Source organism: Perca flavescens, chromosome 1 (assembly GCF_004354835.1).
Source record: "Perca flavescens isolate YP-PL-M2 chromosome 1, PFLA_1.0, whole genome shotgun sequence".
Taxonomy (NCBI): domain Eukaryota; kingdom Metazoa; phylum Chordata; class Actinopteri; order Perciformes; family Percidae; genus Perca; species Perca flavescens.
The window spans coordinates 4,181,734-4,253,822 of NC_041331.1; the positions used below are offsets into that span (position 1 = coordinate 4,181,734).

At 41.6% G+C, this 72,089-nt stretch overlaps 3 protein-coding genes across 6 annotated transcripts in view; 1 reads left to right on the plus strand and 2 right to left on the minus strand.

Moving 5' to 3' along the window:
* Positions 1 to 1,286, minus strand: part of dpy19l3 (dpy-19 like C-mannosyltransferase 3) — a 72,710-nt gene extending 71,424 nt beyond the window's left edge. For 2 of the 3 annotated variants that reach the window (XM_028579670.1, XM_028579689.1), the window contains exons 1-2: positions 1,102 to 1,259; positions 1 to 105 (exon numbers count right to left, since the gene is read on the minus strand). The exon at positions 1 to 105 is cut by the window's left edge and continues 22 nt beyond it. In XM_028579670.1, the coding sequence (XP_028435471.1) occupies positions 1 to 96 (96 nt within the window). In that variant the 5' untranslated portion in view covers positions 97 to 105; positions 1,102 to 1,259. The other variant, XM_028579680.1, reaches the window with a different exon arrangement.
* On the plus strand, positions 766 to 7,508 carry LOC114556688 (serine/threonine-protein kinase pim-2). The gene is made up of 9 exons (XM_028579710.1): positions 766 to 932; positions 2,227 to 2,269; positions 2,412 to 2,828; positions 3,835 to 3,929; positions 4,093 to 4,140; positions 4,253 to 4,474; positions 5,811 to 5,988; positions 6,157 to 6,330; positions 7,305 to 7,508. The coding sequence occupies exons 3-9, from the start codon at positions 2,732 to 2,734 to the stop codon at positions 7,394 to 7,396; spliced, it is 906 nt and encodes a 301-aa protein (XP_028435511.1). The 5' UTR covers positions 766 to 932; positions 2,227 to 2,269; positions 2,412 to 2,731; the 3' UTR covers positions 7,397 to 7,508.
* Positions 7,509 to 17,726: 10,218 nt separating this feature from the next.
* znf507 (zinc finger protein 507) lies at positions 17,727 to 48,691 on the minus strand. Of its 2 annotated transcripts, XM_028587124.1 has the most exons (7): positions 48,573 to 48,691; positions 44,605 to 46,944; positions 41,614 to 41,731; positions 41,350 to 41,458; positions 29,253 to 29,357; positions 21,294 to 21,428; positions 17,727 to 18,739 (listed from the first exon to the last, which is right to left on the minus strand). In XM_028587124.1, the coding sequence occupies exons 2-7, from the start codon at positions 46,939 to 46,941 to the stop codon at positions 18,265 to 18,267; spliced, it is 3,279 nt and encodes a 1,092-aa protein (XP_028442925.1). In that variant the 5' UTR covers positions 46,942 to 46,944; positions 48,573 to 48,691; the 3' UTR covers positions 17,727 to 18,264. The 2 variants fall into 2 exon arrangements, with proteins under 2 accessions (XP_028442925.1, XP_028442935.1); XM_028587134.1 differs by lacking the exons at positions 17,727 to 18,739; positions 21,294 to 21,428 and adding an exon at positions 26,140 to 26,365.
* Between the last annotated feature and the right edge of the window lie 23,398 nt (positions 48,692 to 72,089).

Consider the following 72,089-nt stretch of genomic DNA (forward strand, 5'->3'; position numbering starts at 1 on the left):
ATGATCAGTGCAACAGTTGGACTGCTGGGACTGAAACTCTGCACCGAGAGGGGGCTCCTTCCCCTTGCTGCCCTTCCTCTGACGCAAGGCTGTCATGTTAAAACACTGCAACCACAACACAGATATGATTAAGGCATGAGCACATACCAAGTGGAGACACACACACACACACACACACACACAGTGCCCTTCACTATCTTTGTGGGGACCCGTCATTGACATAATGCATTCCCTAGCCCCTTACCCTAACCTTAACCATCACATCTAAATGCCTAACCTTAACCCTTACCCTCACCCTAACCATAACCTAATTATATCCATAATCCTAAAACCAAGTCTTAACCCTCAAAAGCCCTCAAACTTGTGGGGTCCCTTTAAACTTGTGGGGTCGGACCCCACAAGTATAGTGGACTCGGTTTTTGGACCCCACGAATATTAAACACACACACACACACGGACCCACACACACACACAGTGGACACACACGGTTTTTGGACCCCACGAATACAGTTAAACACACACACACACACACACACACACACACACACACACACACACACACACACACACACACACACACACACACACAGCGTGTACACTGGTGCAATTTGCGCCAAAGCAAACCACGACCTGCAGCACTGTTTGTTTTCCTGGACCGTCACTAGCTTTTCATTCGGTCTGACAGATGGGGTGGACAGGCCTGCTTACAGCGGCATTTCCTGCTCACGTAGAGCGGGCTAGAATAACGTGAAACATCAGATCACATCTATCGACACCGACAGCACCCAGGTCACCGGCAAAACTACATCTTACATCCTACCGCAGGTGGTAGGCTACGCCAAAACATAAAAGCAAATGTACCTAGAGTCCCAAAAAAAAACAGCTCAGTGGATATTAGCAGTGAGGCACATAATACCATAAAGTACGATAAGGTAGGTTTAACCTCCTATTGTGTAGCACACTTTCTACGGCATTTCTTTTAATGAATGTTCACTTTGCATAAAGGCGCGCGCTCTCGTTATGGACGCCAGCTTTTCTTTCTGCCTTGACAGCAACAAAGACGAACACGATTTGCGTCAACGATACATTTAGAAACCTCACCCTCCTCTACAGCAGCGGCAGGTAGGAAGGTCCGACAGCTCTCCTATACCTCCCCCTCGTTCTCTCTCTCTCTCTCTCTCTCTCCCTATTTCTCTCTATCTCCCTCGCTCTCTCATTTTCCTCTCCTCTTTTTCCCTCTCGTTAAAATTCATCGTTCAGTTTCATACCGCACTGGGTTTGGTTGAACCACGGGACAATACCGGAACACAAAGGAGCCTGCTTTCAAAATAAAAGCACGAGACTTTCACTTATGTAAAAGGCAGGACCATATCTCTTAACAACTATACAGTCTGCATACCAGCGCTGGAGGATATATGGATATAATAATAATTTCTCTGAGTAGTAGCTAGAAAGTGTTAACGTCTATGGAACAGGAACAGTTAATACAAAATACAGAAACAATTCTGCTTGCAGCTTATTACATTTACATGATATACCGAAGGATATTGTGTATTATTATGCCAGAAAAAGAAATAAAGGACACAGACAACTTAAAAATAAAGAATTGTGTGAAACCAATATTTTCATAAATATAAGGTGATAAAGTCACAAGAAGATGGTGGTGCTGTTTTTGGACTTGAGCCTATAAGACTGCTATTCAAGAATTCAATAATGTATCTGTATCCATGATTGAATGCTACATTTGTATTTAATTGAATGTACACGTACAAAAAATAACGACCCCTTTAAATACAGTTTAATAAAACATGGTCTCACACCAAAGTTAAAATTATGTGTCAACAAAAATCAAAATATTATGAGCTTCATAAGAGACAGACTATACCTAAAGATCGGCAGGATCATTTAAATGGCAACCGCGACTACATTTTTTGTACAGCCCTATTTATGATACCGTGGTGGCAGAAATTTTGCCATGGTGGGCCGCCACTACAAAATAAACATTGAGTGACACTCGGTGGAACACTGGGTCACAACAGCATTCTGTGCCACTGTTGTGATGTCACTTGATGGAACACTGGGTTCCAACAGCATCCTGTGACTAACAGCCCACTAGTTCACCTCAGTGAAAGTCAGACAAACCCTGAGAAATACATAAGACGCACAAGTGTTACTTAGTAATGCATGTTCTGTCATTTGTTCATCATGGCCCATACATCTATGCAGAAGTTTAAGACTCTTCACTCTCCGGCCTGCAGAAAAGATCAAGGTGAGTGTCCTGGCAAAAAGGTAGGATGGGCACTAACTCTGACTTGAGAGCACCACCAATGTAGTGCCAGTGAGTTTTTAATACAATTATGGATTAGACTCAGCTGAATACTGAAACCAATAGTTTTCCCCTCTAAATGTAGATAATGACTCCAACGCCGGCAAACCCAGCTGCGGCACGGTGGAGGATGTCAAAGATTGGAGGAGCAAAAGGAAGGCCAGCACTCATAAGGGGTCTTCCAAGAAAAATCTAAGGCCCAGTTCCTCTCACAGTGTTATATCAGGGGGCACCAGTGTGAGGGGGAGCAAGTGGAAAACAGACACTAATGAAGACTGCCCCAAGAAAAAGATAAGGGGTAGCAATGATGCCAACACCAATGAGCCCAGCATTGTGTTTATTGAGGGTAGCCATGTGAGGCAGAGTGAAAGGAAGGCCCACAATGACACAGACAGTTCCTCAAAGATGCAGCGCTCTGACCTCAGCCTGAGCAGCAGCATATGTTCATCCTCAGATGAGGATAATATATATGGCATCCCCTTCTCAGTAAAAACCAGCAGAGGTAAGCCAATAGAGTGAAAGAAAGTTAGCTTATTCGCTTTGTTGTCAGGAGTTAGACCATTGTCATGTGTGTACTAGGGCTGCACAATATGAGGAAAATATGCGATAAAGTTGTTGAATATCGCGGTAAAATGATATTACTTGCGATACATTAACAGATATCAAAGCGAACCCAGATCTGCTGCTTTCAGTATTCTGCTAAAATATAACAAATTGAATGTTGAATTTAAAACAAATGAAAGGAAATCATTTTCAACTTTCTTTTATTGAACAAAACCATTTTGCTCAGTTCAAAAATGCGGCAATTACGAACCAACACATTCTTTGTAACTAGCGACCAAAATACGAACATTTGAATAACTCTACCAAAGTAAATGCTGCATATGAATATATGATTAATATCTCATGAAGGACTCATATGATTTTTACAAAATTTGGAGGGTACAATCTAGGGCCACTCCTGAGGCCACACTTTCAATGTTGTTCTGATTGATCAGAATGGGCATAGTCTATTACACCCCCCCCAAAAAAATGCACTGAAGCTTTTAGATTGGATGTATAAAATAAATGTAAATGGAAAATGTGCATATATAATTAACTACATACCTCGCATTTCACATGTTGCAATATTTTTTCTGACATTTGTCTTGCCACCATCTCGTTTCGGCTGGGTCATGGGGAGGGACTTGCGCAGAAGGCTTGGACCCTGTCATAACTGCTTGCAGTTACACACCTTGGTTTTTGTATGTGATAATTAGTAAGCTTAAGAAATATGGTAGGTGGATTTTTTTTAACCTTTGACCCCTGTTTCCAGTTGTTCTAAGTAAAGCTAATGGCTGCTGCCCATAGCTTCATATTTAGCATACAGACAAGCGGTATTTATCTTCTCATCTAAATCGGAACAACAAAGAAGATGAGCGCATTTCCAACAACAGGTGTTCCTCAAAATTATAGTAGTACAAAAACACATCTCATACAGTATGTCGTCTCTCTGTGGTTATGCGCAGCTGAATTTGAAGCCAACTATATTGAGATTTACAAGATTGCAAAAGGTGGTTTTGGAGCCGTATATGCAGGCTACCGAAAAGAAGACGTTGCATCAGTAAGTCTTACACTTTCTCTCTCTCTCTCTCTCTCTCTCTCTCTCTCTCTCTCTCTCTCTCTCTCTCTCTCTCTCTCTCACTCTCTCTCTCTCTCACACCATTCATATTTCACTGCATTTTTAGTAAACTGCCATGTGAAACACTTGTGTTTCCATCTTTCAGGTTGCTATCAAACATATTCCAAAAGAAAAGGTCCAGTACAGTAAAGTGGTAAGTGAATAAAGCTGGTCTCCTTACACCAACTGTTGAAATAAACACGGCCATGTCTTCCTCATTTACCGTGGTATATTTTTTTCTTATGTATTTTCTGTATTTCCTTTAGGTCAACAATGGAAAGGTGTATAAGGTCATTGATGAAGTCGCCCTCATGGTGAAAGCAGCAGGTGGAGCTGAATCACCTGGGAGATCTGCAGCCATCTCCCTGCTTGACTGTTACGATCTGGAGGAGGACCTTCTCTTGATTATGGAAAGACCAGTCCCCTCCATGGATCTCCACCAGTATCGCAATGCCAAAAGAGGCTTCCTGCTGGAAGATGAGGCTAAGGTAATGAAGCTAGGTGAAGGATGAAGAGTTATGGTGCATGTCCGCTGTCAAGCGTAATTTCCCCGCTCCCTATCCATTGTCTATGTGCGCAGCCATGCAATGCATTCTGGTAGCATTGTGGGGACTTTGGAGAAAGGGATCGTCGAGGTGCCTGCTCCTCATTTGTATAAGTTGAACCCCAGCTATTTAATGCAAACGAGGAGCGTCCCGCTCAACTGGCCGGCTCTCAAAAGCTCACGAAAATCTTTGCGATGATAGCTCAGTTCCAAACGACAAAACACACACATCACTTTGGTCTTGTCAATGGAACCATTTGGCAACTTTTTAAAAGTAAACTTTCCATTCAGAATCTTATTGGCGTCCATTTGGCGTCTCGCGCTCGCCATCCACTCAAAACGTAACGTTAGCCTGCTACTCTTTGGCCAGCTCCAAGCCCAAACAAGTGTGTGCAGTGTGCCTGTTGTTGTGTTTCCGGTCTAGCTAGATCCGGTGTGGTGTTTTAGTTTTTCTAACATTACTAGTTGTTGTAACAGCATGTCAAAAAAGTAAAGCAAAGTTTGCTAGGCCAAAAAGAACGTTAATCTCGCGATATAAAAACAGACACCGTTAAAATGGGTTTGCGTTAACGCCGTTAATATTGCGTTTAACTGACAGCACAAAAAATAAGAGAAAGTTTTCCAAACAAGCCGCCATAATGGTCCGTTTTAAAATCCGGGAGCAGACAGTCCCACGTGAAGTGTTTGTCCAATCAGGTGCACCCATTGGTTTCTTTTGCTTGTCAGTAGTCAGTAAAGAGAAACTGATAACTGCTAGTGGCAAGCCCTCTAGCAATGCTGGGAAGGGGGCGATCCCTTCTGTGAAAAAAAAACCCTGCCTATATGGACACGTTTATGGTACACGATGGCTGCACCTGATTGGACGAACACTTCACGTGGGGTTGTCTTATGTTAGATGGAAATAGGTCTGCAATTAATGTGTCATATCTTGTTTCTTTAGTGCATATAAGAAATGAGGTGTAAAAAGTTATGGTTTTAAGGGTGGATGTGTACAGGACTATTTCTTAGCCGGGCGCAAGCCAAGCTAACTGGCTGTTGGCGGTAGTTTCATATTTAGGATACAGACATGGTGGTAGTATAAATGGTCTCATCTAGTAACTATCAGCAAGAAAGCAAACAAGCGACTATCCTTTAGCGTACTGTCCAGTTAGCAACCAAGAGCACTAGTAGTCACCACCTATTTAGCATGAGTGAATTTCTCTGCATACTCTCGTCTGACTGAACAAGTCCAACACCACTCACCATTCATTCACCTGTTTCACTCTGTCCCTCTATCACAGACCATCCTAAGGCAGATGGTGGATGCAGCCATCGAGATGCACACAAATGGAGTCTTTCACAGGGACATCAAGTTAGAAAACATCCTCATTGAAACTGGATCACATGTCCTGCGCGCTCGTGTGATTGATTTTGGCTGTGGTTGCCTCATGATAAAGGGATATTACTATCGCTACTCTGGTATGATATCCGTCTTCCGCTCCTGCTCTTCACTTAGTTGACAATATATGAAACAATTGTTATTCAAACAAGGTTTCTCCCTCTCTTCTCTCTACGTCTTTTTTGCTCCATTTCTGAATATCTCTGATGGTTTCTCTCCTTCTTTGTGTCCAACGTTGTGTATTTTAGGTACCTTATCAAAAGCCCCTCCAGAATGGTTCATGTTCAAAAGATACAAAGCCAGTCCCACAACGGTGTGGCAGCTGGGAGCACTGTTGTACGACCTGCTGGATCATGATTATTCCTTTAAAACACGTATTTACCTTGAAAGAGGGCTCAAAATCAACTGTAATCTGTCCATAGGTAAGACACTGACACACACACACAGTACTTGTACTTTTAGTGCTATCCAGCCTTGCAGATAGTTTGGTTTCAGCTGTAGAGGTTTCTAATTTAGATGTTTGTGACAAAGATTTCTGTAGCCACCCCAAAAAAATAAATCCATATTTTAATTTTAAATAAAGAAAACACTGTCTTGGTCAGGGTTTCCATATTGTGTTCTAGGTCTTGAATAATTTTAAACAGGTCTTACTTTTCTTACTTTTCTTAAGTGTGGTTTTAATGTGGTTTGTTTTTAATTCCGTGGTGTTGAAGATCTTTCTTTCGCTAGTCCAAATATAATTCTGCTGACTTAAAATGAACATGCAACTTATGTTGCAGCCAATCAGCTTTCGTGTTATTGGTGCATGTCTCTTTCGGAACCTATTACATGGATACTATTCTATAGCTATGGGGAAGTACAAGTTTTGTGATACTTGGCTTGAAAAAACGGAATTCAGGGCTTAGTTGATGTTGTGTTTCATTTATAATGGGTCTTAAAAAGGTCTTAAAAAGGTCTTAAATTCGACTTGGTGAAACCTGCAGAAACTCTGCCTAGTTCTCATTGAAACTCCTTTCTTCTGATAGTCCCAATGTAAACTGTTCTAAGCTAAATCTTTGAATTACGTATTGTACTAGGGACACCGTTTCTGAAAAGAGATGTTGCTAGATATGTCTTAAATGTCATTTTAAAATGCAATGATCACTGTGAAATTGTTGTTGTTGGAGGCAGAAATCTCACAAAAAAAAGGCAGGACAACTTTAATGACTTCAAGTTTGCCAAGTTGGTGTTTAATTGATTTAATTTATTTTGTGTTACTTTTACCACACATTTCAATAATAAGTCAACAGTTACAAATCCCTGAAAATGACATTTTTTCAATGGATCGCTGAGCTGCCACTTCAACCTCTGATCTCCATCTCTCTCTCTCTCTCTCTCTCTCTCTTTCGCTTTCCAGACTGCCAAGAATTCTTGCACATGTGTCTGGTCAGAAACCCTAACAGGCGTCCCAGCTTAGAGCAGCTACAGCTCCATCCCTGGCTCATATAGTCCATGCCACACCACCTGCTCATTTGCCAAATGAGTCCCAGGTATTATCCAGGAAGAGGCACTGGAGGGAACTCAAACAAGTCCAAATTAATAAAATGGTTTGATGAATCAATGGCAGTCTACCCATTAATTATGATATCATATTTTACATTTATTGTTGTTGTAATTGCCACTGTTCATCATGTCATAACATTATACCCACTGCTTTAAATATTGTGAGTGATATTTCTATATTTATTATACTGGAGTTAGTCTCGCATTGCCAGACCTTCCTCCACAGCACTGCGGAGGAGGGTCTGACTTGCCCACACAGCATTTACGGGATGGGAGAAAAACGTGTTCTGGTTTATTGGCATTTCTTTAAACCAATCCCAATCGTCTTGGGTGGTGCTAAGCGCCGGACGGAGCCACGGTGGCTCTGCAAAATAGCCTTGGGAAGGAACTTGTTTTGGTGGAACGTGTACGTTCAAAAGTTGTTTTAGTCGTGCAACAGAAAACTCAGATTGGACAGATAGTCTAGCTAGCTGTCTGGATTTACCCTGCAGAGATCTGAGGAGCAGTTAACCATAGTTCTCAGAAATCCACCGGAGTTTAAAATTCCAACACAAAGAAAGAGGAAGGTAACGGGAAAAAGAAAAAAGAAGAACATCCGGCGGAATTTCCGGTGGCAACGGAGCAATCCCGGAAGTGGAACGTTGTGGATATAGACTAGGTATGTCTGTCTCTCTCCCTCCCAACTGGTCGGTCGAGGCAGATGGCCACCCATCTAGAGCCACGTTCGGTCTAGACATACTCTATCTGTAAAGGGTCCTGAGATAACTAACTCTTATGATTTGACACTATGGATGGGAGTGAATTAAATATGCACAAAGAAGCAGTTGTTGGCAATACAAATCTAAAGTCTCAGGCTCCCTTCAGCAATGCTAATACAACTAAATATGTATAAAAATGGAAAAAGTAATCACTCAAGTAAAAACAAAGTGAGAATCTTAAGATAAAACTGCCGACATTGTGGTTTGTTAATTATGTTGTCAATTTGCCTATTCCCTATTCACATCCGTATAAACACAACCCTTACCGCTCCACAAAAAAACAGACAGAAAACAGGTCAAGTGGGAGAATGCTCAGGGCATTCAACTGGAAAAGGCTAACATGAAAGACCTGGAGATTATCAAAGATTTAAGAAAGTAAATTGGCTCGACTCTCGTCGGAAAGAAGGATTTTTGGAAAAGAAAACAGATTGTTTAATGGCCATACTCTCTGACTCTGGCCCCTTTAGTTTGTGGATCATTTCCTTGTGGGAACACTTGCACACAGTCCAAATGTGTCCTTTTATCCTCCCTCCCCCCTTCCTTTCATTTCACTAAGTCTTGTCATCCCAAGCAAGGGAGTGAGACTGCAGGAAAATGGCCCATTAAATAGAACCCTCGTCTCTCCCAGTGTGCCCAATCGGCCTCTCTTTAACCAGCATGGGATCAAAATTCCTCTTCCTTTTTCACTCACTGTAACACAAAACAAGGTTCATAGAGCAAGGCAATCTAGGAATTAACCATTAAACAACTCAAAAAGCAACAACCTTGTCCCTTGAACTGATTCTAGAATCTCAAACTACTTACCCTCGGTTCTTTCTTTTTTGCCTTGATCGCCACTTTCATGCTGGGCCCTTAAATGGTTTAGGTAGAAAACTTGATCCTGTAAAGAAATGAATAGACTGAGAGAATTTTTTTTTTCCTGCAAGTGCAGTCAGGCTTTCATGTAAAAGCCAAAGGGATTACAGAAACAGACATTTTTTTCTTCCAAAATGAGAGAATGTGTACGTGGGTGTGTATGTTTGTGCATGTGTATGACTAATTGGACGTACTAGTCTACTTGTCACTGCACTGCCGGACCTTCAATTATTGTATTTCATAGTAAATGATACAAAACTGCATGAATATAAAGATTTGTCTTTGAATACAGTCAGGGTTGTATACCTCAATTGATTTCTAACTAGTTCTCAAGAGGCTTATTATTACGCCTGGCTGACATTCCTTGCCTGGGTTTACTTCATATTATTTTCTTTTTTGTGTTTTTTTTATTAAGTTCTGTTGTGCCCTTTCTGGTCAGCTTCTGCTTGATCTTATGTTACACCATGTATCACATTGGCCAACAGACTGGACTCAGTAGCAAGATTTAAAACACAGGGCAGATGGAATAGAACGTTTTTACTTGCAAACAGGCCTTGGTACCCAGGACTCCAGTCCAAAACAGGCAAAGGTAACCAAAAACTCTAGGTAAAAAGTAAGAACACAACTTAATGGGAGGAGTTGTTGCCGCTGTTTTCTTGGACTTGCGTAAAGCCTTTGATACAGTGAATCATGATGTCCTCATCTCCAAGCTTTCTTATTTCAATTTTTGCAACACAAACACTAGCATGGCTCTCATAAAAAAAAAAAAACATTATTCAGGAGACTGAAATGTAACATAAGATTATACTTATTCTTTTTTGAGCACGGCTACTTACATTAGCGCAGCGCCGTTGCGATTGTCATTTCTTTAAACCAATCACAATCATCTTGGGCGGGGCTAAGCGCCGGACGGAGCCACGGTGCCTCTGCAAAAAAGTCTCGGGAAGGAACTTTTTGGTGGAACGTGTGTACGTTCAAAAGTTGTTTTAGTCGTGCAACAGAAAACTCAGATTGGACAGATAGTCTAGCTAGCTGTCTGGATTTACCCTGCAGAGATCTGAGGAGCAGTTAACCATAGTCCTCAGAAATACACCGGAGGTTAGAACGCCAACACAAAGGAAGAGGGAGGTGATGGACATCCGGCCGAAATTCCAGCGGCAACCAAGCAATCCCGGAAGTGGAACGTCGTGGATACAGACTACTATCCTTACGACACTGTACCCCAACCACGCACATAACAATCTGACTGTCCAGCTCTTGCCGCTTTATGACTATACGTCTGTGTTTGCATATTATATTGCATATATCTATGTCTGTATCCTCACGTTTTCTGCACTAAGAGAACTGGAGTCAAATTTCTTCCTTTTCTTCCTCGTTTTATCTTCCCGACGACAATGGAATTACTGTCCTCCCGCTCTCTTTCGCCCATTTATAAAGCATAAAGTATAAATGATCATCTAGTTTGGTGTTACACTTTCGTAACCAACTACGAACTGTTACCACTAGTTTTACACTTTGTTTTGAAATTCATGGTCAATAAACCTCATTTATATACAGTATACCTCATTTTTTAATTTAAACACAAATGCAGAGACTATTTTTTTTGGCTAATAGTTGAGATCATTGGAACGTATGTTGATGGATATTCACAGACTGGTATATGTCAAAGATTTGTCCGGATACTCTTTTGAAACCATTTAAAAATATATATTAGCAGTTGAATAAAACAAAATTGGTATTCAAAAAAGTAGTGACCGTTCATTTAACTTTCAAAGAGCGTTGTATGGTATGGTCCATGCTATTTTTGGGCAATTTGGTTGAAAGAAACTCATATTTCTAATGCTCAAACTTGAACCGAGGACAACATGGAGGTTTAAATGTGTCAAAATACCAAAAATGTTTCTGATTTGTATTATAAAGACGTGTGGGAAATAATGGGTCTGTTGAATTAAATATAAATATATATTAAATGGAGATTTTCCTTTAATGTATAGTGAAATATTGTAACTGCAGCTTCTAAACTTTCAGAGGCATTCTTTCATTTCACAAACGTGACCAGAGACAAAAAGCACTCACTTTATTTCTCAGTCTTTATTACCAAAAATACAATAGCAAAGTAGTGACATAATACTGCCTATGATGTTCTAAAAAATAAATAAACATGAAGCAAGAGTCACACTGCTTTCTCAAACAATTCCACGTTGAACCTTATTACAAAATTGGATATGAGCAAAAAAAATCTGCTGGTCAGGACAGACGTGTTCTATATCTTCTCCACCTCCTTTTGCTTAAATGCGCGCAGCTCGTTGTGCTGTTTTTAACTTAAAACCTGACGTTCCCTCAAGTAGACTGGGAGTCAATAAGAAACAGAGCCAAAAGTCAATCTAAAACTTTATTATTTTTTTTTGTCTCGAGATCATTCAAAAATAAATGTTATCTTTTAGAAAAGTCACTTTTAAGGTTCTGCAGTATTCACCTACGACATATACACACTTGCAGTAGGAAAGTGTTTGAGCTAATTACTAGGTCAAATAGCTTGTAATTTCAAAACTGCGTTTCACATGCATGGTTTATTGTTGTTTCTGCGTCCCCAAAACCGCTGAATATAAGGAAAACGTGGATTTGCCTTTATGGAAAACATACAGAGGTGTGATAATACCCAGCATTCTCTCAATAATCAATTTGAATACCACTGGCTGACTATTTTGTGCCCAAATCAAAATATGGATCAATTGCTCGAACATTTCGAACATGTGCGACTGAAGTTTTGGCAGAGAGGTCAACATTCTAGTTTCGACACAAACGACACCTTGAAACAAAAGGCCCAATAAACTTAGACAAAATACAATTATTCGCTCTCAAACAAGCGTATATGGCACCAAATGTTAGTTCTGTAGTTGTGGTGTAAATGAAAAATGACTGAGGGGAAATGTAACTGTGGGGAATGCTCTGAAATTGATAAAAAGCAATTGCTTTTCATACTCGAAGTGTGTGCGGACTTGAAATGCGTTTGCAATTTGTGACACCAAATGGAAAAATATCCCTGCATGCAAAATCCCACTTGACCTACATATATGGGTGTAGCCAAAAGGGGAATGACCCAAGATGCATTTGCCAGCTGTTAGCTCAACTTTACATTGATTCCAAAACAATTTGATTTGAAGTTTTTTCTTTCTTTTTTTTTTTCACTAGAAAAAAATATCTGGAATGATTTTCTTTTTCCCTTTGAAATATTATCATTAGCTACTTTGTAATCACAACTCAGTATAACAGGCCATGGGCCATGGCTTCTTGTTACATTTGTCGCTACGGATACCGGTTCCTTGACAATTCTTTTTTCAAAACCAATTCCAATAAAATGAAATCCATTTTAACAAGAAGAAGTTACAACATTACAGAACAATGTTTTAGCTCCTTTACACCTACGTATGGGACCCCACTGCAGTCCGGCCTCTCAAAACAACACACACGAGAGGCCCGACTCTGTGCGTAACGTGGAGTTTTTCCTGCGTGCCTCTACGACGTGAAAAGGTTAGACAGCCAATCAGGAGCATGATTAGATCTTGGTAGAAGCATGCTGTATGCTTATTGGCTCACTGACGCTGATGAGATTTACTGAGGCATTGAAATTTGGTGTTGAATGACCAGACATTTTTCGAAACTCGACAATAAGGAGCCTGAAAATTGAAGAAAAATAGCAGTCACTCCGACAGACGATCCCCGTAGAGAGAGAGGGCCGGGGTGCGTCTGTCCAGTCTTTAAAGTGCTCATATTATGCTAATTTTCAGGTTCAAAATTGTATTTAGAGGTTGTACCAGAATAGGTTTACATGGTTTTATTTTCAAAAAACACCATATTGTTGCTGTACTGCACATTGCTGCAGCTCCTCTTTTCACCCTGTGTGTTGAGCTCTCCGTTTAAGCTACAGAGTGAAGCATCTCACATCTGTACCATCTTTGTTGGGAGTCGCACATGCTCAGTAGCTAGGTAAGTACTACTAGCCAGTCAGAAGCAGAGTATGAGGGCGTGCCCCTTTGGGGGGGGACTTTGGGCTTTTTCACTTTGTAAACCTATAACGTGCACAAAAAAAAGATATATAACACAATAAAGGAAAGAGGAAAAGCCAAAAAGCATAATATGAGCACTTTAATTCTCACTGCTCATTTACATGCATGCCAGGTTAATGAGACGGGAGGAGCACTGAAGTCCCACTTAGTTTTAATTTAGACATGTCACCATCTTCCTTATTTCTGCCACGTAGAACTGTAAATCAAAAGCCAGACAATAATTACCTGCTATGATAATGAGAATCCCAGGCCAGGTAACAGATCATTGAGATAGAGATTTCATTTTATTTTATCTGCTACGCCACACAGATGTGCGGACACAATTTGAAGCGGTTACGTCTGGCTGAGAAGGTGGGCATGAACTGATGGATATTCCATTTGATTTTAATTTCCTCAGCTGCTGTCTATGCAAACGACATACTGATGACCGCATGACGGGACGGCATGATGATTTGATCATTAGAGATGAGTGTTAGGAATAATACTTATCTTGAATATATTTTCAATGTTTTGAGGCAATGTTGATTTTCAGGCCAGATTGTAACAGGAACGTCCTCCTGTTACAGCAATTATGTCCCGACAAGTCTCGCATTGACAGACCTTCCTCCACGGCGCTGCGGAGGAGGGTCTGGCTAGTCCACACAGCATTCTGGGATGGGAGAACAACATGCTCTGGTTTATTGGCATTTTTTTAAACCAATCACAATGGTCTTGTGTGGCGCTAACACCGGACGGAGCCACGGTGCCTCTGCAAAATAGTCTTGTCTGAACGGCACAGTTGGACGTGAATCATCATTAAAGTGTGAGACGTATTTTGGTTGTTTCTAACATGCATCTGGGTCGCAAGATGGTTAGCCAGTACTCATTTTCTCTGACATTCAAACAAGTCTTTCTGAACAGTCAGCATCATTTGAGATACGAAAGGACAAATCTGGCGCAAAATGAAACTAGGGGTTAATAACACGTGTACCGAGTCGACCGTTCTCTGGGATAGGTTTTCATGCTAATCAAATGTGACCAGTTTTAGTGCAAACCGCTAATTAGCTTATAGCGCTAGTCGTCGGGGCTCGACTAAATAAAAAGAAATCGTTATTTCTACACCACTAACAAGACTCAAAATAGCACCACACTTCCACGGTAGCATAATGAGGGTTCCTACATGTAAACCGAAGCATTGACAACTTTGTAAGTGTACAGACAGTTTATTAAAAAAGATAGTTTATAAAGACAGTACCGTTCACGTATACAGGCAGGCGCCATCTTGGGAAAACAGTCACGATAAGTCGAACGATGAACGCCGTGCTTGAGCTAGGTTACAGGTTACTGATTACACGGCGTTCAACTGGTCATGACTGGTTTCCCAAGGTGGCGCCCGCCTATATATGTGGATGGTACTGGTCTTTCTAAACTATCTTTTTAATAAACTGGTCACATTCGATTAGCATGAAAACATATCCCAGAGAACGGTCGACTCGGTACACGTGTTTTATTAACCCCTAGGTTCATTTTGCGCAGGATTTGTCCTTTAAGGTTCAAATTGTCAGCAGTTTGCTGCCGTTCATTCTGTATGAAAAACAACTTCCGTACAGCGAGACAATCCATCACAGCAAACACCAAGCCGCCATTGATCCTAGTTTCCGTTTCATCGTCATTACTGTACACTGTGCTGAGTCGAGTGTTTCCACATGAGAGCTGCAATCCTTATGTTACACTCCCGCTTCCAGTCAATCACATGAGAGCGCATGGGAGGACCGCGCCAATAAACTTAAAAAAATAAAATATTGCCTTCCAAACTTTATTTCACATCCACGTCTTCTTATTTCAGGCATGTTTGTAAGCTGGGGCAGCAATCATTTCAAGTTGCGTTTGACACTAGAAAGTTTGTATTTTAAAAACACTGACAAAAAAGAGCAACGGTTATTATAAAAATGTTATATTATTATATACAACATAAATTTCAGGGGCTAAAAAAAACAAAAACAAAAACTATACCTTCAGTGACAACGGTTAAAGTGAGCCTAGCACCACAATCACAAGTGAAAACAGGCGGGACTGATACAAAATCTCCCTACTTTTAAACATCTAGGCACCATTTCATTAACAGCCCTAGCTATAACTTCCCTTTTGATCATTCCTTTCGTCAACATAAACCTCATCCGAAAACCCTCCGTCAACAGATCACCACAGACCCATTTCTACTTCCACTCTTCCTTTGAGAACTAGAACATTTCCTTATCCAACGGGTAAAAATTACAGTCGGTCATAGAAAAATAAAAATAAATTGAAAATAGTAATTAACATTTGCCTCTTTAAATTGGCATAACAGAAACATGCATACAAATAAAAACGATAAATATGAAATCATATTCAAGCTGTGATACATGCACATGTACCTCCTTAACTAGGCTAGAGCCTAAACTGTGTCCGATCACATACATTAAATATTACAGTAGCATTAAAAGAGCTGCCTTCTAGTCATATATGAAGTAGACTGGAAAATATGTGAATTTTTTTTTTCTTTCCATTTCTGGTGAGAGATTGTATGGTTTTGTGAGGTATGAACTTTGTCCCTGTATAGTGACAAACAAACTTGGCTTAGAGCTCGGGCTTGTCCCTTGAAATCAACAGACATTTTTTTTGTCGCTTTAATGTCAAGATATTTGACACAAACTGCTTATAACATTTTCAGTTTTCTTTTTTTTAACATTCCTTAAAAAAAAAAAAAAAAAAAAAAAAAAAAAGGATATGCCACTCAAAATAATTTCATCATTTTTCAACACCTGTTCAAGGTGTCTGCGTTGGACAGCAGTAATCGCAGCACAACCGACCTAACCAGAGGACGTTCCGAGAAATGACAATTAACTACTATAGTACACTATAGAGCTGGGCAATATATTGATATTATATTGATATCGTGATATGAGACTAGATATCGTCTTAGATTTTGGATATTGTAATATGGCATAAGTGGTGTCTTTTCCTGGTTTTAAAGGCTACATTACAGTAAAGTGATGTCATTTTCTGAATTTACCAGACTGTTATAGCGGTTGTATTATTTGCCTTTACCCACTTAGTCATTATATCCACATTACTGATGATTATTTATCAAAAATGTCATTGTATAAATATTTTGTGAAAGCACCAATTGCCAACACTATAATATCGTTGCGGTATCGATATCGAGGTATTTGGTCAAAAATATTGTGATATTTGATTTTCTCCATATCGCCCAGCCCTAGTACACTAGACTAGGATTGGGCATCGAGAACCGGTTCCAACTTGGAATCCTTTAAAAAATTATGATTCCAATGGAATCGTTTCTTTATTGGAATCGTTTCTTTATTGAAATTCGGCTTTGAATCCGATCATTGGTTCCAAATTTGCACCAAGCGTTGCAGCCATGGAGCACAGGAAGCGGCGCTCTAAAGTGTGGTAAAACTGTAAATCTAATAAAACTGTGAAAATAAATGTTCCTCTTGTCTGTGAAATTAAGCATGTGACCCGTTTCAACTCCACCTCTCTAAGAATCAGAATCGATAAGAACTGGAATCAAAAGGAAGAATCGGAATTGGAATCTGAATTGTAAAAATCAAAAGGATGCCCAACCCTACACTAAACGGACAGGTTTTACACCTGGATATACTGCGCAACCACCACGAGGTATTGGAACATAATGAAATGCTTTTGTGGGCCTTTGTAAGAGTGCAGGGTCAGTGTCACCCTTCCGGTGGACCATCAATGGACCTTCATTCCGAAATAAATATGTACGGTAGTGAACGGGGAGAGACTAATTATTCTTTTGATCCTGTTTGAATTGAGCCATGAATTACACTTATGTCAGCTTAAAAGATAATTTTCCAAGTCAAGAAAGTTTGGTAACACTTTAAGGCCCTGACAGACCGACCCGATTGGCTGTCGGACAGTCTGGCGGTGTCAGTGACTCGAGCCTGTTCGGTGTGTTCTGTGCCGTTGTCAGGCCTTCATTTGGGCCGATTTGACATGTTGAATCGGAAGGCAGGCAGTCGGACTCAATGGCCAATCTGATTGGTGGTGCACTAACCCGGAAATGACTAACGGCTCTCAAAATCTGACGAAAATCTTTTAAACCGACCTTTGTCGATCTGAAATGAAGACCGATTCAGCTACTGCACGGCCTATTTCTCACTTAAAATGTTTTCAGAAACACGTTTCGGAGAACTATCTTCGTAGAATATGAGATCGTACTCTGAACAAAGCCGCCATTATGCCTGGTTGTAAAATCCGGGAGCAGCCAGACCCACGTGACGCGTTTGTCCAATCAGCTGCCGGTTTGAATTTTTTGGACGACAATACAGACTAGCGCCGCCTGCTGTTATGGAGACGTATTACGTCTTGCGCACGCGCAGAACGTACGCTCAAGACAGTGTGGCTTCGGTGTGTTCTGAGGCACTTTGTTGACCAACTCGGGGAGGCAGTCAGTCCGATGGCCGTCGGGTTGGTGTGTCAGAGCCTTTACTTGAAGGTATCTACATAAGGGTGACATGACACTGTCATGAACAAGCTGAACGCCACTTACTAAAAGAAGCGTTATGTCATAAACGTTTATGACTTGTTTATAACGTTCATGACAGTGTCATGTCACTCTTATGTAGATACCTTCAAGTGTAACCGAAAATTTCAGTTTGTCGTACAACTGTTGAAGTATAAGACTGTGAAAATACTTAATTAGAAAGATTACGCACTTTAAAGTCGCATGGGTTGCGTCTCGCTGAAGCTACAGTGTCCGTTTGTCTCGTACTCACACGAGCGACAGATTTGGCTCGTTCTTTCGCTTACCAGCTGGTGAAAAGATCGAACGAAAGCAGAGCATCAAGCGAGGAGACGTATTTTGCGCGAGATGAGATATGTAGTTTACTAAGCGGTTTCACGCAAAACTGAGTGGTACTACGACAAACAGACTTTCTTCACTTGCAAAATGATCTTTTATAAGTGTAATCCATGGCTCTATCCAAAACGGGATCAGAAAATAACGAGTCCCTCCACATTCACTACCGTACACGTTTTTTCTGAATTAAGATCCCATGGTGGTCCACAGGAACGGGAGGGACTTTGCCTCTCTATAGAAAGAGAGGGAGGGTGTGGCGGGGGGCAGGTCTCACTCTGCTGTTTGGAGGCCTGGCTGTGCTTCTGCCTGCTGCTCCTTGTTGAGGATGATGCTGATGATGTCTCCCTCATGCTCTTTCATGTGCTCCATCAGCCGCTCTTTACTGGTGGACTCAAAGCCACAGATACAGCAGCAGAACAGGAGCACGCAGTATTCCATTCCAGGGCCCGGGACGGGGGCCTGGCCGCTGCGTGGCTGGCTCCGGGACTGAGGCTGGAGCCGTGCAGGGTCCTTCCCCTGCGGGCTTGCCGATTCCCAAGGCCACTGTGAAGGGTCTGTGGTGGGTGTGTGTAGGCCTGCTGAGCTGTCCATAGCCAGGCCAGCTACCGCCGCTGCTGTCGTCGTCATTGATGTGGGTGTTGGCAGTGGATCCACCGGGCCCTTTGCTTTGTCCTTTGAGGGCGGGCTCGCCACAGGGGGGCGCTCCGCCACCGACTCCAGCACCGCCGACAACTTCTGAGGAGCTCTGAGAGGAATAAAGGATGGAATTGCCAACAAGAATACAACAACAGAGGGAGCAAGATTAAACGACTGAGTTGGAAATCTCACTCTCAGGGCATTGTTGGCCCAGTATTCTAATTGTGAAATATTTTTTTTACATTTGTTGGATGTATAAAGTTACTTGCTGCCCATGGTCTATTATCCCAGTGATGCAGTTTGCATTTGTAAGACAGCTGGCAGTTATTGGTAACTGGAGTACAGTGAGGAAGGAACATGTTGATTTTTACAACCTTTGTAATTAGTTGAATGTGACATTTTCTTCAGAAACCCACAAACTGGAGTACCATAGCTTTATCACTGGTATCACATTAGCTTAAAAAGGCAGCTGGCAGTTATTGGTAATTGGTAGGGATTCCAAATGAAGCTTTGTCAAGCATATGTTTTAGTTTTTGGAGCCCAATAGATGGCGCTCTCTGTCCAACAAAGGGTTGAAAGCACACCGACTTGCCATTCCTTTAGCCTTTTTCTTTAAACCAAGAGCGCCATTTAATTGGGTCAACAAATACAACTGATTGGTTATGAAGCTGCGTACAGTGAGGAATGAACATGTTGAAGTTCAACCTTTGTAATTAGCTTAATGCCATATGTTCTTCAGAAAACCACAAACTGAAATACGACAGCCAGCTTTATCTTTAGTATCAAATAAGTTTGGGGCGTTTAGGGCGTGTACAAATCCACTTTTGCTAGGTCGACAGCGGGAAAAAGGGTCCGTGCGCCAGGCGCATGGTTCAAAAGGGTTGTACTTAGTTTCTTCATTAATTCATAGGTGTATTTGGGCGTAACACGCAATAAACCAATCAGAGATCATCTCCCATTCCCTTTAAAAGCCAGGCGCGTTTGGACCTTGGCGCATTGCTATTATGATGGCGGATTTGCACCGTAATATTTTAATTTGTAAATCTTTTGCATGTTTGTGTGCTGCTGCGTGTCCCTGTGTGTGTGTAACAAGCATAGTGTGAGCGCGCTGTGCACGAGCCTAGGCGCATTTTACTAATTTGCTGTAATTGACTTTAGACCAGGTTTTTGTTGGTCAACGGCGCGATCACTTCCCGCTGCCTCAAGATAGCAATACGCCAAGATTGCACCTGAACACACCTCCCTGTAAGACCAGCACGCCCATGGGACGCAAAGATGGGCGCAGGTGCTTTTGCTGTTTAAACGACGTGGGCGCTGGACGGGAAATTGACAACTGCGTCGGTCTTAAACTAGCAAAGACACTTGCGAAAAACATTTGCAAGCTCAATGCATCGAGGTCCTTAGCGCCAGTATCAAAGGAATCCAGCACTTTGCGTTAATTGAAAGCGCACACAAATAAAGTGCAATATTTATATACATGTACAACTGTACACAATAAGATTGCATATTGCTGCTTTAGCTGTATTCAAGGTCTGATGAAAGAACATATTGTGGAAAGTAGCACCCACAACTCCTAATCTTGGATAGTGTATGGGGTGCATGGTCGTGGAACCGTATGTATAAAGTACTTATTCCAAGAGGTTTTAAAAGGACCTACAGTGTACTGGCCAGTGGATATACTGAAGATATTTGCAAATACAGAAATAGTAAAAAAAAGAAAAAAAGGGGTGAATCTTGCACAAATTGCAACAGGAAATCTGACAAATATTTATTACTCATAAATGTCTCATCTATAACATATAAAAAGTCCTAAGAGTGGTGGAAAGTATTGAAAAATACTGAAATCAGTGATGCCACCATTTCCCATTGCAGCCTATGTTAAGGAGAGACACTATAGGTGAACAGAGAAAATATTTTAACCAACAGTTATCACCACGAATCTCCCCCAGTTGATGATTTACATTAAGACAATATGTTTTTGTATTACAAGTTTCTGAACCGTCAAATGAGGCATTATCTTATTAAATATGTGCTAATTTGCATACATAATGGTGTTTCAGTATTTTTCCACTTGGAACCTATTTTCCAATGCATTGGTGTTTAGGTAGTCTCACATTGCCAGACCTTCCTCCAACGTGCTCTGGTTTATTGGCATTTCTTTCAACCAATCACAATTGTCTTGGGTGGTGCTAAGCGCCGGACGGAGCATTGCCGCCTCTGCAAAATAGCCTCGGGAAGGAACTTGTTTTGGTGGAACGTGTACGCTCAAAAGTTGTTTAAGTCGTGCAACAGAAAACTCAGATTGGACAGATAGTCTAGCTAGCTGTCTGGATTTACCCTGCAGATATCTGAGGAGCTGTTAACCACAGTCCTCCTCCTCCTTAAAATTCCAACACAAAGAAAGAGGAAGGTAATGGACATCCGGCCGAAATGAGGGACATCTTGCGGCAGCTGAACAATCCCGGAAGAGAAACGTTGTGGATATAGACTAGTGTTTAAGTGACAATGTGTGAACGAAAATCTTTTGAAATCTGTGGTGGACTAGATCAATTGAAAGAGTTTCTGTTGCAATTCGTGTGGAGGTCATGTTGCATAATTCCCGTACTAAAATGAAACCTGAAAGAAACTACAGACACCACTGTATGCGAGGTTCATGGGTTTACCGGCTGCTCTGGGAGATGGCCTCGTTAATGGCTTTGTTCACTTGCTCGTAGTTGTAGTTCTGGTCTCCGGCGTGCTTCCACATGTGGGATTTGAGTGACGGGGGATGACTGCACACATAGCCACACAGAGAGCACCTGAAAGAGAGAAGGGGGGGGGGGGGTAAAAAATAAAAGGGACAAAATGAGAGAAGATGAGCAACAGAGTGAGAGTGGATCAAGTCGAAGTAGATTTAATATGCGCACTGACGTTCGACTAATCCTTCACTCTACTTTCTATCAAGAGGAATCATCCTGACTCAAGGCTCCACAGGGGATACGGAGCTTGAGAGACGGAGAGGTGAGGAAATGGGATTTACAGTACACTCGCAAAGTCATTTCACAAAATGAAAGGAATTATGGATTGTGTCTTTATGAACTATTCAAAACGCTTGAAGTTGCAAATATCATTTAGGAAAAGAGCTAAAGCCCACCGACTGAGAAGATTCTGCGGTAACAGATTCATCGTAAAACATCCCATGTTATGAAAAGGTGAAAGAAAAAAAATCCAATAAAATGCTTAAAATATTGCGCTAGGCCAGCATGTGACGCTGCTACAATGTTTTGCAAATGTACAGTTAAGGTCCCAGAAACACTACAGACGCCTGCAAGCTATTTTAGCGATAACTACCAAAAACAGCCCAAACTCAGTTGGAGCACGCAGTTTCCTCACATCCCGTCACACTTTTTTTTTTGCACCCCGATGTTTAACCCAAGTCGGCGTCATGGCAACAACGCTAGGGCTGAAACGATTCCTCGAGTAACTCCAATAATTCGATTTCTAAAAAATCTCGATGCAAAATGATTTGCCTCAGAGCTTTGTTTAATCAACGTTAACCAACGTTGTATCGCTCACGGTGTTACTGCACGGACGATTATTACTGTCGCACACTGGGCCGACGCCGCTGGCGACACACGCCATGAAGACTGGATGGCGCAGATTACAAAATGAAGAAAGAGAGCGTAAATAGCGAGGGGCTAAGAGAAGAGACAGGCTGGAGAAAACGACAGAAAGCGTCCGAAGTTTGGAATCAGTTCAAACGTAATTAAAACCAAAACTCTGTACAGTGTGTCTACTGCAAAATCAAAGTAGCTTACCACGATAATAGCACGATGTCAATGCATTAGAATCTCACCAGTCTAACTTAATCATCCATTCCACAAAGCGGACCCGACAAAAGTAAATCACAGTCGTACAGACGATGTAACTACACCAAACACAACAACTACCAAAAACAAAGACAAGAAAATACAAAGTGGTGACCACGATCTGATCTAAAGAGCTGACTTGTTGACTATCCCTTCGGAAAAACAGCTGATTGTTGCGCACCATTTTCTCTCTCTCTCTTCACGGAGAAACAGCTGATCAACGATCTACTAGCATAAGTGTAACAGAGCTGTGTGACATTGTAATCAAATATGAATCAAATGAAAATAGGTTGAGTATAACTAATATTTACATATAGGTCTACTGTATATACAGATCAGTCTCAGGTTGAAACTTGGTAGTTCTGAAAGTTAAGTTGCACAACTTAAGGTCATGTTTATGCATATTTAATGTATGCCTTAGTTTGAGGTTGTTATTGCATTTCAGAAAATATTTTCTTTCAAAACAATGCAATATTGCACTTAAATGCACTTAATACGTTTAGTTTTTTGAGAGATGATATTGTGAGCAGTGTAGGCAATAAAAATGTAGCTTTTTCCGAAAATTAAACCAAACTATTATTTATTATTGCTCTTCAATAAAACAAAAGGTATTTCTTATGCGATTACTCGATTAATCAATGGAATAATTGGTAGAATACTCGATTACTAAAATAAACGATAGTTGCAACCCTAAACAACGCATCATTCTTTTTTTTTTTTTTTTTTTTTTAAATCCGTCTCTCTCAAGTCCCCAATTCTTCATGAAAGTGACGTTTAGAGCTGCAAAGATGAATCGATTAGTTGTCAACCATTAAATCAATCGCCAACTATTTTGATAATCGATTTGACTCATTTTTTATGATTTAAAAAAAAAAAAAAAAAAAAAAGTCTCTGATTCCGGCTTTTTATATGTGAATATGTTCTAGTTTCATCTCTCCTCTGTGACAGTAAACTGAACATCTTTGAGTTGTCATCTTGGGCTTTGGGAAACACTGATCCAACATTTTTCACCATTTTCTGACATTTTATAGAACGACTAATTGAAAAAATAAACAGACTAATCGGCAATGAAAATAATCGTCAGTTGCAGCTCTAGTGCAGGTCTGAATAAATTGAGTGGCCCTAACAGAAAAAAGACCACCATTGTCTGCAACGTTTCCAGCCAGGAAGATACCTATGACGGTAAAATACAGAACAAGCATTCAGTGAAGTGGAAATCAGCAATCTGTGCCTCGCTCAGGGTTAGGACCGAGTACTCACTCCCATTGACTTTCTCCACCCAGCGACCACTAAGCTTGCAATCAGACGCCCATTTCCCAACTTCCCAGGCTGTCGGCGCCACCAGAGTGCATATGAGCCCCACAGAGACTCTGATAACCCCAGCTTCTTTTGGTCAGACACAGCTCTTCTCTCTCACCTCGGAAGGCCAGTAGTCCTTCTCATCCTTCCTCTCTGCGGTTGGATTTGTGTTTGAGCTTTTGTCCGAGGCTGGGTATCGCCACCGATTTCCCGAATCGATTTCCGATTCAATGTGGATTTGGGATATTTCAGTTGCAAAAGCAATTTTACAATTACAAGGTTCCCTCTGACCTGCTGCATCATTAAAAAGTATATTTCTTTACATTAAGAACTGACCTCAAAGCAGTTACATTAAAAGGTGCTGTAGGTAGGATTGAGAAGATCCAGGACCATAGACTGTTAATATTAGTGGACAGAGAATGTGTGACATCACCCATTGGTTTGTAGAGAGCTGATATGAGTCGTCGAGTTTGCGTTAATGGGCGCAGCCATCGTGGTTGCGGATGTGACGTTTTTAGACGAGGAGGAGGAGAGATGGAGGAGCCGTAGACAGTTGGGCGGTATCTGACTGTATTTTTTTTTTTTGGAGTTAGCAACGCTGCTTACACCCTTCGTTACCTTACACACGTTCACTGGCAATCTGGATGCAACTTCTGCTGAAAGCTAGCATACATAATTCAAGGTAAGATTTAGCTTTGCTAGGTTTTGTCCCATAGTCATATAAGAGGAGTCACATTGTAAAGTAAATGTATCTGATGTTACCATGTAAATTGTCTGTAACATTAGCTAGCCACTTATGGTAAAACATGCTAACGTTAATTTTCTACAAATTGAAGTTTAGCTACGTTTCCTAATTTAAACGTAGTGTCAGCGAAATGCAAAACGGTGATTGTCAATGCTTATCATTATCTAACGCTAACTATTAGCAAATGTTTAACCAAGTTTCTTAGAACGTTTGGCTAACTGTAATAACCATAAAGCACCGATAAAGTCTTGCTACTATTAGCAAGTATCATCAGTCTATGGTTGGTGCATTTAGCCTTTACATGCTTTTAAGAGCTAACGTTAGCAGAAATAAGATAATTTAACTGAGTTAAAGTTACACTAAAGAACAATACACTGTTGTTGATTCATCTGTATTCTCCTAGATAATTAATGAAGTACAGTTACATGCTAGTGTGCATATATATTTAACTATGAGGGGCTGAAATGGAAATTGATGACTCTTTTTCTTTCAGAAATAGGAGTGTGGAGAGCCACGATGGCATGTGCACCCAACCCAATTCCTCAGAATTAAGTAATAGTTACTTTTCTTTTTCCACTGTGCATTACAGACAACCAACAGACTGTCACACTATGCTCACTGTAATTGTAAAGGTAGCTTTTATTTCTTTACCCAGGCATTTGGACTTGACTGAACAGTGCTGCACAAGTGTATTTTAAGCTATATTTTTATATTGTGGTTTGTAATGTCAAACATTTCTACTGTAATTAACAATGTGGCACTAGTGATTCAACTACCTTTTTTTATTATGCAGAATTCACTTGTGACAGTGAAGTTTCCCTTTACCTTGACCCACAGCAGTGATTTATGTGTGGAATTTACACTGGATTGTAAAAGGTGAACTACATTATTTAATTCATCACTTTAAACATAATGTTAAAAATATTGCCAGTGTTTGTGGTTTATGTAGTTTTTGAAGTTAATGCCCATTTCAATGTGAAATAAAGGTCTTTCTAAAGCTACATTTGTTGTTTTTCTGAAGTAACTATAGGAACATACAGTATTGTAGTCATACAAGACATTGGTAATTTGATAGAATTTATAATTGATTAAAAGTGTCTATTTGGGCTTTAATCAACATAAATGATTTCTTAAATGTTACCATACTTACTTGAATGTTGACAATGGATCAGCAAAATGTAGTTTGTGCTTTTGTGTGTCTATGTACTTGTCAATTTTAATCACCATGAAAACACCAAAATCCTTTTAGATTAATTTATATATTTGAATATATTTTAAATACGTAGTCAAGTGTTTAGTAGGTAATTGAAAATGCACTAGGTGCTGTTTAATCTGTGTAGGGTTATTGTAAATTCATAATAACAAAAGTATGATCACAAATTGCAAAGAAAAAATAAACAACTTATTCAATGTAATAATTAAATCAATGTACCTTATATTTACTGCACTGACATTTTTAAAGTATGAAAACTAAAAGCCATACAAGGACATGCAATGTCAATATCTAATTCTAACAGTTTAATCCTATACATAAAATATCTCAATTATATGCCTTATACATATTTCTAAAGTGCTAACTTTTAGGTTTGAACGGTGAACAGAACGCAGAGCCAGGAGTGTGAATTAACAGGTTTTATTTAAAGTATCGAGTCCAGGTTTCTGAGGGGGGAAAAGCACGTCAAAGTTTCCAGGATGGAGAACGGGTCGGTGGTTTCCGGGTAGGAGCGGGTCCGTCAGAGGAAGATAGCAGGCCGGCTAGTGGTGGGGGGTCCAGTGGTGGTCGCTGTCTGCTCCGGTGGATGGCAGGAGTGAAGCGGTAACAGGAGTCAGGTTCCGATGGAAGCTGAGGCACAAGAGAAAGGATATGGACAGGCAAATGTTTGTAATAGACAAACATGTAGTTAAGGCATGGTAGATCACAATGAATTATATTAATATATGCGCTTGTACATAAATCTATGCTTCAGTTGAGGACATGCAGTATTAAGTAAACATACAGCTACATGTCAAATTTATCTTAGACAATGTGTATTGTACGCAACACTTTTTTAATATGTACATTTTGGTAATAAACAGCACTTGTAAATATAGATTGTAACATGTATGTGACTCATCTTAAAACAGACTAATGTGCTGACAGAAGGTCTTCAAATAAATTAGCAGACACAACTACAGTAAGTGGAAGAAAGACATCAGTGTAACAGCATCAACGCATATTCTGGCCCACTGCCCCGCCCGGAGACCTCCGTCTCCGAGTCTACGCGTTCCCCCCGCGGCTTTGTCCGAGGGTGAGGGTGACGGTGATGCTGTGTGGGTGCCGCCGCGGCGGGGATGATATTATGTGCCTGTCCTTCGGGCAACTCCGGGTAACGTTGCCCAACTCTCGGGCAGGAACATATATTTCAGTATATTCAGGTAAAAGCAGTCTCTGCTTGTCCTGTGCAAATCCGCCACACGAAACTCAGATGTGAGGGGGTAATTTCTAAATCACACGCAGTCCCAAAATTATTCTAATCCCTTGCGAATATAGGGTTTAATATGACTTTGCACCATAGCATTAACTATATCAGGCTTTGATTTTAAGCTAACATTAGCTACCATTACATGTAATGGTAGTGTTAGCTTGCGGGTTAGGGAAGCATGCGCATCGACTAGAAATAACACCAGATATGGTTAAAAATGGATCACCGGCGAGACCGTTGTGCATACCTACTGTATATGACTGTAACGTTAAATATATATTTGAATCCGTTTATACTCTGCATAATGTTAGCCCGCTAGCTTGGTTAGCAAGGTGCAATCTAGCTAGCAAACTGATATTAATTGGGATGCTAACGTTTGCTAACGAAACACAGTATTTAAAAAAATGTAACGTTACTTACCAGAAAAACGGAACTGCCGAGTCCTTTGAGCGTCTTGTCGTCCAACCGAACGCTGAACAAGACATTATTAGGCAACCAAAGTGTCACAGTCACTACGAAGAAAGCTGGTCAAACTCCAAAATGAAGTTGACGTGCCTTGGATAAGCTTTGCTAAACCTCTTGTCATGATTGACAGGCTGCGAACTGTCAATCACATCATAGCCACGCCCTAAAACACCCTCTGCTTTATCGCCGATTTTAAAATCAACGAGACCATAATTCAAAAAATGAACATCATTCTGTGTTGCAGAAGACTTAAAACTAGCGATTGAGGCCATAAACTCATTATGAAGAGGTTTACTGAGGTAATAAATCAAGTGAGAAGTGGGTCACTTTCTCATAGACTTCTACAGAAACCGACCTCCTTTTGCAACCGCACGTGTCGCCCCCTGCTGGAATTCAGATAGAATGCAGGTTTAAGGCACTTCCGCATTTGCAGCACTTTGCGAAACCGGATGGGCTGTCCACTAATAATATACAGTCTATGTCCAGGACCTAACAATGTTTAATGTCGCCCCCCCTTTTCGCTAAAGCCCAAAACGGTCTCCTAAGCCACTCCCCCCACAAGGGAGAATGAATGCATGTGCATGAGCAGTGACTGACACGCAGTTAGACACCCCCCCTGGCCCTGATTGGTGCATCTGAACAGGGAGGGTTGGATTTTTTCAAATCGTACAACAGGCTGTAGGTGGTTAGCCTCGTGAGACCGTCCTGATCTCGCGAGCTCCAGTTTTCCACTCGCAGATCAGTCTGGCATCTTGAGGCAGAGAAAATTTGGAGCTGTTAGCCAAACGACCGGGCCAATCAGCGTTGGTTTTGAGGTGGGTTAGGTGGTGATAGACCGATGGTTTATCCAATCAGCTAACCAGTATTATCAGCCAGCGGTAGCCCTAAATCTGTTAGCCGCTCGCTAATGCTTTTTTTCTCTTGGATCCTTCTTTTGGAATATGGTCCGGGAACCTGAAATGGTGCCTTTTATTCCTAAATTCTCATTACACAAATGGCAAATATCCTTTACCGACATGTTGCTTGCATGCTGAGCTTACGAGCTATGCTTTGCCTGCAGCAGCAGGGGCGGGCTTGTGGTTGTATTTTCATACGCTTTGTGGATCTGATTGGTTGATTTGGCCCGTCTATCACCAACATAGGTGATAGACAGATGGTTCATCCAATCAAATAACCAGTATTCCGCCCCTTCCCAAAAGTTCTCCAACGGAAAGTTCCCAGATGGATATGCCGAGCAAATGCGAAGCAATCCATCTGGCGGAGTCAGGTTAGTAGGTGGTGCCAGAGGAGCCAGATTAATTTTTTTATTACCTGCTTCATGTAGTTCTACTGGAACATAGGGTCAGTTTCAGCAAATCTGACAGAAAGTTAGTTTTATAAGGCTTACCTACTGCACCTTTAATGTCCTTTTTATTTCACATGAACACACAATAAAGTGCAGCTCTACAGACTCTCCAATCGGTGAGTATCGAGTGACATTCCATTCAGATATCTGGAGGTGACAGAGGGACCCCGTTGTAAAATCGCCAAACCAGTTTTTCCCTCGCCAAAATGTAGTGTACTGTGTATGAGTAGTACATTTACACTAGTGTAGTGTAAATGTACTTTGGCGCGACATTTAGCCCCTTCCAGACAAGCCAGCATGACATTGGTACCAATGGATTCCCCAGGTCTTCTGGTTTCATATGATACAGACATTGGATTAGAGTGGATTTCATGAATCGATACTGGATCATTCAAATGAAAATCTATTTAAAATCGGATGAATCCGTTTTGTTTTGAAAACCCAGCCCCATTTCTCACCTGTACTGCTCCAGTAGCTGCACGGCCTGGTGCTCCTGAGGGTGCCTCCTCATGTGGCTCTTTAAACTGTTCATGTTGGTGGTGGCAAAATCACAGCTACAGCACCTGGCACAGGGGAGGAAGAGATGAGAACATGGAGATAGTCAAGTTTACCGCGGCCCTTTGAGGTCATCGTTTTGCTTCTTTACACGTTTAGCCTGAAGGGATTTTACAGCAAAAGAGAGATGAAACTGTCACTTTAAATGACAATATTGTCTTCTCTGTTGCGGTTGAAATATTAAACTAGCTTTTTAGTTGCTTAGAGGTCAACACTGTACAAGGGTCTGCAGACTCACGGCCCCTTGCACTGCATTAAAATACAGTTGCACTTGGATCATGTGAGGATAACTTACAATATTAGAAAGATTTGGATTTGACAAACCAAGAAGAATTCATGAAAAAAAACATCCACACCATGTTTTCAACAGAGTGCCACTGTTTAGATTCATTTTCTATAGACCGAATGGGGTAATGCATTGCTAATATAAAACAGAATTTTTTTTTATTATTACCATCACTTTAATATTACCAATTTTATTTGTATGCATGTTGTGAACTAGCCTGACTCCGCCTTCCTACGTACTTCCGCTCAATTTTCATTCCCCTTCAGTACTACATCTGGGTTTGCGGTATATTCTTGGGTTTCCTCCGGCCAAATATTTGGCGGTCCAATCAGCGAACAGAGGGAGTGGCTGAGAATGATGACGTTGAGGACGTGCATTAGTTTTGAGTTGTATTTTCGTAATGGCAGCGGAGAAAGATGCGAGCGAAGCCATTCGCTACGTTGTGGCAACGCTGCTGAATATCCAGAAGTTAAAGCCCGAGCAAGAACAATCTTTGCTGAGTTGTGTTTGTGGCCGTGATGTTGCGGCCCTGCTTCAATAGTTTTAAACTTCAACAGAGTACCCGCCTTCAAGGAAGTGAACACTTGTCAATGGAGAGTGGCCAGACTCTCTGTACTAATGAAATGGACCAGAGTCTGGTAGGACCAGGCTAGTTGTGAACATCTTCCCCTGAATGTTTTGTTCATGTTACATATTCCTGCTTCTATCATAACTGTTAGAGTTCTTTAATAGGTAGGGTTGGGCCATAGCTATAAAACAATTATTATTATTATTATTATTATAATAATAAAAACAACTATTTTTTTATTCTACTTCGTTTAAGAATGCTTGATTCTGATTGGCTGGGAGGAGGGAAATTACCCGGCATATTGCCCGCTGTGTATTGCCCGCTGACTGAGCACAGCGTCATCAAATAGTAGATCAATACGCAGCTTGTGTTTTTTTTTTTCTATCACAGAAATTTCAAACATGAGGTCCAAACCTTGTTTAAAAAAGTTTCTAAAACGTGTCTGAAATCTATCGGAGGGTCAGACGATACATAATTTTGCAAGCAAGATACAATGTAGCAACTACCTTATTAAACGTTGGTGATCAGATGCAGCCTTGTGTGGTTTCTATAGAAACTATATTACGTTAGCTACAGTTGAGCTAACATTATTCTATATATCCTCTCCGGGAACCATCACCATACTCACAAGCCCCCGGCTGAGCGCCGCTATGTTGGAGTTTACCCCAATGGACGAGAGGGTCGCCTCCCTACGCCTGCGGGTTGTGGGGGGAAACTCTGACTGTTGTTTGTGCATATGCACCAAACAAGAGTTCGGAGTATTCGGCCTTCTTGGAGACCTTGAGTGGAGTCCTGTATGGGGCTCCAGTGGGGGATTCCATAGTTCTGCTCAGGGACTTCAACGCACACGTGGGCAATGATGGAGACACATGGAGAGGCGTGATTGGGAGGAACGGCCTCCCTGATCTAAACCAGAGTGGTTGTTTGTTGTTGGACTTCTGTGCTAGTCATGGATTGTCTATAACGAACACCATGTTCGAATATAGGGATGCTCATAAGTGTACTTGGTACCAGAGCACCCTAGGCCAAAGGTCAATGATCGATTTTATAATTGTTTCATCTGATCTGAGGCCATGTGTTTTGGACACTCGGGTGAAGAGAGGGACGGAGCTGTCAACTGATCACCATCTGGTGGTGAGTTGGGTCAGGGGGTGGGGGAAGACTCTGGACAGACCTGGTAAGCCCAAATGGGTAGTTCGGGTAAATTGGGAACGTCTGGAGGAGGCCCCTGTCCGACAGACTTTCAACTCACACCTCCGGCGGAGCTTTTTGTGCATCCCTGTGGAAGCTGGGGGCATTGAACCCGAGTGGACAATGCTCAAAGTTTCCGGTGCTGAAGCCGCGGCTAGGAGCGGTGTTCTTAGGGTCTTAGGTGCCTCAAGGGGCGGTAACCCACGAACACCGTGGTGGACACTGGTGGTCAGGGAAGCTGTCCAACTGAAGAAGGAATCTTTTCGGGATATGTTATCCCAGAGGACTCCGGAGGCAGTTGCAGGGTACCGAAGGGGCCGAAGGGCTGCAGCCTCTGCCGTGAAAGAGGCAAAGCAGCGGGTGTGGGAGAAGTTCGGAGAAGACATGGAGAAGGACTTTTCGGCACCAAGGAACTTCTGGAAAACCGTTCGCCACCTTAGGAGGGGGAAGCGGGGAACCATCCAAGCTGTGTACAGTAAGGATGGGACGCTGTTGACCTCAACTGAGGTGGTAATAGGGCGGTGGAAGGAGCACTTTGAGGAACTCCTACATCCGACTAATACGCCCTCTATGTTAGAGGCAGAGCTGGAGGATGATGGGAGATTGTCGTCAATTTCCCTGGTGGAAGTTGCTGAGGTCGTTAAACAACTCCACAGTGGCAAAGCCCCAGGGATTGATGAGATCCGTCCAGAAATGCTTAAGGCTCTGGGTGGGGAGGGGTTGTCTTGGTTGACACGCCTCTTCAACATTGCGTGGAAGTCTGGGACGGTGCCTAAGGAGTGGTGGTTCCCCTTTTTAAAAAGGGGGACCAGAGGGTGTGTGCCAATTACATCACACTTCTCAGCCTCCCCGGTAAAGTCTACTCCAAGGTGCTGGAAAGGACGGTTCGGTCGATAGTCGAACCTCGGGTTGAGGAGGAACAATGCAGATTCCTTCCTGGTCGTGAAACAACGGACCAGATCTTTACTCTCGCAAGGATCCTGGAGGGAGCCTGGGAGTATGCCCAACCAGTCTACATGTGTTTTGTGGATCTGGAGAAGGCGTATGACCGGGTCCCCCGGGAGATACTGTGGGAGGTGCTGCTGGAGTATGGGGTGAGGGGGTCCCTTCTCAGGGCCATCCAATCTCTGTACAACCAAAGCGAGAGCTGTGTCCGGGTTCTCGGCAGTAAGTCGGACTCGTTTCAGGTGAGGGTTGGGGCTGCACTTTGTCACCAATCCTGTTTGTAGTATTTATGGACAGGATATCGAGGCGTAGTCGGGGTGGAGAGGGGTTGCAGTTCGGTGCGCTGGGGATCTCATCGCTGCTTTTTGCAGATGATGTGGTCCTGATATCATCATTCCTGTGACCTTCAGCACTCACTGGATCGGTTCGCAGCAGAGTGTGAAGCGGTTGGGATGCGGATCAGCACCTCTAAATCGGATGCCATGGTTCTCAGCAGGAAACCGATGGAGTGTCTTCTTCAGGTAGGGAATGAGTCCTTACCCCAAGTGAAGGAGTTTAAGTACCTTGGTGTCTTGTTCGCGAGTGAGGGGACAATGGAGCGGGAGATTGGTCGGCGAATCGGCGCAGCGGGTGCGGTATTACATTCAATTTATCGCACCGTTAAAGAGAGCTGAGCCAGAAGGTAAAGCTCTCAATCTACCGGTCAGTTTTCGTTCCTTCCCTCACCTATGGTCATGAAGGCTGGGTCATGACCGAAAGAACGAGATCCAGGGTGCAAGCGGCCGAAATGGGTTTCCTTATGAGGGTGGCTGGCGTCTCCCTTAGAGATAGGGTGAGAAGCTCAGTCATCCGTGAGGAGCTCGGATGACTGGCTCCTCCCCTGCTGGAGGTGCTACCCCACGACCCGATACCGGATAAGCGGACGAAGATGGATGGATGGATATTCTATACAGGCTGACCTGAAATTCGGACTTGACTTTGTCTCGGGCAGTAAGCCGTCCACAAGCTGGGCATATCAAACTGTTTATTGCCCTGCCTCGAGGTGATTATCCCTTACATATCTATAAGTTAGGCACCGTTTTGATTTGAACAATTCTAATTCAAATTCCGATCCTTCTTTTCGATTCCAACAGATTCTTTGAGGGGCGGAGTTGAAACGGGCCACATGCTTGTTTCACAGAGGAACATTTTATTTTGATTCAATTGTGGTTCACGGTTTTACAGAGCTTTTTCAACGTAAAATAAAGCCACATTTTAGAGCGTCACTTAGTGTGCTCCGTGGCTGCAACACGAGTTTTAGAGACATATTGTACTTTTTACTCCACTGCATTCATCTGACATCTTTAGTTAGTTATTTTACTAATTAAGATTTTTGCACACAAAGCAATAGACATAGATGTAGTTTATAAAACACAATGTTTAATTATAAATTAAACTACCCAACAATATAACGGCCTACAAGTCCAGCTGAGATGATTAGACCATCAAACACTAAGTTGATTATAGATATAAAACAACAGAACAGTTTGGATCATTTCCAGTTTCTAAAATGTGAAGATTTTTCTGCATTGAATACTTTTAGTACATTTTCCTGATGATACTTACATACTTTTACTAAAGTAACATTTTCCATGCAGGACTTTTACTTACTACTGTACTGTTACTACTGTAACAGAGTATTTATATTTTTTGTGGAATTAGTAATTTTACTTAAAAGGTCCTATGGAATGAAAATTTCACTTTTTTTAACAGTAATATGCATTCCCCCAGCCTGCCTATGGTCCCCCAGTGGCTAGAAATGGTGATAGGTGTAAACCGAGCCCTGGGTATCCTGCTCTGCCTTTGAGAAAATGAAAGCTCAGATGGGCCGATCGGGAATCTTCTCCTTATGAGGTCATAAGGAGAAAGGTTACCTCCCCTTTCTCTGCTTTGCCCGCCCAGAGAATTTGGCCCACCCATGAGAAAGAGAGAGACATAATGTCTTGCAAATGAGCAAAGTGGCAGTTGGTCAAGGCCACACCCCCACCCTCCACCTTGCCCCCTCTCTCTCCTCCTCAATAGCTACAGTCACAGAAATGGCACATCCTAAGGAAAGCTCATTGTGGGACTGGCTCTAGTGGCTGTAATTCTGCACCAAGGCTGAATTTCTGAGAGACTTCAGATACAGTATTAGGGGACCACTAAGGTCTATATAAAAGAGACTTCAGATACAATACTAGGGGACCACTAAGGCCTATATAAAAGAGACTTCAGATACAGTATTAGGGGACCACTAAGGTCTATATAAAAGAGACTTCAGATACAGTATTAGGGGACCACTAAGGCCTATATAAAAGAGACTTCAGATACAGTATTAGGGGACCACTAAGGCCTATATAAAAGAGACTTCAGGTACAGTATTAGGGGACCACTAAGGCCTATATAAAAGAGACTTCAGATACAGTATTAGGGGACCACTAAAGCCTATATAAAAGCATCCAAAAAGCAGCATGTCATAGGACCTTTAAGTAAAGGACCTGAATACTTTTTCCACCACTAGATGGGATCGTACCTGAAGACACAATGCAAAGAAACAGTGCATACACCTTGAAATGTGAAACACTGCAACACTTTTATGAAAGAGAGGCTGTACATGTGGCACAATGTTTTCATTACTTGTAAATACAGTGCAGTCTGAAAGTGACACCGTTTTTGTCGTGTTGGCTCTGTACTGTATCTGAAATAAAAACAATGACAATTGGGGTGAAGTGCTAACGTTCAGCTTTAATTTTAGTTTACATCCACATGAGGCGTAGTAAAACAGTAGCCCTGTCATTACCCTACTGAACTGCAATTAAAGCTGAAAGTCTGTTTCACTGCAAATAAAATGTGCCGCGAACAGAGCCAGAACGACAGAAAATGTGCAATGGTCCCGACACCTACGTAGCACACCATCTTGAGTGCGAGTCTGATAGATTTGACATCCCATTCAGATGTAAATGGTTCTTCTGACGTCATTATGTTGTAGGTCTACAGTACATTACAGTATTAATAGCCTCCAATGTATAGTTTTATAGAGCCACACACTTCATGTGCAAAGGCAAAAAGGATCTTTGCGCTTGTTCTTGCACATTTAAGTACATTTCACGGTCTTTCGGCCATGAGACTTGCTTTTTTCAGGCATCTGCAACTATTTTTCTTTGTTGTCTAAGTTTGAATTAGGGCTGGGCAACATATCGATATATCAATATGGTGATATGAGTTGGGATATCCTCTGAGACTTTCAATATCGTGATATGGCACAAGTTTTGTCTTTCCCTGGTCTTAAAAGCTACATTACAGTAAAGTGATGACATTTTCTGAACTTACCAGACTGTTTTAGCTCTTTTATCCTTTGCCTTTACCTACTTAATCATTATAGCCACATTATTGATGATTAATTATCAAAACACTCATTGTGTAAATATTTTGCGAAAGCTCTAATAGTCAACCTTTTAATCAATCAATCAAACTTCTATAGCACATTTCATACAAGTCAATGTAACACAATGTGCTTCGTACAAAAGCGACATAAAAGAAAACTTTGTTTAATTAAACAGAGTAAAATCACACACACACACACACACACACACACACACACACACACACACACACACACACACACACACACACACACACACACACACACACACACACACACACACACACACACACACACACACACACACACACACACACACACTCTAAAGCTACATTGTGTAAGAATTTCTCCCGGGGAAATTGTATATGACAACCAACTGAATATTACATTCTACCCCTTCTCCTACGGTGGCCAAACCCAAAATTAGCTCTCTCCATCGTTGACACGCAGCTGTTCTAGCCACTCCAATATTTACTTTGGTCTTGTTGCTTTGCCTGTTGCGTTGTCGTTTTAATGAAAGGTGGAGGTATGTCCCTCTTTGACTAATGTATTTTAAAGATGGAGGCACTACATGGCAGCCGTCATTGGAGCGAGTCGCTCGTATTTTTTCTGAATGATTCGGAACGGCAGATTCTACGCTTACGAGAATACTTTGATAGTTGGTGGAAGTAATTACATATGAATGAGCACATATCTTTTTTGCTGAGAATCAACTCAAAACTTTACACAATGTAGGTTTAACATTGAGCAACAACAAACTCATAAATATTGTGATATTTGAGTTTTACCATATCGGCCAGCCCTAGTTTGAATGCTCCCTTGTTTTCACCTACGTAAGTGTACCCGTCGGAATATTTATATCTGGATCATCCAATATTTCCCGACTCTACTTTTGCTCTCATAGCTTTTGTCAACAGAATGGTCGACGCTTCTGGTTAGAAACAGCAGTTAGATGCCACCTGACCTTTTTCACAGCAGAAAGAAATCCTGTGTGAGTGTGTTGTGTGTGTGTATATATGTGTGTGTATGTGTGAATTTTTGTATGTACATCTGACCTTAGAGCACAGGTGACAGCACACTGTTAAGAAAGCTGACGCAAACACCCGTAGGCGTCCACACCTCATGGCAGCTTTGTGTTAATATAAAGGTTGAGTGCTAATACAGAGTAAGAGTGGGTAAGAGTGGGGGGAGAAAGTGTGACCGTGCCTACAGCCTGAGCTCACTGTGCTGGTCTGAGCATTACCAAGCATGCACTGCCATCTAGTGGCCCTTTCCGAGATGACCCGTACAGCTCAGCCACTCGTAGGGGAACCAGCACCTAGGAGGCCAGGCTCATTGACTGGCAACTATTTGGTTAGCTCGCTCTGCCTGAAACAGGAAGTGAAATCGGAAAATGCAATATTCACTGACCATTAACACTACTACACACAACAGAAACACAGAAGTTATATTGAACACTAGAAATTTTTCTATTCACCTAAAGCTAGTGCCAATGTTTTTGCCACACATTTCAGTTTTACCTCCATTACGTAGGAAAGAAAACGAAGGATAAAAAAAATATCTGAAAGTGATGTAAAGCTTACAGTCTAAAGGCAGGATCACGTGTGCAAAATAATTAATCAATCTCCAAAACTACAGATTGGCATATACTTCATTAACGCATTGTTGGAATCATAAGCGGAGTTTGACATTCGAGCCAGGGGGGGCAAAAAAAAATAAAAACTCATTGTAGCAGCTGAGACCTGGGAACACAGCACGAGCACATATGGACAAAAAAAACATGCTAAATAAACATATGTTCATTTTTTAAAGCAGATTTGAAATTACATTATAACAATTTAACTATTCGCCCTTATGAAATCCAATCGCGGCACGGCTGTGTTGGATCACAATAGACAGACGGTGGCTTACACTTAAATTCAACTAAAACATAACAGTGAACAATCAGTGTTGGACCTAAAGTGTGTTGAGATGCCTCTCCAAACGCAGAAACCAAGCGCGATCACACCATAAAAAGTTACAAGTTAAGAAAAAAGATCAGTATTTTGCCGTAATCCAATGACATGAAAAAAAGTAATCCACAGCGATCAGTAGATCCACAAACAGAGTCACGGTCACGGTGTATCCAGCAAGGCCTATACTATGCGCGTCCCATTCACCAGTCAGCTCCAAACAGGGGAACGAGGTGAACTTCGCCGTTTAAACAAAGTGGAATAAAACGTATAAAAGTCCAAATCTACACTAAACGCGCAATCAATTAGTAAGCTGACAGCAAATTCATATACATGACATTTAAATAACCTTTATTGCAACATGGGCACGGTAAGATGTCCACACTAGTGCAACAGTAATTATCGTTTTTTGCGTCCTGCATATGTGTTGACAATGCTCTCTGTTTTTACTAAAGCAGTATATGAAATCAGATGTATTACCTATCACCATTTAGTTGTTTTGTGTTATTTAAAGTATTTATAAAATATCTGGTTATGCCAGAAGTAATTATTCCACTCATTTTTTAAACAATGCAATTACCGGTTTCAGCTACCAGGGGGGGCAGTGCTTAATTAATGTTTTCCTGTGACAGTTGGAACTTTTTCCAATCATTTTACTTTGGTTACTATGAGGATCACTTTGATCACTGAAATACATCCTGATGAAAGCACCTGCTCATGTTACATACCTGAAGCGATGACAAAGCAGAAAAAAAACAAAAACCTAAAAATTGGTTCTCGAAATCACTGAAACTGAATTCAGACTTGCTCATCGGTCAAGAGCTGAAACGGCACGTTTGAATACGGGCAGTTTTCACAAGTATTAAAATGACTGCGATTACGAAGCATGTGCACGTGATAAATGATGTATTACGGCCGTGCACTTTTTACATAATAACTCAATAATTTACATGGCTTAATTCTCCTGCACCCAAATTATAAACCGCTGTGAAGGGATGACTCACACATTCTTCATTGCACCGTCTCTCTCTTATTGATTAGTAAAACAGCGATGTGCAAAAACATCCAGGGGGTCATTATCTAGCTGGTAGAATTCAAGAATGTGTATCTTGGTATGTTCTAATTACGAACGCTGTACGGCCATCAACTCTTATTGTGACAAATGTTGTTTCTTTACCTAAATGTTATCTTCTTTATTACCTGGTTCAGACACAGGGTTTTAACCCCCCTTTGGCCCTGTTGGTCACTGGTGAAAACAGGTCCAAATAAACTGCCTTCCATTTGTACTCGGAAGTCAGATTTTTCGAGGTCAAAGTCGGAAACACGCCTCCTGACCTCGGATTTCTGAGCTCGGGAATTCGGACAAACTTTAAGTAGCCCGAGCTCAAAATCCAACATGGATGCCCCATGTGCATCAACAGTAATGAAAGCTGTAGTAACATAGTTATAAGTAATTCGGTCTAGTTGTGTCTCACGAACACGTCGTACACACAGTCCTGTCCAGCTACTATCTGTGGACATGTTGTTATGGTGTATTAATGCTAGTGCTGTGAAACGATTAAAATATTTATATTTGTCCCATTATTTTTTCTCATTTTAATGCTCTTATCAACATGGAAAAGTGGATCGGCTCGCTTTGCGCTTTTGTCGACTGGCTGTGACGAAGGGGGGGCGGAGAATTGGCATGAGCTGTGTGCTTGGCCATCAGGTGGTATTTCAGACTGGACGTGCTGCGATGATAGCTCAGTTCCCAACGACATAACACACAGATCACTTTGGTCTTGTCAATGGAACCATTTGGCAACTTTTTAAAAGTAAACTTTCCATTCAGAATCTTATTGGCATCCATTTTGCCGTCTGGCGCTCGCCATCCACTCAAAGCCTAACGTTAGCCTGCTACTCTTTGGCCGGCTCACAAGCCCAAACAAGTGTGTGCGGTGTGCCTGTTGTTTTGTTTCTGGTCTAGCTCGATCCAGTGTGGTGTTGTAGTTTTTCTAACATTACTAGCTGTTGCAACAGCATGTGAAAAAAAACTACAAAGTTTGCTAGGCCAAAAAGAACGTTAATTTCACGATAAAAAAACGCCGTTAAAATGGGTTTGCGTTAACGCCATTAATAACGCGTTTAACTGACAGCACTAGTTACTGCACAAAAAACAGCATAATGCGTTGTTATAAACTGATATTGCTAACAATGGCTAACCTGAATGAAAACAATGAACATCCGACTTGTAAATGGAACGCATTCAACTCGGGTGTGAAGTCATTCCCAGCTCCGGCTCCCGAGTTGCGGTGTAAATGGAATGCACCGTTCCTAGTGTTGACTGAGGTCAGTGTTGACAGTGCAGCACTATTACAGGAATAACATGTTGAGGGCTCCTCCCAGTCTGTTATACAGTTTATGGCTCTGAGATTCCTCAGTAACCTTTACACTGTGTGTCATGTTTGTGTGTTGTCTTAGCAACCTACGACACAAAGATTTATCGTTTTCATGGCCATTAATGATTTTACTTACATCTACAAGAAATGCTCACACTGTCCTGGCATCTGGACTTACACTAGACTAATCATAGAAATCACTGGGGACTTTTAGGTTTTGGATTTTGCACAGCACAGCACAGCACATATATTCCTAAATATAGATATGGAAGAAGCACAATTCTAAATCAATTTTCTGTAACTTCTGTTATTAAAACAAACCGTCAGTGACCGCACAGTGCAAGTTCTGCTTTCAAAGGTTTAGTTCAAGTAAAAAAAGAGGCATTATCAGCACAATGTACTTAAAGGTGGAGATTCAACTCAAATATAATGCTAGATAGTGAATCATATTTTCATTGTGGTATTGTGTGAGTAGAATCTGAATCTGCAACTTTTCTCTCAGATAAATGTATATTTTCCTCTGAAGTACAAGTACACAGTAGGTCAGTAGTATAAGCCTACAGTGGCATATTAAGGGCTTTGGGGGCCCTCTGTAAGTTATTTCAGAGTACAATCAAAGAGCCGGTTCTGGAGAAAGCTGCAAGCAGCAATACAGGAGGCCAAGCAATTCCAATTCATTCATTCATTCCAAACAGGCATGTTTTGAAGGAGCACTGCACTAGTTACTCTGAATTTAGTCTGGCATTGCCAGACCTTCCTCCATAGCGCTGTGCACGAGGGTCTGGCTAGTCCACACAGCATTCCGGGATGGGAGAAAAACGCGCTCTGGTTTATTGGCATTTCTTTAAACCAATCACACTCGTCATGGGTGGCGCTAAGCTCCGGACGGAGCCCCGGTCCCGCTGCAAAATAGCCTCGGGAAGGAACTTGTTTTGGTGGAACATGTGTACGTTCAAAGGTTGTTTTAGTCGTGCAACAGAAAACTCAGATTGGACAGATAGTCTAGCTAGCTGTCTGGATTTACCCTGCAGAGATCTGAGGAGTAGTTAACTATAGTCCTCGGAAATACACCGGAGTTTAAAGTTTAAAATTCCAACACAAAGAAAGTGGAAGGTAACGGACGTCCCGCCAACAAGAAGGACATCCGGCAGAATTTCCGGCAGCACCTGAACAATCCCTGAAGTGGAACGTCATGGATATAGACTACTCCGAATTGGTCTTACGACTGCTTGCATTTATGCGATAATGGTGCATTTCAAAGTTTTTCTTTAACAACTCACCGATAAGGCTTGTCAGAGTTATGAATCCGACGGTGGTTCCTCACTCCGACATATGTAGAGCTGATGTAGTCGCACACATCACACTTATACATCTTCTGCATACCGCATTCTGTAATCAAGGACGCACGAAACAAATGAACATCTTTCTGCAAACACAGACAAAAAGCATGTGGCAATATGTGGCAAGAGAAGAACAGTGGCATGGAAGAAAGCTCAGATTAAGGAGTATGATGAGTGTTAGCTAGTAAACATAACACGTCTTACCTTCATCTGTTACCCGCTCAGCTTCCTCCACCATGGCCACTGTTTCAGTGACTGGTGTGAGGGCGGCCATGTCCCCACTGAAGCTGCGGTGCTCCCTTTCATGATTTCTTAACTGACTCTAAGCAAAGAAAACACACACACACACACACACACACACACACACACACACACACACACACACACACACACACACACACACACACACACACACACACACACACACACACACACACACACAAAGAAGTGACTAAACATGCACGTGACATTCAAAACAGCTTTTCATAAATCCTTTTTGCCAACTTATGATCGGTCAGGAAACAAAAAGACTTTGGTTTGGTTTGAATTAAAAAAAAAAAAAAAAAAAAAAGGATTGAGCACTGGTCAGACAATGACATAGACCACATCACACCAATCCTTGCTGCACTTCACTGGCTCCCAGTGAGTTTTAGAATGGAGTTTAAGATTTTACTACTTGTTTGTAAAGCCCTGAACGGTCAGGCTCCGGCCTATATCTGTGATTTGCTAACTCCCTACGAGCCGGTCCGATGCCTGAGATCCTCCGACAGGGCTCTGCTAATGGTTCCAAAGTCTCATCTTGTCACTAAAGGGGAGCGGGCCTGCTGTGAATGAATTATGTATCATAAATAAATAAATGTTCTTCCTTAAATACAAGGGACATAAGTAAGTACACCCCTATGTTAAATTCCCCAGATTTTTTATTTGTAAAAATGAATCCCATCCCGATTAAGCAGTTTTTTTATTTTTAAATTGGCATGGTTTTATTTAGTTTAACAACTGGTTTGATTTCCAGGATACTATGCATCCTCAATCTCTAATTTAAGTTCCTTATGCCCCCTGTATTTTAAGGTAGAACATTTGGAATTAAAATATCCCCCACATCAAGAGAGGTCAGTCACCCTTCACCACCTATGGTCACAGAAATTGGCATGGTTTTATTTCAGTTAACCTAACAACTGGTTTGATTCGGGCATCTTGAGAGATGCGCCTCCCTAGGGAGGTGTTCCAGGCACGTCCAGCTGGCGGGGAAGACCCAGGACATGCCAATCTCAACCTCTAATTTAACATAGTCGGGAAAGGGGTTTGGGGTCCCCTTGGAGTTTATGACCCCCTGTATTTTAAATGGATGGATGGATGGACATTTACAGTGGGGAGAACAAGTATTTGATACACTGCTGATTTTGCAGGTTTTCCCACTTACAAAGTATGTAGAAGTCTGTAATTTTTATCATAGGTACTCTTCAACTGTGAGTGACGGAATCTAAAACATAAATCCAGAAAAATCACATTGTATAATTTTTAAGTAATTAATTAGCATTGTATTGCATGACATAAGTATTTGATACATAAGAAAAGCAGAACTTAATATTTAGTACAGAAACCTTTGTTTGCAATTACAGAGATTATACGTTTCCTGCAGTTCTTGACCAGGTTTGCCCACACTGCAGCAGGGATTTTGGCCCACAGACCTTCTCCAGATCCTTCAGGTTTCGGGTCTGTCGCTGGGCAATACGGACTTTCAGCTTGTGTAGTTCTGGGCTGATCCCTCACCTTCCTCATGATCATTGATGCCCCACGGGGTGAGATTTTACATGGAGCCCCATACTGATGGAGATTGACCGTCATATTTAACTTCTTCCATTTTCTAATAATTGCGCCAACAGTTGTTGCCTTCTCACCAAGCTGCTTGCCTATTGTCATCTAGCCCATCCCAGCCTTGTGCAGGTCTACAATTTTATCCCTGATGTCCTTCCACAGCTCTCTGGTCTTGGCCATTGTGGAGAGATTTGAGTCTGTTTGATTGAGTGTGTGGACAGGTGTCTTTTATACAGATAACAAGTTCAAACAGGTGCAGTTAATACAGGTAATGAGTGGAGAACAGGAGGGCTTCTTAAAGAAAAACTAACCGGTCTGTAAGAGCTGGAATTCTTACTGGTTGGTAGGTGATCAAATACTTATGTCATGCAATAAAATTTAAAAATCATACAATGTGATTTTCTGGATTTTTGTTTTAGATTCCGTCTCTCACAGTTGAAGAGTACCTATGATAAAAATTACAGACCTCTACATTAGGAAACACTTAGGAAAACCTGCAAAATCGGCAGTTTATCAAATACTTGTTCTCCCCACTGTATTTATTTACGATAAATTATTCATTCACAAAGAAAATTGGTGTCCTTAAAAGGACAGATTTTTCCAACAAAAAAATTTAATTAAGGAATTAAGATCAATTTCCAAAAGATGATATTTTTTTATTCCTCTTTTTAGTCAACTTTAGCATGGGTTCATAAACTTATGAGCACAACTGTGAATGAATATAACTGAAATACAATATAACTATGGATCTTGTTTTTATTTATTGTTTCTGACTGCAAATACATAAACAATGTCCCTATGCAGTATGTGCATAGGGACTACCAAGATGAAGAACCGTGAGAATAGTTCAGACTTGGGCTGCACAATATATCAGTTTTTTTTTGGTCATCGATATCAACTGGCGCGACGAACACATCGCGAAAGGCTGCGACATATCACGAAAGACACTCAGAGATTTGATCTGTTATATGAAAGAAAATACCAGGAGAAACCTGTACTTTAAAGTGTAACTGTCAATTTTTTTTCTTTTATATTCAATTCATTTTTCAATGTTCATTTTGTTCAATAAAAGAATTTTGGAAATGTCCTTTCATTTGTTTTAAAATCAACAAAAAATTTGTTGTATTTTGGCAGAATACTGAAAGCAGCTGAAATGCACAACTGAGCACACTTCAATATCTGTTTATATCGTTATCACGATATTCAACAACGTTATCGCACATTTTCCTCATATGGCGCACGCCAGTTCAGACTACAGCAACCTCAATGGATTCCAAAACTCTTAACATTATAATATACAATTTAAGTAATCTGATTAGTGGATTACATATAAAATAACAGGATTAAAAGCAGCATGTGAGAGTTGAGTCTCCTCACCTTGTAGTGAAAGGCATCTGGGCACTGTTTGCACTGGTACATCCTGGTCTTACAGTGGTGGATCATATGACTCTCCAGGTCCTTGCTGTCCGAGGCGATGTGCTCACAGATGGGACACTGGTACGGCTGCCTCTGCCTGTGCACCCGCAGGTGCTGCTTGATGTAGCCCTTGTTGCCACTGCTGTAGCGACACAGGCGGCACCGGTATGGCCTGTCGCTGCCGGGGATGTAGTCCACCAGACCGCCGTCGGGAGAGGCGGCCAACGCGTCCATTCCGGGGATGCTACACATGTAGCTCCCGGCCCCGCTTCCCGCGACCACGCCTCCGTTCTGGAACTGCGCGTTGTCCTGGAGCTCTTTCAAGATGTCCTCGTCCGAGGCGTTCTGGTCCGAGCGCTCGCGGAGCCGTTCGATGACGGTGAGCAGCGACAGGCTGATGCCGGCTTTGGCGGCGGGGCCCTCCTCGTCGCCCTCCCCCAGGCACAGGGAGCCCAAACCTCCCCCTCTGCCCTCGCTGTGTAGCTCCAGGTCCAGTAGAGCCGCGGTCGTCTCGGCGTCGGAGGCCGTGGTCACCTCTACCAGTTTCTGGCCTGTGTTGGGGCTCGGCGCCTGGGCTGCGACGGTCTTCAGACTTACCTTGGAGCTGGAGGCGGCGAGCTCCGGGGTCCTCATCGGCATAGCTACCAGGACCTCGGCCGCCAGAGAGTGCAGGCGGAGAGACTCAGAATGGGTCCTCTTGCGACCGGCTGGGGGAATGTTCTCGTCCCGTGGAGAGTCGCTGGCCATAGCGGATGCAGAGGATTTGGTATCAGCTCCTGATGGCCGGCTGTCAGCGGTGCTGCCCCCCTCATCCTCCGCAGCTCCCGCACGGTACCGCTCTCCCCCCTCTGCATCCAGTAAGTTCTTGCCCCTGTCCATGTCTGGGCCGAGGAGAAGCGGGTTGGTCGCCATGACCGAGTCCTCCGCTGAAGGAAGGCGCTCTACAATCACGTTGATGTGGCCGGCGCTGTTGGGGCTGCTGTTGATGATCTTCTGAGCGGACGACAGCAAGCTGTCCGTGACGGAGGCGCCATCGTGGTGACTACCCATCTCCACCTCGGACGTCACCTGCACCTCCACCATGGGCTCCTCGGGGCTCAGGTCTTTCACGGGGTACACGCTTTCCTCCACTTCCTCTGCCGCTTCTGGACTTTCGTTGAGCTCGGAAGCCGGATGATTCGACGCGTCCCGTTTGTTCTCGACCGCCATCGGTACGCAGAGCTGGAGCTTGAAGGCGGCGGGCAGCTTCTGCAGGCTTTTGTCTTGAAGCACCGGGGAAAGAACAACTATTTCCTCTCGGGTCGCGGCGGCGTTAGCCGCAGCCTGGGTCTCTCTCCTCGCGGTGGCCCCGTCTTCGTCCTCGAAGATGGGGTACGAGCAGTCGACCAGGCCGGCGTGCTTCCACGCGTGGGTCTTAAGCATTCGTTGCTGGCTGCAGACGTAGCTGCAGATCAGGCAGCGGTACAGTCCGTACTCCTCGTAGCTGTACCATTTCTTCTTCTGCGTCAGCTCCTTGGAAGCATCCGCTGAGTTTTTCATCACCTCGGCTCCCACGCTGCCACCGCTCCGGGTCCAGTCCCCATCCCGCTTTCTGAAAACGTCTTCCTTGCCCTCGCTGTAGGCATCCGGCGCCTTGCCGCCGCTGTCGTAGTGCAGCCTGACGTGGGCCTCCAGCTCCGCCTGGTCTCTGGAGGTGAAGCGACACTCGGAGCACATGAGGATGAGGTCGCTGTGCTGCTCGTTGTGTTGCTTCAGGTGCTCTTTAAGCAGCGGCAGCGTTTGGGAGAGGTAGGGGCACATGCTGCACTGGTAGCACGTCACTGTCCGTTTGTGGTCGCCCGCTACCTCCGTTACTGTGGAGGGAGGGTTGTTGTTGTTGTTGTTACCGTCACCCGACACAGGCGAAGAAAGAGCGCTGCCGTCTAATCGCGCCTCCTCGGCGCTCTCTGGGCCCTTACAGTTCCTCTTAATTTTCTTGCAGGGAGAGACTCCTCTGCTCCCCCTCGCCCCCTCGTCGGCTGCTCCCCCCCATGCAGCGGAGGCTCTTTTCTGTCCCGCCAAGGTGCAGCGGCGCTGGGGCCGCTTCTCCACGATTTTGCTGAGCTTCTCGATGACCTGGATGAGAGAATCCGCAGCGTGTTTCTGCTGGAGACTCTGGGAGGCGATGCCCTGTACCTCTCGCTGGGCTTGGGCTTCAGAGAGGGATCCCAGGGCCGACGGGGTGGGGGGGGGAGAGGAGGCAGCAGCAGCAGCGGAGGAGTGTGTGTGGAGTACAGCTACGTTGCTGATCTCCTCCATGACCTGGCAGACAGCAGGGGAGAAAGAAAAGACCATGTGAACTGGTTGGTGCTATATCATGGTACACTTGATTTAAACAGATGTAGCCTTATCCCTTACTATACAGATATTTTAAGTACAATATCAAAATGTTCATCCAGAATGGGGTCAGTGGGACACACAACAAACACAATTCTTTTTTTAAAATGAAGGATAGCATGCTCTTTAGAAAAAAATAATTCTCTCTACAGTTGCCCTATATTTCCTATATTTTAACATAAATGTTGCCATTTGATGCATGGACCCAGAGTTAGCCTTAGTCTAATTTACATCTGCAGTCCCTAGGCAGGGCACAATTTAAATCCAACAGTAAAAACATGACAACATCTAACAAAACAACAAGACCGATCACAAATCCTACATAAATATAATGCACATTGTCAAAAAGTATTTTTTATATTTATTTTTTTTAATAAAAAGTAAAAGGAATTAAATGCACTTTTCATCCATTTAAAATATATGGTTCTTTTCTCAAGAAAACTATTCACATCTGTTCAAGAAAGCATGCCTTTAAAAAAATTAAAAAAACATTTTGACACTTTGTACCACAGTATTTACCAAAGGTCAGGTGAACTGGCTGTTTAGAAGAAAAAGGGAAGTAGCCCAAATGAGCACCATGCTTATATAAGCCTTACAGCTCAACCCACTCATGCTAAGCCCTGTTGTCACTGCTGGTCCACAGACAGCCTTGTGTGCACCATGTGCATCTGTTTACAAACTCAGTTAAGGGGAAATGGTCATTACTCATGGTTGAATTCCCTTTATCTCCGCCAATCCAAAACTTTCCTCCTTCTCACTTTCAGACCACAAATGATCTTCCTCTTTCCCCTAACTTCTGCTTCTCTAGGACTATTCCGAAACAGCAGGATCCACATTTGGAGAAGGGGTTACCACACGCATGAACTGCATCTTAATTCTGAATGATGTGGTACAGAAACTGGCCTAGTGTTATTAACACTGGATCCAAGAATAATTCAGTCATCGACAATAACGGACTTCTTCTATTTCTTAGCCGAGCAATGGAAAGCTGCCAAATAAACAACTTACGGTCTAGCTAACTTCAGTCCGTCTCTGTTTATAGATAAAAGCTAGGTCTGCTGTGGTACATGTGGCGCATTTTTCATGAGCTTGAATAGGTCTGCGGTCAGTGTGTAGTCCCTCGTGTGCTTTAACCAGTCTCAGATGAGCACCTGTTATGTCAGGATCTAAAAATATTACAGCCACTTTTCACACCCACAGCCTCCCAACTCGCACTGCCTCCAAACGGACAACCGCTTTTAAACTAACCGGCTAACGTTAGCTGCCATGCTGGAGGTGCTGAGACACTAAAGAGACTTTCACGTGAAGAACATAAAAATAAGTAAAAGACAGGACACCCACTCTTAGCTTCTCACACACACACAGACAGACAGACAGACAGACAGACAGACGAGTCTCACACACTGCTGGCAGTCTCTCTCTCTCTCTCTCTCTCTCTCTCTCTCTCTCACTCACTCACTCACTCTCACACACACATGGATGTACAAGGGCATTTTAATGCTCTTTTCGGTTAATGTGTGACGGTGGCTGTATTTTATGAAAGATATACTCACTGACACGGAACGGCTCGACGCTCTTTGTCCTCAACACATAAAACCGCTTCGTTTTATTCGTTGGCCATAAAAAAGAAAAAGAAAAAGTGGCCTCCCTGTCTCCCACATTGCAAAATGGCGAGCATGGAATATCAGTCACGTGATTAGGAGTTTGGGTCAGGTGACCGACGCGGAGCCGGTGATTGACAGGATGTCTGATGCTGCCTTCAAGTGCTGCTCGTAAAACACCGCGTCGCGTTTTCGAACGACTTGTCGGTGCTTTCAAGTGTTTGAAAACATTTATTTTTTAAATAACGAAGTGTGCAACGAACTAGGCTCATATGCTCTAAATTACACGATGACACAATATTAAATAAATATCATGCTAGCAAGTTTGCTTTGTTTAGCTGTGTAGGGTACTTTTCTTCTCAACAGTGAAAATGATCGTAATGGGGTTTAGTAAAATGTCTCAAATAAGGTAATTCTATAGTTTTGTTCTAGTTTCTTTTTATACATTTTAATATTTTATCAAAGGCAAACCCTAAAAAGCCCTTTTTGCTAAAGTATACACTTTAGCATGCAACAATAACTAAATATTTTTTAAAGTAAAATAAAAAATGCGTTAAAAATGTAGATCATTTTATTGATAGGCCTAATACAGTTTTTCTCAATTGCTAAAACATTAAAACCCATTGCCTGAACAAAGTTCTCAGTTGCCTGAACTCATTTAGCTAATTGTGCAGTCTGTTGTCAATACCTTAAACCATTTCACATGGTAAAACACAATTTGCAGATCTCACTTAGACTTTTCAGCAAAACTCTAAACACATTCTTATTCTCAAAACACATTCTGCACTTTATTGCACGTGTCATCCATACTGGTAATCACAAGTGGCAACAATCAAATACAAATAGAACACATTTAATTGATTTCACTTGTTTCCAACAATGTGACACAACCAATATAAGGCAGTTCAGAGAGCAAACAGGTTGTTGAAGGTGGGAAGGAGAAAGTCTGAGAATGTGAGAGGACGAGTGTGTATGCGAGGTGGGCGATGAGAAGAAAGAGGAGGAGGAGGGCAAGAAAGAGGAGGATGAAGAGAAAGACAAAGACTAAGAGTGGAAATATCTGATGACAATCGAGCAACAGTCATAGACCATGTTCTTGTCCATGGACAATGATGGAAAAATATTAAATTTGTTTTGAGATTAAAAATGAGAACTATATGTTTTGAACAATGCGTTTTCTATTTTTTTGGTGTATTGTTTACTGACTGCTTGACAGTGTATATCATTTTGATCAATGTCTTTATGATTTGAGAGCAGTGTTTGATTTTGAACACAGGTAAAACTCATTTTGTGAGAGGAGTCAGAGGTTTTGTAAATAGTGCTTGATGAGATTTTGTGTTTAATGTTTTCAGAAAATGGAGCAAGGTTTCAGAAATTATGTTTTAGCAATTGAGAAAAAATATAACTTTTTTTTGCGATTGCCAAACTGACAGTGGTCACAACTGAAGCCACATGTGCAAAACTCTAACCACAGTCTACTAGCCAGTCAGAAGCAGAGTATGAGGGTGGGTCCTGACAGTACCTAGGTAAGGACTACTAGCCAGTGAGAAGCAGAGTATGAGGGGGTGCCACGCTAGCAGCTAGGTGAGCATTATAACGTGTGTTACAAAGTGACCACGTTTGTCTCTGAAGTAAAGGCTGGACTACAATAGAGCTGTTTGGAGCAGTTGGTGAACAGGGTTTTCTGTTGGAGATGGTAAGTCCCTTTGGCAGGGGGGGACTTTGGGCTTTTTCACTTTGTAAACCTATAACGTGCAAAAAAAAAAAAAAAAAAAGATATATAAACACAATATAAGGAAAGGGGAAAAGCCAAAAAGCATAATGAGCATTTTAAGTGACTTCACACTAATCAATAGTTTCTTTGAAGATAAGAGTGAAATTCTGCAGTTTGCTTCAAGAGATATATAATTTAGTTTTGCCTGTAGTAGTTTATGTAATGACCGGGGGAAAAAAGTTAAACTAAAAGGTACGTAATAACAAAGAACATTGGATGTCCTGGCTTGCCAAGCACCTGCATCATGTATAAATACAAATGAATTTCGAGTTTCCATTGCTTCCACCTCCATTACTTTGTGAAAAACAGAATGTCCACAGTTTTACTATAGTAAAGGAAGTGTTTTTCACATTTTCACAACTGTGTATGTAACCTGAGACATCTTACCTGGACATATTGGTATCTTTGCTCTTTTACCTGGTCACCGTTTCTCTCAAACGCATGGCCAAACATATTTTGAGTTGGGCGTGGTGACAAATTTTCGAGAGTGACATTTTCAGCCAAAGTCAACCACCACACACACACCACACTGCATCCATCACAACGCTCCACAAGCGGAAAAACAAAAACAAGAATGAAATCCAAAATCCAAGACAGGGGAAAACTTGTTGTGGTGGGTGGCGGGAGAGTGAGGACCCAAATGCAGAGAGAGCAGGCAGGCAAACGTTGATGTGGAGGGTTTAATGAAAACAAAAAGCGGCAGTACACAGACTGGAAAACTCAAAAACCAAAACTGACGGGAAAAACATAGGATGAAGCAAACTGACGCAGGCACAAACACAAGGCACAGGGAGGAAACACAAGGGCATGGCTACAAACTAAACAGGTGCTGACACAAAACGATCTGACACAAGACAAGGGGAACACAGAGGCTAAATACATGAGGTGATGGGTAAATCAGAAACAGGTGAGACAACAGGTGAAGCACATCAGGGTGGGGCAGGACAATCAACAAAGGTGGGAACAGAAAGCAAAGCCAGACATGACAAGACAGAAGACCGGACTATCAAAATAAAACAGGAAGCAGAACATAAACAGGGAAACACGAAATCGACTAAACTTGACACAACACTAAACACAAGGGAGAACAACAACAAAAACAGGAAACATACAGAAAACTACGAAGCAACAGAAACGGCACAAAACACAAGGCAAAATACAGAAACCAAAACAGAATGCAAGGCATAAACGCAGAAACCACAACAAAACTAGGCACGGGTAACGCAGGATATAGGCACGAAGCTACGACAATGGTAGCTACAGAATAGGCCTACTACAAGCTAAAACACTGAGCCACAAAATACAAGGGTATGAAACACATCACTGTATTAAATGATATCAAATCAAAAGTTAGCTGCCTCGTCGTCTGTCTGGCTCTTGGCAAAATTGGCAAATTCATTCTGATCAAGATATATGTGTTTATCTCTTACCAACCACATTGTAAAATCAAATTACATTTAATTTTAGTAAAAGGGAGTAGGTTACTGTAACATCAATAATCAATTCATTCAAATAAATGTATGTAATTATTAATTATGGTTGTAGTTTGTCTGCCTTTTGCTAAGGGGGCCATGCTCAAACGGTACAATGTATAACTGTTTCATTCTTACTTTGTGTTTCTTTATTTCCAAAAAAATGCTTTATGAGCTTTCCATACTGTATATACAGTATGTGTTCACTAACAAGTCTAAAACGAGAGACCATCGCAATCAGCAGTGTTTGGAAATGCACCAGACTGAAATCCATTCTGTTCTGAATGTGTGGTTAACAGTTTTGACAGCAGTGTGTTAGCATTTGAACAAAGTGCTGTAAATCCACAGTGTTGTTGTGGTTAAAGCCATGGGATAAGTGTGTATAGTTTGGAAAACTGTGTTCAAGCAATGAAAAACGAACTACAGTTTGGTCCGCATGAACTGCTGCTGCACAGACTGTTGTTACAGTTTTGCACGGTACTCCAGTTGTGCTCATTGTCGTCTAGCAAATGAAAAAAAAAACTATAATAAAGCCTATGTCTAAATATCTCTGACTTGTTTTGAGATCAGAAAAAGAGATACGATTGAAAAATGCACATGTAAGGTAACAAAAATGAAAAAATACAAAGCTAATGGTAAATGAAATGTCAAGGAAGCACACAAGGAACTGATCATACTCCATCTCATCATCTCTGCATGGGCTGTCTGAAGAGTGAGTGGGTTAGGGGACAGAGAGCTGCTGCTAGCCTTCTTACTGCTGTGTAGGCCTGCTTCTTATGATATTGGGATTTTCTACAACCTTAATTCAATGTATTAATTTACTTTAGCTTATTTCAGCTGTGCCAGAATTAAAAAAATACCTTTTCAATGACCCTTGAGGTGAATGATTTTTTCACACACAAACTGAAACCAACCGAGTCCATCTTATATTTTTCATACACTACACAGTATACTGCAATATATATATAATAATATAAGCAAAGTTTGGATGGAAACAGTCTCAAAATTAAAAAAACATTATTTGTAGCCTATATTTCCGCACAAGAAGCCAAAAGGAAGCAGAGACGTGTTCTAATTTCAACATCTCTCTCATTTCACCGATCATTAACCATGGTCCTGTACACATTAACCACAACATGATCAATGTCCAGGGCTTCAGTAAGTCCACATAGCTCCATCAACCCTTCAAACCTCGGCCACAGTGCTGAAAACAATGTTACAGTAACTGTTACTGACCCTAACTGTAACCCTAAACCCTAACCGTAACCCTAACCCTAAACCCTAACCCTAACTCTAACCCTTGCTTATATAAGTTAAAAGAAATATCGTGAAAAACACCAATTCAGTGTGTGTGTCTGTGTATGTGTGTGTGTATATGTGTGTGTGTGTGTGTGTGTGTGTGTGTGTGTGTGTGTGTGTGTGTGTGTGTGTGTGTGTGTGTGTGTGTGTGTGTGTGTGTGTGAGGGTGTGTTTGTGTGTGTGTGTGTGTGTGTGTGTGTGTGTGTCTGTGTGTGTGTGTGTGAGGTCCAGATATTATGGGGAGGATTTTTCTATTCCATACTCCATATTTCTTGCATGACTTCCTGCTAATTACCATCTAACTCACTTCATATTCACTTTGGCCATGTGTTTTTTTTAATGACACAGACCTGATAGGATTATTATTATCCTATTTGGGTTCATATTGCCTTTCGCAGAATAAATAATCACTATCTAAATCCCATAGCACATCAAAGACATTTCCAAGGAATGCCTTTAATGACTTAAAAAGACAAGAAGACCATATAAATGAACGCTTTTGTAAAGAGAAATTGATTTTTCTTTTTTTTGGTAGTTGATTACTGGAACAGGCAGCACATATGTACATTTCTGAAGCTGTATGTTCCTGCATGTGTAGATTCAAGAAATACAAAATTGAAAAAAATCTTCTTCACATAAAAAATAAACACATGCATTTATACACAAAATGTTTTTGCTAATTTATTTTTTATTGTCCGTCATGTTTATGACGATATTCCGGTTGCTGTTGTCAGTGTTGTTTTGTAACTGAAAGGTTAAATAACTTTTCAGGTGGTGTGTCAAAATGTCAAAACTGCACAGAAACCAGATAGAGCCATATCATTCAAAGCTACTTACTGTATTTGTTGTGAATGTTCATTGTAGATTAATTTGCAGTGTACAGAAAACAATGCCCCCCCCACCCCCATGCAAGAAATATGGAGTATGGAATATAAAAATCCTCCTCATAATATCTGGACCTCTTTGAACACACACACACACACACACACACACACATACACACAGACACACAGTTTTTTTTTATTCAGGCCCAGTTGGTGGTAAAACAAGCCTTTGCTGAAAATGACATCTTATGTGTCCATTCATATGTGATTTGTATGAACTGTAATCCCTTCCACCTTCTATTACCGCTGTTGCCTTTCCGTCAAAGGCACACTGAGGCTGTTCTCTAATCTGAAGTGACAGCCCATATACTTTCACTCACACATTACAGTGTAGCCTCGGGCAACTGAGCCTGCTCCTTTCAAAATGTTGGAACCAGGTTATTTCTATTGAAGTATTAAAGTAATACTTCAGCTTAAGCTATTATTTCAGGGTTTATTATTTTTTTCTCCAACTGCAGGGCTGAGTAGGGATTGATTGAATGTGAATGAGGGAAAGAAAGGACACACTGTAGAGCATTAAAATCGGGGAAATGTGAAGAAGGAAAAGCAAAAGTGAAGGCTTTAGTTCACCTGCATTTATTGTGTTTGCACTGGCCTTGTGGCTTGAAGAAGAAGATGTGTGTGTCTCAGTGGCCCATGGGTTCGAGGAAAATGAGAGAGATTGAACACACGCAAAAAACAAGCATGAAGGGAGCCCGGATGGCTCAGTTGGTAGAGGTTTACTCCTCGACGCAGCGGGCCCGGGCTCGACTCTGACCTGCAGCCCTTTGCTGCATGTTATTCCCTCTCTCTCTCCCCTTTCATTGCTTCAGCTTTGCTGTCAATAAAGGCCTAAAAATGCCCCAATATAATCTTATAAAAACATAAATTGGTCTAGCATTTTACAGTTTTTTTCCGATTGCTAAACGACAGTGGGCACAACTGGAGTCACATGTGTAAAACTCAAACTACAGTCTGCACTACCAACAGTCACCTGAGCTAAACAGTTCACATCGGCTGCAAAACAGGCTCAGTGCAGCCAAACACTATGCACAATCCTCACTGAGATAACACACACTGTCACTCAGAACACACTGAGGGTAAAAACACTAGCATCAAACACCAATACAGAAATTACAAACTTTTTCATCTTTACAGTTTGAACAATTTGAGTGACTTGACACTACTCAATAGTTTCTTTAAGGAAAAAATATAGATTGTATAACATACCAATTTTTACATAAGGTAAACAAGAAGGAATGAAAATCAGCAGTTTTCTTCAATATAGTATTTTGTCTCTAGTAATTTATGGAATTACTGGGGAAAAAAAACTAAAGGTACATAACAGTACCAAAGAATAGTGTGACTAATCCTGCCTCTCTCCAGCATCATGTGGCAAGTTTTCTTCATCACATTGGATGTCTGCATCATCTCTAAATAAAAATGAATGTGGTGTTTCTATTGCTTTCACCTCCATTACTTTCTGAAAAACAGTAAGAACGCAGTTTTACTATTGTAAAGATATAGTGTTTTTCACTTTTTTTTATAGCTGTGTACATAACCTCAGACATCTTACCTGGACATATTGGTATCTTTGCTCTTTTACCTGTTTCTCTCAAACGGTACAGTGTATAATTGTTTCATTCTTATTTGGTGTTTGTATACAAAAAAAAACTTTTTGATCTTTCTCTGTATAAATACCGTATATGTTCACTAACTAGTCTAAAACAAGACACCTGCTTAGGTTCTGTTTTGAATGTGTGGTTAACAGTTTTGACAGCAGTGTGTTAGCATTTGAACAAAGTGCTGTAAATCTACAGTGTTGTGATCGTTGTGGTTAAAGTCATGGGATAAGTGTGTAGAGTTTTGAAAACTGTGTTCAAGCAATGAAAAACGAACTAGAGTTTGGTCCACATGAACTGCTGCTGTGCAGACTGTAGTTAGAGTTTTGCACATGTGACTCCAGTTGTGCCCACTGTCGTCTAGCAATCGAAAAAAACTGTAACTGCATCTCACAGTCTTCAGCTGATTGAGTTTGCTTAGTTGTATATAAACACAACAAACTGTTAACAGTAAGTTCCATACTTAGGTCACCTAATGACTAGTCCTGCCAGACCTTCCTTTACAGCACTGCGGAGGAGGGTCTGGCTAGTCCACACAGCATTCTGGGATGGGAGAAAAACGTGCTCTGGTTTATTGGCATTTCTTTAAACCAATCACAATCGTCATGGGCGGCGCTAAGCGCCAGACGGAGCCAGTTTTTTAAGTAGTTTTAGTCGTGCAAGAGAAAACTCTGATTGGACAGATAGTCTAGCTAGCTGTCTGGATTTACCATGCAGAGATCTGAGGAGCAGTTAACTATAGTCCTCACAAATCCACCGGAGGTTAGAACGCCAACACAAAGAAAGAGGAAGGGGACGGACAATGTATCTAACGTAAATGAAACGTCGTGGACATAGACTACTTAATGTCTACTGAGCTGTCCTCATGACATCTGACCAAACTCCATCTGCTGATGAAGACCCTGAGATGTGGAGGAAAAGCTTTGGAAAAAGCTTAAGTGGACCTTGAGTTAGTTGTTTTCAAACTTGTTACAGGAATACATAATTCATTGAATCAAAATGGTACTCCCGAGATATATCCATTTCCATAAAGTCAGAGATATCTTTACAGTTATAAAAAAAAAATCCCTTGTATGGATAAAGCACTGGAAATATAGGTACCTAGACTTCCCATAATGCAACTCAATAACATTTTCATTGGAAGCTCCTTGCCCCCGTGCCTCCCTGCCACGTCTTTCAAGCTCCTCACCTCCATTTTTGTAACAAGATACTCTCTGTTATTAATTTGTAGATTCCAAGCACATGCTGAGCTCATCCTTAGTGACTTCATCGGCGTTGTTTCCTCACTTCACCAATCTGTTTCATCTACAGTATATTCAAAGGCTGAGTCGTGATCCCGAGATATGGTAACCTATATTCTTAGTGCTGTGTTATACAGTGAATTAAAATAAACTCAGGAGAAAATGAAATACATGAAGCGTTAAGGCCTTTCTCAAATACCTGTATGGATACTGCTAACTGGTATGTTTGTCTGTTACATGAAGCTCCTGGAATCTCGAGGATTTCCCTACGATATGAAATCAGTCCAAGTTAAGAGTTAACCCTTGTGTTGTCTTCCCGTCAAACATCAAGCAACTTTTAGTTTTTTTTTGTGACAAAAACTTCCTTTCAACGTTTAGTCTTTTTATGACACTTTTGTCGCTCCCCCTCCGATGTTTTTGTCCCTTTTTTTAAGATTTTTTTTTTCTGGCACTTAAGCCTTTAGTGACAGGACAACTTAGAAATGAAAGGAGAGAAAGAGGGGGAATGACATGCAAGAAAGTGCTGCAGGTCGGAATCGCACCCACAACATCTACGTCAAGGACTGAGCCTCTTTATATGGGCACTCGCTCTATCCCTAGGCCACCCAGATACCCAGTTTTTGTCACTTGTTTCGATGTCTTTGTCGATTTTTTCAGCGCCTTTTTCGTTTGTGAAGCTTTTTCGGACATTTTTGTCACTTCTTTCAACATCCTTTTATCAATTTATTTCTCTCCATATGCTATTAAATTGAATGAAACAACCAAATTCAATGAAAGTAGGGAACTGATCATTTATTTTACTTGTAAAGAGCGTTGTATTGAACCATCCCCGTTACTTGTCTTTGAAAATTTGGTTTAAAGAAACCCAAATTCCTGATATAGAAAATGGGTCAACTTTGACCCGAGGACAACAGGAGGGTCAAACACTTTTTTTGTCAGGACTGTGTAGGTGTGATGTCATCAGATTTGATTGACAGTGGCCTGTCTGTCAGCAACTAGCCCTCAACTGTCACCTCATTCGGACTCAAATGTTGTGATGGAACCCTGCCCATTTCAAGCTGAGTAAAAAAATAAATAAATAAAGAAATATCTCAAATGTGGATAGTAAGAAGGTGATTTAGAGAACACGTTCTCAGGGCCTTTCCATTTAAAACCTTATTATATGCATATGCGTGATTTATCGATTCCCCCCTATGTTCATAATACATTGCTTACAACTGTGTTTTAAAAGTGCAAAGGTAGTGATCCCAATTTTAATAGCACTGACTTTATGTTTGCTGAGTTCTGGTTATTTCCACATAGTTCCCTTTACTTTGAACTAAACAGAAAGCAGTTTATCCATGAAGAAAAACTCTCTTGTGTTGGCTTATTCTTTGGGTAATATACAGAGTAGGGATGCACCAAATCCAGGATTCGGCTTCGGATTCGGCCGAATATTGGGCTTTTGAGGGGGTTTGGTTTCTGCCGAACCTTAGAATTTTTTTCCACCAAACCGAACCCTACGCTTGCAGTCAGGGGCGTCGGACTGGGGGGAAAAAGGGGACTGAGTACCAAAAAGATGCTAGAATAAATAGCTGTGGAAGAAAATGCCTTTCTACTGGGCCCAGAATTTTGTGCTACGCCCCTGCTTGCACTACGCACGCTACGCTGGTCGACGTGATGACGGCGCCGTTGATTACGGGAAGGTGTTTACGTAGGTAGAGCGTTCAATGCAGTAGACTGTAAGAAAGTGGAAATGGAACTGGTGAGCAGAAAAAGTGTAGTTTGGCAGTACTTTCAGTCAAAAGAAGGCCATTCAAGTCCAGCTACATGTTCAATTAGCAATGATGATTTGTCTCGTGGTGGAGAGGACCCTAAACAATACACAACATGGCCGCTGTTACAACATTTGGTATGAAACATCGAGTTGTGCATGAAGGAATCTACTGACAGCAGCCAAAATCCAGCAACTTCAGGTACGGCAAAGGAAGGACAGTCAACTGCTAAAAACTTGATGGGACGGGAGTAGGATTCAGTATTCGTTTTCAGATTCAGCAGAATCTTAACCAGTGGATTTGGAATTCGGCCGAAAGGTGCATCCCTAATACAGAGGTGCAAAAAGTTGAATCTTTATGAACTCTCACTGTAAATTGACACACCAGGTGGGTCACCTAAGGAAATGCAGCTCTCAGATTTACTGTAAATACTGTACATCATTTAGTTAATCTGAAATGCTCAGTTCATGTCAAGACAAAACAGAAATATGGGTTATCTGGTGGTGCCATCTCCCTCCTCCCCTCATATACATCATTATGTACTGTATGTATGTACATCACTTTTACAGCATGTACTTATGCCACGTGTCAAACTCAAGGCCCGCGGGCCAAATCCAGCCCATCGCAGATTTTGATCCGGCCAGCATAAGAATTTAGGTACACAATACATTTTGGCCCACCTAGTTTTTGTCATTTTTTTCGACGTTTCTTTCTCTTTTTTCGACCTTTGGGCCGCTTCTTTTCTATGATGTCTGAGGAACATGTTTGCGGACTTTTTTAGGGCTTTATGTCGACCAAACTGTGTGTGAGAGAGCTATCTGAGATACATGCAGTAAATAAAAGCATGTTAATGAACTACACATCTGGAGATGAACCCCCTTTATTAAGTCATGTTATTTTAATAATTACATTTTTTATCATTTTTCGCTCCTTTCGGTTGGTATGACGGTAACATTATAGTTTTCTTTTCCATCGAATAACATTGTCATGATGTCGTTTGTGATGTAGTTTTGTGCTATTTGTATGTCTGTCATACGTTGTCTAACACAAATAAAAATAGTAATAAAAAGATACAATTAGGGCTTTATTTCCAGTTCAAGTTCAATACTTTATTGCTATGTCAACACAGTTGATTGGAATTAGTCTTGGTGCCAATCAGGTTAAAAAAAAAAGCAATACATACACAGGGACATACAGTACATAAAAGACAATCACATAGACAATCATTCAAACCAGTAAAAAGCTGTAAAGACCTTGTGCTATTGCAACTTCCCATAAAGTGTTTTAGTGTGCAGTCTATAAAGGGCATTATGTCGACCAAGCTGTGTGTAAGAAAGCTATCTGAGACATCCAATAACACGGTCAAAGAGATTTGACTATTTTGATTAAATAAAAGCGTGTTAATGAACTACACATGTCTGGCTCTGGATGTGATTCTCTCATTCCAGTGTGGCCCATTAGTGAGACTAAGTTTGACACCCCGCATTATGCTGTTCCAAAGATGGCCACAGGGTGGCAGTAGTGACCTTCTGCTCAGTGGGAGATGTAGAGCAGGGGACGACACCGACACAGAGACAGACACACACACACACACACACACACACACACACACACACACACACACACACACACAGAATTTGTATTGAACCAAATTGTTATTGAGTGTTTTGATATCACTGCTGATAACACTAATATTACTGTTTTTTTTCTGAAATTAATACCAATCATATAATATAAATAATATAAAAAATATTAACCTTGAGTGATGTCCTATGATAACATACCAGTGACACACATTTGGAACTTGGAATAAATGAAGGAAATAAAGTGACATACTATTTAGAGAAAAGAATACATGATATGGAGAAACAGAAAAATGATTTAAAAAAAAAGAAGATAAAAAGAAGTGACTGGGGGAGAGATCAGTTAATATTATGACTTCACGTTTCAATTTCAATTTTGTGCAGAGAAAAAGGGCTAACAAGGGAGAGAATAAGAAAGTGAGAAGAGTTACAAAGAAAGGATGAGAGAAGCATAAGGAACATTTGCAGAGGCGATGAAGACAGTATAGCCAAGGGAGAAAAAGAGAGAAAAGGGGAGTGATGAAAAGAGAGGTCAGACTGAGGATTTTAATCTTCTCTTATATTATGTGATGATGGACTGAAGGCTTGGGGAGGGTAGAGAAAGAGGGAGAAAGAAGGAAGAATATATGAAGGAGGGAAGGAGAAAGAAAGAGAAGGCTTGGAGGGGGGGGGGGGGGGGGGTATTGTTTTTGTGGCAAATTGATGCGATCCATCTGAACCATGTGACTCCTGCAGCACACTCCCTGAGTGACCAGCGCCATGCCACACCCAAGGGCAACTGGAATTGCATTGTGGGACCCCCCTTTTTTTTCCCCTCATTTTTTCTTTTTTTTTAAGGTAATAAGAGACGATGTATGTCCTCCATTTTGCTACGGGAGTGAGCAAACAAAACGACAGCCTGTAGTTATATGTATCACAGTCTTTCTTTCCCTAAAATATATATATATATTCCACAAGCGCACACACACACACACACACACACACACACACACACACGCACCCTCTGAGAGGTGGGCATGTGGCTTACTTCCCGGGTCATTTTCTTTGGAGTTGCTGCTTTATTGTGCTCGCTGATCCGATTTCCCTTCCTCTCTGCTGTGATTTCTCTTTCTGTTGCCCTGGCCAATCTCACAGCCACGGTTCACCTGCAAAAGAAATATAGTGTGACCTCTACACCAAAACACCAGCACTAACAACAGCAACAGCAACAACATGGCATAATAATACTTCCACTTGAGGCATGGGGAATAATGCATCTTCATGATCTATCTGGGCCATATCAAATATAATATGAATCATTTTATTACGGCGAGGTTGGGTGGGAGCAGGCTCTGGCGGGGCTGCAGGGGGAGTGGAGGTGATTGCTGCGAGAAGCGCCACTGTGTTTTCCAAGGTGTGTTTGGCATGAACGGTGTTACTATCTTAATTTATATCATTATTTTAAAGTGCTCTGTTCAGTTCACTTTAAGTGTAATTACACTTAGATTGCTGATCATGCGCAGCCATAACCTAAACTAAATGAACGGAATTCCATGTTTTTTCTCCTTATCAACATGAAAAAAACATAAGAAACAGCAATTAACTTTTTGTGTGTATCCAAAGCCTGATATATCTTAATCCACTGGGCCATAGAGCTCCACTGGCATCAAAAACGCTATTAAAAGCACAGAAATATGCCGCTGGAAATACTCATTCAAGCACCAAATGTGTATGAATCCACAAATGAAATGCACCACTGACTCGTGTTCGAGTAACGTTGGCTTACAACTACAGTGACCAGCTGTTTAAGGAAATTACGGAGCCTTTAAGAAAAATGATCCCCTACATTTATATACACTTTTAAAGGTTGATGTCTTGAGTGGGATTCAATGGGAATGGGGCTGAGAGCCACAGACTGGGTAGTGAAGTGTTAGTCAGTGTTAAGCTGCTGACACACCAACCCGACGGCCGACCGTCGGACTGATCATTCGGCTCCCGTCGGTCCCAAAAGTGCCTCGGAACGCACCGAAGCGACGCCGACTTGAGTGTACGTTCTGCTCGTGCGCAAGACATAATACGTCTCCATAACAGCAGGCAGCACTAATCTGTATTTCGCCCCAAAAATGAAAACCGGAAATGACAAACGCGTCACGTGGGTCTGGCTTTTTCCGAATTTCAAAGCCGACCGTAAAGTTCACCAAAAAATGTTTCTGAAAACATTTTAAGCGAGAAATAGGCCATACAGTTGCTGAATCTGTCTGTTTTTTTTGATCGACAAAGGTCAGTTTGAAAGATTTTTGTCAGATTTTGAGAGCCGTTCGTCACGCTCGACACGCTCATCCCGCTTGTCGTTTCCGGTAAGTGTTTTACCATAAGTGCACTGATTCGCTAGTCAAGGGCTTGCACTCCACCAATCAGATTGGTCATTGAGTCCGACTGCACACTGTTTAAAGCCGATGGCTCCTCCTCCTCCTCCGACTGACGACAGCACGGAACACACCGAACAGACTCGAGTCATGGACCTCGCCAGAATGTCCGACGGCCGATAATCGGGTTGGTGTGTCAGCGCCTTTAACTGACACTTGGTTTTGGCCTCTTTTTTTTCACAATAAAAAGATTACAGAATGAAATTATTCTTATTCTTTAAGTCAACCCGAGAAGGTGGCTATACCTTAAATTACGTACCTTATTATAATAAATTGTACGATACAGATACTGTACTGGACTTGATCTCACTCATATCAACCGTCAAAAGCAAGTGCAAAAGAAAAAAAGAAGAACTTAACAACCAATAGCAACCTTAATGAGTTTGATTTTTTTTTTTAAAGTCATGCTATAATTGGTTCCCAACCTGGGTACTTTTTTTTCAGGTTTCTTGAATGTGTTGATCACCTCAACTGTGTTATTAGTTGATGCTGACCACTCCTCCCTGTCTAGAGACTAGGCTGTATATCCTGCATGTTCTTGGTATGTCTCATGCAAGGTCTAAAGACAACGAGTCAGGTGTTTGCAATGAAGATAATGGTGTGTACCTTTTTTTAATTTCCCATTTAAAAAAAAAATCATTTTCATTTTTTTAAGTGCTCATATTATGCTCATCTTCAGGTTCATAATTGTATTTAGAGGTTGTACCAGAATAGGTTTGCATGGTTTAATTTTCAAAAAAACACTATATTTTTGTCATACTGCACATTGCTGCAGCTCTTCTTTTCACCCTGTGTGTTGAGCTCACTGTTTTAGCTACAGAGTGAGGCATCTCACTTCTGTTCCATCTTTGTTGGGAGTCGCACATGCTCAGTGGCTATGTATGGACTACTAGCCAGTCAGAAGCAGAGAATGAGGGCGTGCCCTGACAGTACCTAGGTAAGGACTACTAGCCAGTCAGAAGCAGAGTATGAGGGCGTGCCCTGACAGTACCTAGGTAAGGACTACTAGCCAGTCAGAAGCAGAGTATGAGGGCGTGCCACGCTAGCAGCTAGGTGAGCATTATAACGTGTGTTACAAAGTGACCACGTTTGTCTCTGAAGTAAACGCTGGACTACAATAGAGCTGTTTGGAGCAGTTGGTGAACAGGGTTTTCTGTTGGAGATGGTAAGTCCCTTTGGGGTAGACTTTGGGCTTTTTCACTTTGTAAACCTATAACATGCACAAAAAAGATATATAACACTATAAAGGTAAGGGGAAAAGCCCAAAAGCATAATATTAGCACTTTCAATCAGAGAATGACATAAAATGCTAAATACTGCACAAAATGAGTGAACACTGTAGTAATGGTTTCCCGGGTAAATGTATTGCAGCAATGGTTTAAAATAATAAAAAAAAAAGATGATTGAACCCATTCATTTCACTTCTCTTCTATCGATGCCACTGGGATCACTCCCAATTTGCCATCACTGTCTTAATTTGTTCCCAGCTGACACTCTGGAGACGAACCCCCCTTATTTAGTCATATTATTTTAATTGTTTAATTTTTTATAACAGAAATATGGGTTATCTGGTGGTGCAAACTCCCTCCTCCCCTCATATACATCATTATGTACTGTATGTATGTACATCACTTTTACAGCATGTACTTATGCCACTTGTGTCAAACTCAAGGCCCGCGGGCCAAATCCAGCCCATCGCAGATTTTGATCCGGCCGGCATAAGAATTTAGGTACACAATAAATATATTCCAATTAGTTTTTGTCACTTTCTCCGACGTTTCTTTCACTTTTCCGAAGTTGTTGGGCCGCTTCTTTTCTATGATGGCTGAGGAACATTTTTGCCGAATTTTTTAGGGCTTTATGTTGACCAAACTGTGTGTGAGAACGCTATCTGAGACGTGCAATAACAGTCAAAGATATTTGACTATTTTGATTAAATAAAAGCATGTTAATGAACTACACGTCTGGAGATGAACCCCCTTTATTTAGTCACGTTATTTTAATTATTTTATTTTTTATAATTTTTCGCTCCTTTCGGTTGGTGTGACGGTAACATTATATTTTTCTTTTCCATCGAATAACGTTGTCAAGATGTCGTTCTTGATGTAGTTTTGTGCTATTTGTATGTCTGTCATACGTTGTCTACTAACACAAATAAAAATAAAGTTACATAACTAATATAACCTAAAAATCATTGTCGTGACTTCAAGTTCAATGTGTTTAGTTGACTTAACCCTCCTGTTCTTCTCGGGTCAAATTTGACCCATTTTCAAAAAGTTTCTACATCAGAAATTTGTGTTTCTTTCAACCTAATTGTCAAAAACAATATCGTGGATGCTTCCATACGACGCTCTTCACAAGTAAAATAAATGATCAGTTCCCTACTTTCATTATATTTTGGTGTTTTATTAAATGTTATTAGCCTAGAAATCTAGACACACCCTAGCGGCAGCTAATGTAATTTGCAGCCAGGGGAGAAGAAGAACGGCACTGAAGTCATACTTAAAAAAGGAAGATGTGTTCGGAGTTTTGCCGACCGGATACGGCAAAGTTCGAATCTATCAACTAGCGTTGCTCTGGTTGGCTATGAGTGCAGAGGGAATTTGAAAGACAACCGTTTATCCCGCCCCTCAGATTGAGCACTGCCAATGGTGAAAAAAAAGAACGTTGAAAAAAGTGTCAAAAATTCCAGAAAAGGCGTCCGAAACGCAGCGGAAAACATTGACGAAAACATCACTAAAGCGCCGAAAAATATCTACAAACACATCGTAAAAAAGTGACAAAAAGGCCTTGAAAAGTGACAAATGTCAATTTCATGTCAAAAAAAAATATTTGGACCCATAAAAACTAAAACTTAAATTGTTGACAGGAAGACCACACAAGGGTTAAGAAAAGAAAAAGAAGGTGAAAGTAAGTGAAGAAAATAAAAAAGAAAAGAGTGCACCTTCAGAGTGACTTAAACAGTACAGTAACTCTATTCAAAGTTACGCTCCCGCTCCTCTCTCCTTGGTTCCCCTCCAACAAAACAAATGCAATATTCCCATGAGATGTCGTCCCCTATCAGTAAGGCAAGAACACAGCCAAAAGGAACACTCCTTCCCTTCGCAGAGAAATCGAGGCGAGAGGCATCTCTTAACCGCCTTTCCTCCCTTGCTTCTAATTTAAATTTGAAGTTTTCAACCCCCCCCGCCAAAAACAATAAATAAATAAATAAAACTCAGAGGCTGGAGCGACATCAGCGACATTATAGGGTCTGTTTCCCCTCAGCTAGTGATATTAATTACTTATTGATCAAGAGAGCGGGTGAATAAAATGAAGTGAATTAATAAATAAGTGAATAGATAGCGGAGAGCGGGCCATGTGTGGGCTTACTGGTTCACATTTGCAAACATCATGCTTGGCAGATTCCATTTGTTTTCCATTTCATTACTACCAAAACAGAGCCCCATACGCACAGTGGAACTTGAGAGTTCAGTTGTTAAAATATATGACTTTTAAAAGGAAACTGGAGGACAGCTGCTATATGAAACCCTCCATACTATATACTCTGAGAGGATAGAATAACATTTTAGACATCTGAAAAACCCTGCATTACCGGTATTTAAATCCATGTTTAAAGGAGCAATTAAAAAAATGAATTCCCTCCTTTTAATGAAGTTGTTTTGAATTATACGAATAGTTAAATGGCAATAATTTCATCTTTCCTTTTAATAAATGTTCCCGCTGCTGGAAAGTTGTGCACTGATTGGAACTCCCCCTAAAAAACTTGCAAAGTACACATCATTAGGCCTTAGTCCAGGATGGTCCGGCTAATAAACAATTATTTATAACAAATTATTGCCTAATGTATCAAATTAACAACATGCAGCACGTGAGATTTATACGCCATGCTCGCCTCATTTATTACATTTACTTAAGGTATTCACCGACACACATTTGGTGTAAAACACATCTTTTATTTTATAGACGCTGTTTTATGGTGGTATATGTGAGATTAACAGTGTGAAGTGTGTTTTTGTTTGCTTGATTTATGGACACTATAAAGTCATGTTTATTGGGCCGGCGCAAATAATTAAATGGTGGAGTTTTAAGTGCAATATTCACCTAATGCAAAAAAAGGAACGGGTGGAGATATTGCCTCGTAAAGTCGGAGTTATCTCCAAAGTCAAGGAGTCAAAATATTTACATCGATAAATCTGTCCTTAACACCTCGCCGCTAACAGGGGTGGACGGCCCGACCGGTCGCCTTTTTTGTAGCAGCAGGACTGAGATGGATGTTGGCGGGAGACGCTGCAGTTGTTTTTCAATGCTTCTAATTGCCTTTTTTACCCTCCAGTATGGAGAGTTTAGGACAAAGAGGAGGAAAAGTTACCCAAACTACACAAACGCACATAAGAAAAAACACACTGAGTCACACGTACATGCAGAGATGCTCAGAAATTCCCTGATTCCATTTGTTTCACTCAGAAAGTACACAAACCTGGCAACGAATATGCACGTGCACCACTTCACGTACAAATATGTACACACACACACACACACACACACACACGCACACGCACACGCACACGCACACGCACACGCACACACACACACACACACACACACACACACACACAGTAGCAGTTGCACACATTCAAACAAACATTCACCCAACTAGGTCAAAAGCAGCAAAGACGGAGCAGAGTCGGATTGATTCCTTAAGATATTCATAGTAATCTTAAAATTCCTGCTTGTTGGGTAATAAGACACTTTATCATCACATGCGGTGACAAGGTACATTAGTCCTGACCTGCCACAGGGATGAAAAAAAAAAAAAGAAAAACGGATGCAGTTTGATCACCATAACAACCCGCTTATCGATTATAACAATGTGTGGCTGGGTGATGTATCCAACACTGATACCGCTCCTGAAAAGAGAGAAGGTGAGGTGAAGAGAAGGAAGGGCAGAAGAGCCCTCCCTCCCACCCCCAAAAAAAGAAGAGAACAGCTGTGTTTGTCTCTCTGTATCTTTAGAAGTTAAATGAATGCAGAGAAAGTGTTTGAGGCCCCCGTTGGTGAACTTATCACTTAATTGATGAGAATGCTTAGCTTTGGATAATAATGCTCTGGCATTTTAAGTAAGTAACGGAAGAGTGGAGTGGGAAACAAAATGGAATGATACTTCGCTCAGCTGAATCGCCTCAATCAGGACACACGCTTGAGATGAGAATTAAAGGATTTTTTTTTTTTTTTTTGATACGGTCAGATTGTTTTCTTATTTCCCAGGAAAATCCTTATCAAAGTGTGCAAAATGACACTACACTGGCCACTGGTGCTGTTTTGAACTAGCAGCGACTACCTCTCCTGTGTGTGGAGAAGTGAGGGTAGTTGTGGCCCTGATGCAGTACCGTCATGCTATGTACCAGAGGGAACCCACACATTTCAATTTACATTTAAGCACATCCAGTAGTAGGCAAAAACCCTGTCATGCGAGTGAAATAGTAACAAAACATATTATTTATTCCAGTACAAACAGGTAGCCTATCTTTCCTTAAAGGAGACCTATTATATAGCATTTTCAGGTTCATAGTTGTATTTTGTGATTCCACTAGAACATGTTTACATGCTTTAATGTTTGAAAAACACTTTATCTTTCTCATACTGCCCATGGTTGCTGCACCAAAAACCCTTAATGGCACCTTAAAACCACCAGAACCAAAGAGCGCGGATAGCCGTTAGCATTCCATTGACTGCCATTCATTTTGACTTCTCACTTTGACAGTGAATAACTTTACATCTGAAGTGTTTAAAGACTCTATTTGTCCATTGTTTATTTCTAAAGAGACACAACAATGTATAAAAGGCTCCATTACCTTGTATCTCACGTTACGGCTCCGTAGCAGACGCTTTTGTAAAAATAGGCTAACGATTGTGGCATAACCACGAGACTTACTGTCGCATAGTAGAGGAATTACCGTACAGTACAGGAGAAGCTCGCAGGCAGTTTCGACATTAGCTGTTTAAGTTTAATTACTAATGTTAACTAGCATTTTAGTGATCAATAATTAGCCTGTGCCTATGTTATCTCCTTACATAAACCTACGCTCTCCGTCTCTGCAAGATTTGGAATGATTGAGATTTCTCTCGGCACAGCTAGCAGAAGACTTCCAACTTTCAGACAGGTTGCTCACGTCACATCTACGTCTTCAAGCTCAGTTGGAGGCTGCTCAGTAACACTCAGCCAGCACCGGGAAAGAGACTTCTGATATCCTTCACTGGTCTCCGTCCAGAGACACGGGGTCTCTTGGTTTGTTGGAACTGTCTATGGTATCTTGCTGTATTCCTAACTGACAGACATGAAAACAAATGGTCAGAGGTACAGCAGATTGACAGTAATGTGGAATCAATAGAAAAACTACATATGATTTATATTATTTATAACATATGTATACTGCATTAAAGCTAACCAACCCAACAATACAAATGGCAATATGAGAATTTCTGTGTGTGTGTGTGTGTGTATGTGTGGGTTTGTATGTATGTATGCCCACGCGCACACACAGACACATTCTCATGTATGTGCATCTGTTTACACACACACACACACACACACACACACACACACACCAGCCGCAGTGCCTGAGCTATGGCCTAATAGGATAATGAATTCAGTGTGTAGAGGCAATGTAAGGACCTATGGTGTGTGTTTGTGTGTGTGTGTGAGTGTGCAGGGCAGCAGTGGGGGTTAATATAACATGATAAATATTTGATTTCTGCTGGGGCCAGTCCCCACCTACAGAATGGGAAATGGCTGTAATGCGATTCAGAACAGATTGTCCTCTGGGAGGGCCTTTGTGTGTTTTGCTTGCCGTGTGTGTGCGTGAGTGTGTGTGTTTGTGAGCATAAAGGCCCTGTGACTGCATGTGTATGGCCAGGGGAAATAAAGGAACAAATCGGCTTACAAATCACCACGGCACCAAGGCACCACAGCGAGCAATGGCCCCTGTCTGACTATCACCACCAGCAATGACCCCGAACACAGCGATCAAGTTGATATGGGCTCTGACGTGACATTATGTACGGGTTCAGGGGGACGGAGCTCCGTGCTGCTGGCTGGGACGCACTCGTTGCACTAAATGATTTGTGTTCATTTGAAGAAAAAAGAACATCACGAGCATGGCAAGGCCAACACTATAGAGAGTAGTTTGTATCATAATAATCATCTTTGAATATACCATATGTGATCTAAATCTGTATGACCTAATCCAACATCATTTTGAAATACAGTACATGATTTAGCACTCCAAAAATGACCAGTATAAACATATTTGATTCATAAATTCCTGCATTCTTAAATGCAGAGAGGACTTGCTTTACAAAAATCAGTACAGATTATTGTAAAGAATTTTCCTATGTGGTAACTGTCTCTCTATCTAATTGTCTTGAAAGTCTACCTGGGATTACACAACTGTCTCCTAAAAAAATATGGTTTAATACGAGTACATTGCAATAGCAAATACAGATTATGTTTTTTTTAATAAATCAATATAATGATGAAACCTTTTTACTGAATGCATCGGCAAAGTCCCCGAAATATTCACACAGAACTAATCTGCAAAACATTCACTAACAGTGACACTAACATCTAAAGCATGATTGTTTATCTGTGTTTTAAGCCCCCAAGGTCTTCCAGGCAGTGCTGCCTGGAAGCCACTAGGATTAGGCAATGGTTATGGTTAGGGTTAGGGTTAAGGTCAGTGATGGACTGGCAATCTGGAATTTGGGCAGATCCCAGAGGGGCCGTGGGACCGTTTGGGCCGGCCGGCCAATGAGAGAGCTGCATGATTGTCACAGCCATGTGGCTCCTTAATTGTAAACAGCGGCCCATATCATTCTCTCTGCCCCCTTTCAAGCGTCAATAATAATGTTCTTTGCGGCAACTGATATCCAAACTTCTCCAAATCCTTCTCACCTATCAGTACTGTAATCTAATCAGTATTTACACCACATATGAGTCTCTAAATATCACAGTCGTGGTTACCCTCTACAGTCTACAGTCACAAACTTTTACATCAGTCTGCATTGTTTTGTAGCAAAATTACTTATTCAGATCAGATGTTCAAAAACGTGCATGGTTTAAAATAAAACAAATCTACATGCATTTGTTTCATTCGACTATTTGTTTGCAAAAGTTCAATTGAAGAAATGCCTTCTGGGAATTTCAAGACAGAATTGAGTAGACCACGTATGCGTCAGCGTGGTTGTTGGAAGTTGAAGACTGAAAGTTGGAAGTTGGAAGAAGAAAAAAAAAATCAATTGAGGCATCTAGCGACACAAGGGTGTGTGGGGGAGAAAAAGAGAGAAATATAAGAGAGCACTGTTGGCTGATGGTGAAAAATGCTACAAACTGACTGATTTGTTTTTAAAATCAAGTGCAGCTTCAGCTAAAACTAATACTGCTAGCACTAATGTTAGCGTGTGCGAGGTGGATTACCCAACCCGGTCTCACGCCAGAAGCAACAGAGATGGAGACCAATGCTGCAGGAGGGAGTGTAGCAACAGGTACAGTAAGTGTGGCTGCCTACTTCAGAGGATCAGATCAACTATTATTATTGATATGTCTATGTCTTGGTGCAGTTGTTTATAGCATGGGAGTTTACATTCACCACCACTGGGGCTATCAAAAGTGCATGTTCTCTTCCCCCTCCCCCACACTCCCACCCGCTGGTGGGCAAGTGGGCTGCTGGTGGGGGGAAATGCCATGGCCGGTGGTTTCAAACTGTGCAGGGGACATTTTGATTGGATAATTGGAACATTGTTTGTTTGGCTTTTGAAAAATATAAAATACGGTTTCCAACAACAGGCAATAATAACACTCTCTATTCATTTAAGTACAGAAGGCAGGTAGGCTTTGTACTGTACATCTAGTATAATCACTGGATGTATATTCAAGAACAGTGCAGCACCGCACTGTTCGTCTGTTACCGGGTACTATGCTGTCATAAATATTGTTAGAGTTATATATGCCCAGTTTAATTTACCCGTGTAAGCGTATCATCCCTGCTGTGGATGTAAGTTTAAGAACAGTCCAGTGACCGCACTGTTTGTCCATTGCCAGAAAAAAACTACTCAACTGGGAATACTGGCCTGTGGGGTCTCTCCATAACACAACTCAAGATCAAACCATAGACTGTAAATTAGTGGACAGAGCATGTGTGACGTCACCCATTGGTTTGTGGAGATCTGCTAGGAGTCGTCGATTTTGCCTCATTTGCCGTTAGGGGCGCAGACATCCTGGTTGCCAATGTGACAATTTTAGGCGAGAGGAGTGAGGGAGGAGCTGCTTACACTCTACGTTACGTTACACACTTTTACTGGCAATCACATCATAACCACGCCCTAAAACCCCTGCTTTATTGCCGATTTTAAAATCAACGAGACCATAATTAAAAAAATGAACATCATCCTGTGTTG

Coding starts and splice junctions, on each gene's coding strand:
- LOC114556688 (XM_028579710.1), top strand. CDS start 2,732: ATGCAGCGCTCTGACCTCAGCCTGAGCAGCAGCATATGTTCATCCTCA. Junction 3,930..4,092: donor GAAAAGAAGACGTTGCATCA/GTAAGTCTTACA, acceptor TCCATCTTTCAG/GTTGCTATCAAACATATTCC. Junction 5,989..6,156: donor ATATTACTATCGCTACTCTG/GTATGATATCCG, acceptor TGTGTATTTTAG/GTACCTTATCAAAAGCCCCT.
- znf507 (XM_028587124.1), bottom strand. CDS start 46,941: ATGGAGGAGATCAGCAACGTAGCTGTACTCCACACACACTCCTCCGCT. Junction 41,459..41,613: donor TGAGCGGGTAACAGATGAAG/GTAAGACGTGTT, acceptor CCTTGATTACAG/AATGCGGTATGCAGAAGATG. Junction 21,429..29,252: donor CAGCTACTGGAGCAGTACAG/GTGAGAAATGGG, acceptor TCTCTCTTTCAG/GTGCTCTCTGTGTGGCTATG.